The sequence below is a fragment of the Muntiacus reevesi genome, chromosome 8, assembly GCF_963930625.1.
Source record: "Muntiacus reevesi chromosome 8, mMunRee1.1, whole genome shotgun sequence".
Taxonomy (NCBI): domain Eukaryota; kingdom Metazoa; phylum Chordata; class Mammalia; order Artiodactyla; family Cervidae; genus Muntiacus; species Muntiacus reevesi.
In genome coordinates, this window is record NC_089256.1 from 10,333,157 (window position 1) to 10,405,245 (window position 72,089).

Sequence of the window (72,089 nt, forward strand, 5' to 3'; positions counted from 1 at the left end):
GCACTAGCTTATCTGTGAAATGGGAAAAGTACCTACTTCTGTGGCTATACTGAGATAAAATTAGATAACATACGTAAAGGGCCTCATAAGTGTCTGACACATAGTAAGAAGGTTCTCAGTAAACACTTGTGGTCTGAATGGATTTCAAGCCATGTAACCTCCAACCTTTCCACCCTGTGAAGCCCTCCCTAATCTTTTTTTTTCTCTTCACACCTGGCATAGGCTCCCCACTGGAACTCCACAGAGGCCCAGCTCACACAGTCCTAATTATATACACCACATTATTCACTATTCCCTCAGAGGTCAGACCTAGCTGTCCTTGGAGGCAGAGAACAGTCCGCCTTCCCTCCACAGTAACCAGGATAAAGCTGGGTACATGCTGCGTGCTGGGCAGGCACTGTGGCTGAAATATCTTCAGACCAGGCAGGTCACACAAATGAGGGATGCAAGCCTGGTGACGTACTATAGGGCAAGGTGGGGCCTGTGGCAACCTGGCCAAACTTGCTGTCTGTTGATTGGTTGACAAAGTCGCACAAGGAAGACGCTCTTTAGAGACAGAAGTCCTGGATCCCTTGGTGGACAGGTAACTGTAAGCCAAGTGGCTTCCCTCTCTCTAGACCATGGGGACACTATCTGTCCAGAAAAGCCAATAAACACTTTCAGGCAGTTCCTAAGCTATGAAAAAGATCAAATGAGTTGGTGTTTCTGAGAACACTTTGAAAGCCTGAGGCCCTGTGGGACCCTGAGGGACCATGTGCCGAAATCTTAACATTTTCCTCAAACTAGGCCCCACATCTCAGATGATCAGGAACGGGTGTGCAGTTAGGGGAGCTTAAAAGGCCCCTGCTGCCCAGCTGGGAGCCGCCTCCTATCTCCCCAAGATCTCTGGTGGCCCTGGCTCCACAAGAGGGTGGTAATTGGGTCCCTCTGGAAAACAGCAGAAGCGGCTTAAGGCAGCTGGAGGCGGCAGAAACCCTATCCCCTCCAGAGCCCTGACATTCTCATCAGCTCCCCTCCCACCCACCAGCCACGGCTGCAGCTTCCTGGGACCACCTGGCTTCCTGCCTGCCCCTGTTCCCATGGCTCCCCGCAGCTCTTCTTCACTGTCTTGGTTGAGGCCAGTGACTGGAGCTGCTCCAGGGCTGTCTTCACTCCAAGGTCTTGGTGGCGGCTGCCAAATGGCACAGTGACCTCCTCAACCCCAGTTCCAACGTCACTCACTTCCTGAGGCAGAGGGACACTGAGCCCCAATCTGTATCCCAGTCTGACCCCAGACACTGAGGCCAGCTGCCACTGGCCACAAGGAGCACAAGCTGCCCGTGAACAAGTGCGTTCCTGGCTTTGCATCAGAGACGTACTATGCTATTAGGTTGGTGCAATCTTAATTACGGTTTTGAACTGTGAATTTTAAATCATTATAACTAAGCACAAACACATATTTATTTATCAAAATAGGAGCCATTACAATTAACACTTTTTTTACAAATAAGAAATAGGTCTGTTTATTCCTGTAGCATAAAAATCTGTGCTTCAGAATTTGAAAAACTCTTGGAAAGCATTTTCTGCCTCCTGCTGGTTGTGGAAGCGTTTTTCCGGCAAAAAGTTGTCAAGATGTTTGGAAAAGTGGTTGTCAGTTGGCAAGAGGTCAGGCAGATGAGGCAAAACATCCAGCCCAATTCATTCAACTTCTGAAGTGTTGGTTGTGCGATGTGGTCAGGCATTGTTGTAGAGAAGAACTGGGCCCTTTCTGTTGATCAATACTGGCTGCAGGCATTGCAGTTTTTGGTGCATCTCATTGATTTGCTGAGCATACTTCTCAGATGTAATGGTTTCTCTGGAATTCAGAAAGCTATAGTGGATCAGATGGGCAGCAAACCACCAAACAGTGATCATGACATTTTTTTGGTGCAAGTTTGGCTTTAGGAAATGCTTTGGAGCTTCTTCTCGGTCTAATCGCTGAGTTGGTCTTTGCCAGTGGTCACATAAAATCACTTCTCATTGCACATCACAATCCAATTGAGAAGTGGTTCACTGTTGTTGCACAGAATAAGAGAAGACAACACTTCAAAACAACGACCTTTTTTTCCAGTCAGCTCATGAGGTGCCCACTTACCAAGCTTTTGCACCTTTCCATTTGCTTCAAATGCCGAATGACCATAGAATGGTCAACGCTGAGTTCTTCAGCAACTTCTTATGTAGTTGTAAGAGGATCAGCTTCAATGATGGCTCTCAATTGTCATTGTCAACTTCCAATGGCTGGCCACTCTGCTCCTCATCTTCAGCGCTCTCATCTCCTTTGCAAAATTTCTTAAAGCACCACTGTACTATTCCTTCGTTAGCAGTTCCTGGGCCAAATGCGTTGTTGATGTTGCTAGTCTTCTCCACTGATTTATAACCCATTTTGAACTCAAATAAGAAAATCGCTCAAATTTACTTTCTAACACCAATTCCATAATCTAATATAAAATAAACAGCAAGTAATAAATCATTAGGAAAAAAAACATAAAGCAAGAAAGCACATTAAAATGATGTATAACATAACCACATTTATTTAGAATGTATTCCAATAATGAATGGCAAATTTCAACAATGCAAAAACTGTTGATTACTTTTGCATCAACCTAATAGTTTCCAGGGCTCACCCATACATGCTAAGTCACTTCAGTCGTCTCCAACTCTTTGAGACCCTATGGACTGTAACCTGCCAGACTCCTCTGTCCACGGGATTCTCCAAGCAAGAATACCAGAGTGGGTTGCCATGCCCTCCTCCTCCAGGGGATCTTCCTAACCCAGGGATCGAACCTGTGGGTCTCTTACGTCTCCTGAATTGGCAGGCAGGTTCTTTACTACTAACGCCACCTGGGAAGTCCTTCCAGGCCTCAAGCACCAGCTATTTACCCAGGACTTTCCATGTCCCTTCAACAGCTCCAAGAGGCAGTATTATTACACCCATTTTTCAGAAGGGAGAACTTCAGCTTGGAGAGGTTAGGTAACTTGCCAAGATGCAGATATAGAATTTACCCCCAATTCTCACTAAAAGCTATTGTGTGTGTGTGTGTGTGTGTGTGTGTGTGTGTGTGTGTATGGTGTGTGTATACATATATATGTATACACACACACACACCATCCCTGACCCATGAACATCCCCCTAGTTACTGTTCTTCCTCTCCCCACTTTTTGTCTACTCATCTTAAGAAAATTATCTGGGGAATGCCCTGGTGAGACAGTGGTTAGGGCTTGGTGCTTTCACTGCCATGACCCGGGTTCAATCCCTAGTTAGGAACTAAGATCCTGCAAGCCACACAGTGTGACCAAGACAAAGAAAATTTTCTGTGCTCATTCTCTCCACTTCTTCATCTCCCTCAACTATCTTCAACCTGGCTGCTACACTATTTGCCTCACTCTCATATCATAAAATAATATTTGTAAAATGTTCCTAGCAGGAGCAATATAAGGGTAGGAGATTCAGAGGTAAAAAATGTTATATATAAAATAAGCTACAAGGATATATTGTACAACATGCAGCATATAACCAGTATTTTATATAATAACTGTAAGTGGAGTACATGGGCTTCCCAGGTGGCTCAGTTGGTAAAGAATCCACCTGCTGATGCAGAAGACACAAGTTCGATCCCTGGGTTGGGAAGATCCCCTGGAGAAGGAAATAGAAACCCACTCCAATATTCTTGCCTGGGAAATCCCATGGACTGAGGAGCCTGGTGGGCTACAGTCCACAGGGTTGCAAAAAGTCAGACAAAACTGAGTGAGCATAGCATGTAAGTGGAGTCCAAACTTTAAAAGTTGTGAATTACTCTGTTGTACACCTGTAACTTATATAATAGTGTGTATCAGCTATATTTCAAAAATAATAAGTAAATAAATAAATATAATCATTTTTAAATGTTCATATTAGTTTTATTAGGGCTTACCAGGTGGCTTAGTGGTAAAGAATCCATCTGCCAAGCAGGAAACGGAAGCTTGATCCCTGAATAAGGAAGATCCCCTGGAGAAGGAAATGGCAACCCACTTCAGTGTTCTTGTCTGGAAAATCCCGGACAGAGGAGCCTGGAGGGCTACAGTCCATGGGGTCACAAGAATCAGACATGACTGAGCAGGTAAACAACAATAACAAACTCATCAGGTTTATTACAATATCTAAAAACTGTATACAACTCAGGTGTCTAACAATAGGAGAATGGATAAACTGTGTTATAATCAAACAATGAAATATTACTCAGCAATGAAATATTACTCAGCAATAAAAATGAACAAAATACGATACACACACCCACAAAATGTAAGTGAATCTCAAGATTCTTTTCCTGAATGAAAGAATAATTACCCAAAAAAATACACCTGGTAAGAATTTCTAGAACAGGCAAAACTAGTCCATGAAGGAAACAACAAAAGAGTTGCCTCTGAGAGGGGGCAGGAGGGAACTTTCCTGCAGAGATGATGATATTCTATATCTTCATATTATACAGGTGTATACATCAGTCAAGACTCATGCGTGGTACAGTTAATATTAGCTCATTTGTACATAGGGGGAAGAACCACATATAAATATTTAACTCTGGTTAATCATATGTATGGGCTTCCCTGCTAGCTCAGATGGTAAAGAATCCAACTGCAATGCAGGAGACTGGGGTTCAATCCCTGGATTGGGAAGGTTCCCTGGAAAAGGGAATGGCTACCCACTCCAGTATTCCTGCCTGGAGAATTCCACGGACAGAGGAGCCTGGTGGGGTATAGTCATGCGGTTGCAAAGAGTTGGACATGACTGAGCAACTAACATTTTTACTTTCAATAATAGGTATGCCAGGTAATTCCCTGGTGGTCCAGTGGCTAGGACTCAGCATTCTCACTGCCAGGGGCCCAGGTTCCATCCCTGATTAAGAAACTAAGATCCTGGAAGCAACAAGGCACAGCCGTGTGTGTGTGTGTGTATATATATATATATATATATATATATATATATATATATATATATGCATGCTGAACAGGCTTCCCTGGTGGCTCAGACTATAAAGAATCCACCTGCAATGCAGAAGACCTGGGTTTGATTCCTGGATTGGGAAGAGCCCCTGAAGGAGGCCATGGCAACCCACTCCAGTATTCTGGCCTGTAGAATCCCCATGGACAGAGGAGCCTGGCGGGTTACAGTCCATGGGGTTGCAGAGTCAGACATGACTGAGCGACTAAGCACAGCACATGCATGCTGAACTGTTTAGAGATGAAGTATACTAATGCCTAAAACTTATCTTGAAACATCAAAATACAAAAGGAATAGATGAATGACTAGAAGGATGGGTAAATAAATAGACACATAATAAAGCAAATACAACAAAACAACAATTTTAAAATCTGGGTAGATAGTATGTATATGTATTATGTTTGAAGGTTTTTATAATGAAGTGATGGCGAAAGGTGATCATTACCAATAACTTCCTAAAGGCTACATTAAATGAAATCAGAAAAACTAGGTTCAAATCTTGACAAAGCCATTTCCTACCTGTCTGATCTAGGACAAGACTTAAATCTGCCAAGTCTCAACATGGTAGTGCATAAAAAGAAGTTGATAAATAAGGTCTGTGTCACACAGTACTTGTGAGGATGACGTGAGAGAACATATATGAAGATCCTGGAAAGGTTCATCATGACCTGAAGCTATAAGAGGAAGAAGGAGTAGAAGGAGGGAGTGGGGAGGGGAGGGAGAAAGAGGAAAAGGAGGGTCTTCTACTACCAACTCACAGAAACCCTAGATTTTTAAAAAAACTAATAAAAAAGATCCATTTTTTTCAACTTCTTGCTCTCAAGAAAGAAAAATCCCTAGACACCAGAATTAGAGGGAACTGAAAGCCAGAAGAGCAGCACAAGAGAAGACACTGAAGAAAGCCCAGATAAGGGGCAGAGGGCTTACAGACTGCAAAATATCTTTAAAGGTGGGGTGCTTCAGTTTGAACCTTTTTATGGACACAAGAGACAGAGCTTTGGGATCACTCAAGTTAAATTAGGAGTTAGAATACTACAGAAAGTCAGGACTTGTGAAGAGCTGCACCCTTAGTAAAAAGGTTAGAAAAACTTCCCCACCAGCCCAGAGACATGGCAATAAAACTTGTCTCTTCCTGATCTCCCATAAGAAATCAAAACACCATCCTTTCACCAGGTGATGGTTTAGAGGTGGACTTATACCACCCACACGTACAGCAATCCCAAGTCAAAAAATTAACAAATAAATTAAAAATAGATCCCAAGCTGCTGATGCCTCCAGGGTACCTAGCAAAACCAAAATAAAACCTCTTTTTGAGGTCATTCCTACAACTCAGGCAGTACAGAATTCTCACCAATGAAGAAATCACCAATGAAAATGGCAGAGAATACAAAGGAAAGGTTACCATGAGCAAGTTTTCGGACTCAAAAAAACAGGATAAATAGCATCCCAAGAGCTTCTCATAGATGAACATTCTGAAAGACTATAAAATAAGTGTGTTTAAAATAATAAAAGAGAAAATGAGAAGAAACCAGAAACCATAAAGAAATACCAGGCAGTTGTTTAAAGAACCAAGCAAAACCTGTATAAATGAAAAAATAGTCATAAAAATTAAAATTTACTGGATGAGTAAAATTATATTTTAGATGGAGCTGAAAAGAAAATTGCTGACTTAGAAAATAGCTATGAGGAGGTCACCCATAATATTGTACAAAGAGATAAAGCAATGGAAAGTATAAAAGATAATTATGTGAAAACGAAAAGAAAATGAAAAAATCCAGAAATTTATAATAGAAAAGAACAAACAATTGGAGAAAGGATAATATTAAAAGATATAACAGCCAGAAATTCTCAAAAATGATGAATAATACGAATCTTCATGAGGAAGAAGCACTCCAATCCTCAAACAGAATATACAAAAATAATTCCATGCCTAGGCATACCATATTAAAACTGCAAAACATCAAGATAAAATCTTAAAAACAGCTAGAGAGAACAGACACATTACCCACAAAGGAACAATTAGGCTTAGCTCAACTTCTCAGCAGACACCACAGATGCCAGAAAATAATAAAACATTCCAAGTATCTTCCATGTGATAAGGAAAAGTAACTGTCACCTTCAGTGTTCTATATCCAGTGATATTAACATTTAAGAGGGAGAATGAAATTTCTTAATTTCACCAGGATTTACTACTCACAAACTTCTGGTGACAGCACCATGAAACTATATACATCAGTAAAAAGGAAATTAAACTCAAAAGAAAGAAATGGGTAAACAAAGAAAACGCGAACATGTAAGTGACTCTAAAATAAGCATTAACTGTGAAAGCACACAGATAATTCGACAAAGTCTTAGCACATAACAAGTGCTTGACTGACGTTTATTGGTTGGTGGTGATTCTCGACTGCATGCACCTCTTCTGAGACCTAATTCTACATATATTTTGGGCACAAACTTAGAAGCACTTCAGCTTATGGCTGTCATATCCTATTCACTTCTTCATTCCAGGAGTATTTTATCACTTCTGATCTTCATTTATTATTTTTTTTTATTTTTTCCATCTTCTGTTGATGAGGGAGGGAATTCTGGTTTGAGTTCAGTCTACTATTTTGAAACTCCACTCGTTAAATTTTTATTGAGCTGAAAAAATTATTCCCACCCCTCTGATACTGCACCCAACAAGAACAATTCTCACTGCCTGCCAAACTTCAGAAGAGTTAGATTCTCACATGGCGACTTGGGGCTCCAAATACAGGTCTTTCTTTACTTACAGTGGAGTTACCTCTCAATAAATCCATCATAAGTTGAAAATATCGTCAGTCGAAAATGCATTTCATATACCTAATCTACTAAACATCATAGCTTAGCCTAGCCTACCTTAAACACACTCAGAAGACTACAGTTGGGCAAAGCCTGTTTTATAATAAAGGGTTGAATATCCCATGCAGTTTATTGAACACTATATAGAAATTGAAAAACAGAATGGTTGTACGGGTACAGAATGGTTGTTAGTATATCAGTTAGTTAATCTCGTGGTCTCGTAGCTGATTGAGAGCTGCAGCTTGCTACCACTGCCCAGTATCACAAGAGTGTTATCACCAGGAAAAGATCAAAATTCAAACTGTGAAGTTCAGTTTCTACTGAATTTGTATCACTTCCACACCACTGTAAAGTCTAAAAATCAGAATTAAGGGATCATCTGTATAAGTGTTCCAGCAACTAAAACAAAGTCATACAATGTCACTTCTACTGTACCGTACTGGTCAAGGTAATCACACGAACACCCAGATCCAAGGGGAGGGGACACAGACCCTACCCCTTAAAGTGAGCAATGCCAGAGTTTGGAGGTCTTATTTTAAAACTATCACCTGCAATCAGAACACAGCTGAAATTCGGTGCAACTAAAAGTAGGAGGCAGGCTTTACAGGTGACTCTAGTGGTAAAGAACCCATCTGCCAACACAGGAAACCTAAGAGGCACGGGTTCGATCCCTGGGTTGCCAAGATCTCCTGGAGGAGGGCTTGGCAACCCCTTCCAGTATTCTTGTCTGGAGAATCCCATGGACAGAAAAGCCTGGCAGGCTACAGTCCATAGGGTCGCAGAGTTGGACACGAATGAAGCGACTTAGAGTACACTCACACAGAAGTGAAAGGTAAATAACCAGTTAACAACAATGAGATCTGTAAGTTACTGAGCATATACCATGTTCCAGACACTTCCATATTTCACTTACCTTTATGCTAACCTATGATATAGGTAGGACTAATATGCCCCATCTTACAGAGGAGGATGTGCATTCATAGGGTCAATGTGAATGCCCAAGGTCCCAGAGCTAAAGAGTAGCCAGATTCAAATCCAGGAGAGACACAGGGCAAGGCCATCCTTTTACCCACTCTGCTAGGCTAACTCTTTAAGTAATTGAGCAGGGACAGCACACTCCAGTCCTGGCTGCCTATGAGGAATTTGAGCTTGGAGCCAGCCATGAGGAGAGGGAGGTGGCACCCCAGAGCAGGGCTTCCTGTATAAACAGGAGGCGCATGGGAAGCGGCACTGTGGTGCAGGGACAATGGGCAGTGAGCAGCCAGGGCCTCCTGTCTCCGGTGGGCGCTCAGGGCTGCGGGTGGCCGGGCAGGAACAGCTGGGGCCCTGCCTCCCTGATGCCTGGCCCAGGAGAGGAACTGCCCCTCTCATGGCTTCCCCAGGAGGAAGTTCCCTACTGATTCTCGGGAAGCCCTTCCCATCCCAGGCCTTGGCTGCGCCTAGACCTCCTCTTTCTTCTTCAGGAGCATGTTGTCTTTAGGGCTAATCTGGGATACAGGCCTCCTCTGAAGTCCCTGTGGGCTGGAGGCTTGGAGGGTGTGGGCGAGGCAGGCCAGGCTCAGATGCCAATCTAGGAGGCAGACACCTGTGAAACGTATGCTAAGGAAAAAAGTGTAGGGCAATTAAAGGAAAAAAAAAAACAAACTTGGAATATGTAAAGCAAAAAGACCTGACTCCACATCGCAGCTACAGTTCTTACAGCTGTGTGACCTTGGGCAAGACACTTAACCTCTCTGAGTCAGTTTCCTCACTTGTCAACTCTGAAAAAAGTCGTTTGAAGCTTAAATGAGATAATTTGTGTAAAGTTACCAACACACAGTAAGAGTTACATAAACAGTATCTGTGAGTATTTAAAGCACATAGAAGCTCCTCCAACCTCTGCCCAACAACCACTTTACTGTAGCATCTAAACTTTCACCATCAGAGAGGCTGTCACCACTAAAATCACCTCATAAGAGGCAAGGCACCCCTAGTCTGGGAAGCCAGAGAAGGTGGGCTTGATGGAGGGTCCCAACCAGCCCCTCGCCACTGCCTTCCCAAGGCTCCCCTTACACCACATTCTCTTGTCACCCCCTCTTCTCTGTCAACTCCTGCTTAGTTATTTTACTGGCTCCTCAACTCTACCCAATCTCTTTTCTCTCTCTCTCTCTCCGCCCTCCTTGGGTGTATTCATCCTGTCCCATCTATAGGTTAGTGACTCCCAAACCTCTCTCATGAGTCCACACCTGCGCATCGAACTGCCTCCCAAACATCTCAAGCTGGATGCCCCTTGGGCAGCTCCAACACAACTTGTTCCTCACAGATAATCATCTCGCCCAAGAAACCAGGGGGCCCTTCTCACCATCTTCCTGCTCCTTCCTTAGCAGGCCTATCACCTCTCCCCTGTGTGCCTGTCACATCCTTCCATCCTCTAAACCACAGTCAGAATAGACTTTGTAACATGCAAACCCTCCCTGGCCACAGGATAAAGTCCAAGTCCCTCTGGAAGGCACCCTTGACCCTCAATGATGTGTCAACCGGTAGAGCCTCATGATCCACTGCCTGCCACCTCTCCCCCACACTGAGCACTGCCAAACCCAGCCACTGGTGGTTCCCTGAGAACATCATTCCCTCCCCCAGCTCTGGGCCTTTATACACATGCTTTCTTACTGGAATGCCTTCCCTACATCTTTCCTTAAGACTTAACCCCAGTATCACCTCCTCCAAGAAGACTTCCTCCTCCTTCCCCTATCAGAACTTATTACACTATATTGTATTTGCCTGTTTACCTACACAACTCACCACAAAACTGTACTTCCTAAGGGCAAGAACAAGACCTTCCTCTCTAGATCCCCAGGTCCGGCACAGGACCAGTATGAAGGCAATGTCTGGATATGTTCATTTGAATGCATGAATGAATGACAAATTCTGCCCAACGAGGAATGGTACCTAAAGGTAATCCTTATGGGACAGTCAGTCTCAAGCAAACTCACATATGTAATAGAAGCTTCCTCCTCCCGGATGACTCATATAGTTTATTTTTATTTAATTTTTGGCCACGCAGCGCGGCATGCAAGATCTTAGTTTCCGGACCAGGGATGGAACCCATGGCCCTTGCAGTGGAATGGAAGCGTGGAGTCTTAACCACCGGACCACCAGGGAAATCCTAGATCATGTAGTTTAAAGCCTGAAAACAATTTTGAGCCACAGCCCCAGAAGTCACGGGAATGATAGACATTCTGCAATGGCACTTTTTTAAAGACGCAAACTGGAGAGAAAATGGGTGGGTGTGGGGGAGTGTGCGTGTTTGCACACACCAGTGAGGACACACGTAAACAACTGCATGTGAATGTGTGGGCGCACCTGTGCAGAATGTATGTGGAATGGTGGCACACACCCACCATCTGTGATTTGTTCTCCATTCATACACTCAAGATGAAAGAAGGACCACCCAGGACAGAAATAATGCCCCGAAACTTGCGAGCACCCATTTCTCAGAGAAAAGTAGAGCTCAGGCAGCCCCGCCGGTCCCGCATGAAGCTCCAGCTTCCCCGCACAGGGGCTCCCTCCGTCTGGACTTTACCTCGTCTCCAGTGTCGCCCCTGCCTAGAGACCGTCTTAGCTACGCCTTCTTGCGGCCACAGGAAGCTGCAGTGGGTCCCGCCGTCTCGGGGCGGATCCTCTCTTCCCTTCCCGGACGGGCCTCCGAGGCAGGGCTTAGCACAGGCAGACAGTGAGGGGCCAGAGTCTCCAAGGACTCGAGGAGACGGAGATGGCGGGGCGGCCGCAGGGCAGGCCCCAGGCTGCCCGGCCGCTCTGGGCGCGCGCGTCTGCGCTGAGAGCCGAGGGCCACGCACCACGCCGGGCGGAGGGCCCGCGCCCCAGGCCCCGGTGCGCTCCACACGGGCTTCCTGCGCCGCCGCGGGCAAGGATGACACGGTCAGGACGGCCCTGGCCCCCACCGCCGGCCGCCGCTTCCGGCGCTGCAATGCGAGGAAGCCCCCCGGCGGCGTCGGGCCAGCCGGCTTCCGGCCAGTGGGACGCGCAACGCGGGGTCAGCGTCCTGCACCCTCGGCACGCGGCGAGCCTGGCACACCCGGAAGCCGCACCTTCCTTCCTCCACCCGAGGGCCTGGCAAGACGGCCCACACAGCCGCTGCCTTCTAGTCCTCCGGGACCCTCTCTCATCCAGCATTCCCTCCTCTTCATCCTGGCACCTCACTGTCCATGAACATACACGTTCGGACCCCAAATGTTGTCCTAGAGTCCCTCCCATTTCCAGTTTCTACCTCTCTCAGAACTATCATGAAATCCTAGATTTATTCATACTGAAGTGTCAACGACTAAAAACGTTTGAAAGCCTCATCTTTTCCCAGACTAAATCTGCACCTAGGAGAAAGAAGCGCTAAACTTGGAATCTCAGACTTTCATTCAACATTCTCTGCACTGCAGAGACATCAGTAACTAAGAATACAAAGATAAGAACAGCAGTCACCACCCTCAGGGAGTTCACACTCTAGGAGGAGATAAACAAATTAAGAAATAATTTACAGCCGAGGGTAATAATTGCTGAGACAGAAGGAAGCACCAACAAAGTGCCATAGGAGCCCAAACACCCAGCCCAGCCTGCGGATGTAGATTTTTGCAGTGGTTCCCAGCCTTTCTGGAACCGGAGACCAATTTTGTGGAAGACAGCTTTTGCATGGACCAGGAGTGGTGGGGATGGTTTCAGGACAATTCAAGCACATTACATTTATTGTGCACTGTACTTCTAATCTAATGCCTCCACTGATCTGACAGAAGGTACCAGTCTGCGGCCTGGAGGTTGGGTACCCCTGGATTATTGAGCCAGGGAATACCTCCCAAGAGGAGCCTATACTTGAGCATACTTAAAGGATGAAGAGCAAGCAGCTGAGAGGACAAGCAAATCACTTTTACCAAGACCCACATGACCAAGGATGCACCCCTCATTTGGAGTGAGAGGAGGGGTGGATAGGAACATAAGAGCACCCAAAATGTGGACATGCTGAGAAGGCCACTCAGCCTGTTGAAGGCAGGGGGCATGTCCAACTCACCTTCAGAGCCCTCTTTCTGGCATAACATAAACACTTAAGAAACGTTTGTTGAATCACAGCCAAAAGCTGATCTATTGTGGAGTGAGTGTGTATTGTCTTTCTTCCCAATCAGACTTGAAGAAAACTCTTCATGCGTAGAAACTAGGTCTTTTCCATGTCCACCATACCACTTGGCACATACCTTGGCACCTGACAGGCACAAAGCTGAAAAGCACCCCTTGAGGCAGTAGCATGCTGTCTTCTGGCCCCCAGCCCCGGCAGTGGCAGGGGGATGGGGAGGGCAACACAGCCTCTCCTGGTGGCCTGACCTTTCCCTGCCAGGCCTGCTCAGATTACCCTGCCAGAAATCTCTCCTTTCTTCCTCTTGTCACCTATGGCATTTGCATCTTGGGTTGAGGGGATGTGTACAGACTGTGTACCTGTCACCTGGAACTCCCTGTGGGCAGAGATCACACGTGACTCCTCTCTGCATCCCCACACCTGGAACAGCCACTGCACAGAAAAGGGTCCAACACATGTGTGTGAAGAAGCAAATGAAGTGATTGGGGAGTTTGTGAATTTGCTCATTCTTTCTTTCTTTTCTTCCTTTCTTCTTTTGGGTGGAAGACACTCCTGATATCATTCAAGATGCACAAAAGCAGCTATTTCCTAAATGATCACTTAGCGTCCCATTGTCATTGTCATTAAATATAAGAAAAATCCATTATTCATTCTGCCTGTCCTTCACAGACACTACCTCAGGGCAATCAAATGGTTGATAAGGAGTTTCTCTTTATGGAAGAGTCCAGTTAATTAATGAAGAAGGAATGACAAGATTAGAATATCACCATCTTGCTAATGAACCCTAATGAATAAAGCCTCTAGACAGTGATCATCAATGGCTGTTAAAATCCAAAAGAGGAAAAACTAAATATGAGTGTGTTCTCATATTGAGAGTCCATTGAACTATGGACTTCCCTGGTGGTTCAGACAGTAAAGAATCTGCCCGTAATGTGGGAAACCTGGGTTCAATCCCTGGGTTGGAAAAATCCCCCGGAGGAGGAAATGGCAACCCATTCCAGTATTCTTGTCTGGAAAATCTCATGGGGAGGGGAGCCTGGCGGGCTATGAACTATGCAACACTATTGGTGTTCTTGCCAAAATACCAAACCTGATCTAACCAAGCCTCTAGATCTACCTGCACACAGGAAATATAGAGGACAGAGGGGCATGTTAAAGGATGTCACAGGGATGCAATCAGCAAAATCCAGGCTGTGAGAAGCCCTGTCCTAGAGGACGAGTGGCCCACTACTGTAGAGATATAATGCATGGAGAAAGAAAAGAGGCATGATATCTATGGGCAAAAAAACTTAAGAGACATATTAACCAAATGTAATAGTCCGTCTAGTCAAAGCTATGGTTTTTCCAGTAGTCATGTATGGATGTGAGAGTTGGACTATAAAGAAAGCTGAGCGCCGAAGAATTGATGCTTTTGAACTGTGGTGTTGGAGAAGACTTGAGAGTCCCTTGAACTGCAAGGAGATCCAACCAGTCCATCCTAAAGGAAATCAGTTCTAAATATTCATTGGAAGGACTGATGCTGAAGTTGAAACTCCAATACTTTGGCCACCTGACTCGAAGAACTGACTAATTGGAAAAGACCCTGATGCTGGGAAAGACTGAAGGCAGGAAGAGAAGGGGATGACTGAGGATGAGATGGTTTATGGCATCACCAATTTGATGGACATGAGTTTGAATAAGCTTTGGGAGTTGGTGATAGACAGGGAAGCTTGGCATGCTGCAGTCCATGGGGTCGCAAAGGGTCGGACACGACTGAATTGAACTGAATATATGGATAGGGCTTCCCTGATGGCTCAGCAGGTAAAGAATCTGCCTGCCAGTGCAGGAAATACAGGAGACCCAGGTTCGATCCCTGGGACGTGAAGATTCCCTGGAGGAGGAAAATGGTGACCCATTCCAGTATTCTTGCCTGAAAAATCACATGAACAGAGGAGACTGGTGGCCTACAGTCCAAAATGTCACAGAGTTGGACACAACTGAATGACTAAGCACAAAAAAAATATGGATATATGGATCTTATTTGGATCTTGGCACACACCAACTGTAAAATCCTTTTGAGATATTTAAGAAAATTTGAACATTAACTGTGTATTTGATATACTAAAAAAAATCACCCTCAATTTTTAGGTATGATGATGGTAGTGTGGCTATTTTTTTAAGTGCTTATATTTTAGGGATATTGACTCTCATATATACAAGTAAAGTAACAGATACGATGTCTCTATTTGGCTTCAAAAGAATGGTGGGGAAAGGGTAAAGAAATGGGTGGGGATATAGAGAAAACCAGATAAAGGTTCACTGTACTATTCTCTCTTCTATTTTATAGACTTGAAATGTGCCACAATAACAGGCTAAAAACAAAGAGATCAAAGACATTGTTATTATTGATACTATTACTACTATTATTATTACTGGGTTTTTTAGTGCTCCTTCTTTAACAGATCCTGTGCTAAATACTTTTCACACAGTATATTATTTAGTCTTCTCAAGAAGACTGTACCTGAATACTATTATTTCTGTTTGCAGATAAGGGAACTGAAGCACAGAGAGGCTGGATAATGGCCCAAAGTCACACAGCAAGTAGACCATAGAGCCAGGATTTAAGTATAGATCTACTGAGATCCAAGCGCACTCTCTCCCATTCCACCATCTCACTTACCGACACTGACTTCCCAGGCACCAGGCATCACTCTCTCTGTATAACAGATGAAGAAGCTGAGGCTCTGTTCAGTAGTAACTAGTAAAGTTGAAGACACCTGAATCCTTTGATCCAGCAGTCTCACTTCTTGGTAAACTGTAGCACATGAGCACTGGCAGACATACACATGGACATCCATAGCAGGCTAGTTGGTAACCTTAAAGAATAGGAAATAACCCAATGTCCCTCAACAAGAACATGGATAAATAAACTGTGCTGTGTCCATTCAATGGAATGGTGCAACCCAGTGAAAATGAATGGAGTTTGTCTTTGTGTATCAACCAGGAACTTTTCTCAAACATAAAGTTGAATGAAAAAGCAAGCAGGCATCTTTCTGCAACAGCAGGATACCATTTAAATAAAGTTGGGAAACAGCGATACTAAGTATTACTTAGAAATGGATACATGTCAAACAATATTAAAATAGCTGTGGGAATATTTAGCACCAAATTTACTGCAATCACATCAGGAGAGAGGGACAGAGAAGGATCAGAGAGGATTCAGGGGAGTCCTTGACTATACCTTCAAGATTTCTTGAAAAAAGTTGTGGAGAAGCAGGAATCCCATTTGGGAGTGCACACTGCTTCAATCTATAAAGAGGGTAATTTGGCAACATCTATCAAGGTTGCATATACCCTTGGACACAACTCTGCATATTTAGACATTTTTGTACAGATATATGCACACACCTACAAAATTAGATATATACAAGATTTCACATTACAGTATTTTTTCCTTTAATGAACCATCATAGGCTTTTGGTATTTTGTTTTTTTAATTTTTATTGAAATATAGTTGCTTTACGATGTTGTGCTAGTATCTATTGTACAGCAAACTGAGTCAGTCATACTTTTATATATACGTTTGTGTGTGTGTGTGCATGCTCAGTTCTGTCCGACTCTCTGTGACCCCATGGACTATAACCCACCAGGCTACTCTCTCTGTGGGATTTCCCAGGCAAGAATACTGGAGTGGGGTGCCATTTCCTACTACAGGGGATCTTCCCAACCCTCCGATCGAACCACGTCTCCTGCATTGGCAGGCGGATTCTTTACCTGCTGAGCCATAGACGAAGCCCATATTTACACATATCTCCTATTTTTCGGATTTCCTTCCCATTTACGTCACCATAGAGCACTGAGTAGAGTTCCCTGAGCTATAGAGTATGCTCTTATTAGTTGCCTACTTTATGCTCCGCTGTGCTTAGTCACACAGTCATGTACAGCTCTTTGTGACCCCATGGAGCCTGCCAGGTTCCTCTGTCCATGGGGCTTCTCCAGGCAAGAATACTGGAGTGGGTTGCCATGCCCTCCTCAAGGGGATCGTTCCAACCCAGGGATCAAACCCAGGTCTCCCACACTGCAGGCAGATTCTTTACCAGCTGAGCTACCAGTGAAGCCCTACCTATTTTATACACAGTATCAGTAGTGTATATATATTCAATTCCAATCTCCCAATTCATCCCATCTCCCTTTTCCCCCTTGGTATCTATATGTTTGTTCTCTACATCTGTGTCTCTATTTCTGCTTTGTAAGTAAAATCGTCTATACCAATTTTTTCAGATTTCACATATATGTGCTAACATACAGTATGGTTTATAAAAGCAAAGTATTTGAAACAAGCTAATATTATGCCGCTCTAAAAAGGGAATGCATTGATATGGAAAGATTTCTGAAGTGCAGAACACTGTGCACTCAGTGTTTCCATGTGCGAAAAAGTGAGGGAGGACCGGAAAATGTATGTAGTATGTTGCATATGTCCCAGAAGGCTATACCCTAAACTAGGGTCACTTGCTGCCTGTGAGATGGGTGACAGGGACAGAATTGAGAGACTTTTCATTGTAAGCATTCCATTCTTTTTAAATTTTGGTATATGTAAAGATATTGCCTGTTCAAAGAATGATAAAAATGTTAAATCTCTGAACCTGAGCAAGGTTTCATAATCTTCGAGGCTGATGTCAATAAGAATTAAGACAGAAGGGACTTCCCGGGTGGTCCAGTAGCTAAGACTCCTTGCTCCCAATGCAAGACCCCAGTTCAATCCCTGGTCAGGGAACTAGATCCCACATACTGCAACTAAGACCCAGCGCAGCCAAATAAATAAACAATTCTTTTTAAAAAAGAATTAGTACAGAGCTGTGTTAACCACTCCACTACGGTGCCTCCCAGCCTGCAGTGGGTGTGCATAGGTGACAGTACCATGCACCAGGACCTTCCTTCCATCTACACTACTTCTGGGGCCTACGTTGTGTATTTCTGAACCTTCGTTCCCATCACCCACTTGAGGGGGGCCTTTCTTGTTCAGACATGCTACCAGTTTCCATTCCTCAGAAGTACTGCTTCCTAGCAAAAGGTTAAGGCCAAGAGGTACCTGGATAGAGCACACAAGAATCCTGGACTGTTCCCACCCAAAGTCCCAAAATCCTGACCACAGTCTCCCCCAACAAAAGCCTCTTGTACCACCACCACAGCAGCCTGCCAGCAATTACCCCCAATTACAAACCCAGAGCCCAGCAAGGCCTCAATTAGTCTAAAAAGGGGCCTGAGGAGGGGCCAGCCACACAGTGCAGTGCCCACGTATCACCTCCACCCACAGGGTAGCACACTCCTCTCAGTGAAGCCCGGGGCCTCGGTTACTTGGTGAGCAAGTCCTCAGGATATGCTCCTGAGAAGGCATTTGGCTCTCCTCCGAGTGACCATTCCCTGCAGGGCCCTGTCAAGCACTCTGTCCTGAAGTGCAGCCCCTCCCTGCACAGACTGCACACATCCTTCCCACTCCCCACTATCCCAGGCAGGGTGTGACATTTCCAGGTTATCCTCCTCATCAACCCCGGATGAACATCCCTGGATGAACCTGCAGATAGAGGGATGCCCAGGGCTGATGCCTCTAAGTCACCATGGTTAGGGACTTGGCTCAATGTGTTGGGAGAAGGACCAAATGCCCATCTCTTCCCAGGAAAGGATGGCCTCTGAATCCTTCTTGGGAACGTCCAGAAACAAACTTGTCCCTGGTCTAATCTTTTCCTGAAAATTCCCTGAGATGAACACCATCAGGTTGCAGAGCCCTGGGCTTGGCAAACTTTGAGGTTTTCATGAATTAGCCCCCATGCCCATCTTCTTCACAGTGGGCGTGCATGGCTGTGAGAAGGTGTGAATATGTGTGTATACACAGATCTCAAGCTTAAGTGTGACTATGTATTCGGGGAGGACCAGAGGTTACAGGAAATAGGTCTCATAAATAATAGCTAGATTTGGTCAGATGGAAGGAAGGACTGCCTGACCTGGCAGTGACAGAGGCACACACTCAGAGGGGAAACTCAGCGCTCCAAAGTCAAAATGCCACTTAGTGACTGGGGGCCTCCAGCAACTTACTTAACTTCTCTGAGCCTCAGTTTCTTCATCTGTCAAATGGGAATAGTACCAACATGTCAGTTTGTCACAAAAATGAAATGAGAGAGAGACACAGTTTGGGAAAGATCCCTGGTGTTCTCCTACTTGCTGCAAGTAATAAATCCTTCCTTCTCTGGAAAAAAAAAAATGAAATGAGAAAATGCAGGTCAAGCCCCTGGTTCAAAATAAGTCTTTAATAAAAGATACCTACTTTAACCCTTTATTATGAGGACAATAATAGCTGGAGGTACAAAGAGGTCATCAGAGAACACTTTCCAGAAGGAAAAGGCCTTGTTACAGTATATCTGTCTGTCTATATAACACTGTAATTTTTTCTTTCACTTTGGAAAACTGGCAATTTCTGCTAAAACTAAACAGATGCCCACTCTCCTACATAGCCATTCAAGAGTGATTATGAAATGCCCTTCACAAAAAGACGTGTAAAAAAACATTGACAGCAGCTTTATTTATGATATCCCAAGACTGGAAACAACACCATCAATAGGTGAATGGATAAGCAAATTGTGGAATATTACACAGCAATAAAGAGAATGAATGTCTGATACATGCAACAAGATGAGTGAACAGCAAAAATATTTTATGCAGAAGAAACCAGACCCGAAGAGTACATATCATGTACCCCATTTATGAAGCTCAAAGTTAATTTGTGATGGTAGAAATCAGAATACACGTTACCTTTTGGAGTAGGTATTGATGAGGCTGGAATTTCTAAGAAAGGGAATACAGGTGAAGAACAGTGGCTCAGATCCTAAGCTGGCCCTGTGTGGTCCAGCCACTCTTCTTCACCTGTAGTCCCTTAGAAATTCCAGCCTCATAACTAGGGAAATGGCACTTCTCAATTCTCTGTGGAGCACAGCCATGTTCCAACTTCACTATAATGAATTAAACTCATGCTGGTGGGAAACACTGAGTGAGAAGTAGAGGACAGAGTTTCTGTCCATCGAGGTTTACAGTTTGGACATGGACAAAAGCAACTTTGGGTTTCCCTAGTAGCTCAGTCAGTAAAGAATCTGCCTGCAATGCAGGAGATGGGGATCAACACCTGGAGTCAGGAAGATGCCCTGGAGAAGGAAATGGCAACCCATTCCAGTATTCATGCCTGGAGAATTCCATGAACAGAGGAGCCTAGTGGGCTACAGTCCATGGGGTCGCAAGAGTTGAACACAACTCAGTGACTAAACCACCACCACCACCAAAAGCAACTTTAAACAACACATCAGCTCCTTCCACCCTAGACTTCTCTCTCTGGGGAGCATTCCAGAGGTCTTTGGAAGAGAGAGGTCCTGACATGGTCCAGGAACCAGCCCCCTCTGCCTTTTCAACTCTGAACTAGTCTCAACCAGGGAAAAGGTCTACAACTGCTCTGCAGTCTGCCTGATATAGGGGAGGGCATACACTCCTTGGGGCAAAGAGGGGCTGGTGGACTTGAGGTTCAACATCAGTAAGGTACGGAGGGACCCAGAACTCTGACCTGCTGCCTCCCAGCTCAGCTATCCACAGGGTAGGGTGGGCAGGGGGGTGGAGGTGGGGGAGATTCAGCAAGATACTTACCAACTGGAAACAACTCTCAGCTCTTGTCTGTAAGTTCTTCCCCAGAATGGGTAATGGTTTCCTCTCTCTCTCTCTCTCTCCATATCCTTACTCTTTCTCACTCACTCTCCCAAGCACTTATTTGGATAAGTGACTCTGCTAATCCTAACCAGGCAGAATAATACCTGGCCCACAGCCTGGTGCTGGGTGAATGTGTGCACAAGAGAGAACCGCAACCTCCTCTGCAGCCTGTTGCAGTAAGCTCAGCTACAGGACAGAGATGAAGCCTGTGTGAGGAGCTTGCGTGTGTTAAAGTGTGTCAGGGGTCTGTTCTGTATCTGAGCTTCTGTAAAGAATTCTTAACAGCGATCTTGCCATGGGAACATCCAAGTGGCAACCCAGTCACATTAAACACAGGCCAAGGACATCAGAGAATCAGCAGGCTTCTGGGAGTGTCAGACTTGCAGACAGGGAGCCAAGAGATCAGCCATGGGATAGCTGGGTGTGGGATTGCGTGAAGAGGCTTAGAGTGCCAGCATCGGATTGGCAGGTTTTCCACCAAAATGTGCAGGATCCGAACTAGTATATGTGACAGGTGAGCGTGAGAGAGTAGTGGGGGAAAGGAGAACTGAGCGGGCGCAGGGAGAATACAGGAGCTGACTGAGAGAGACAGATAGAGGAATGTGAGCTGGGTAGAGGGCCCTGGAGGCCGTGGGGCGGGAGGGACCTGGGTGGCTCCAACAGCTGCTGAGGCGTAGTGTCGCGTGGGGATGTGATAATCAACACGGATATTCAGGCTTCCCTTTTCCCGCCGGCGAGGCGCAGCAGTGGGGAGCGGAGGGTGTTGGAGAGCCCCGCTGGCTGTGGCGTGGGACCCGCCGAGCGGCGCGGGATTAGCTCTGCCGCCTCGGGCCGCCGCGCCGCTCGCGTGACTGTGGCCGGATTCCCGGCCGTGGGGAGAGGCGCGCCTCGCCCCATGAGAGCCGAGGGCGCCGCTCGCGCCGGCTGCCTGGGCCTCCACCGCGCGGCACGGGCGCGGGGCCCGCAGCCGTGTTCGGTCAGCGGTCTCTTCACCGCTCCGACAGCACTGCTCCGACGGGAAGACCGGAGGCGCAGCGGCGGGCCCCTGGGAAAACAGGACAGGAGAGGCTGGGAGCTCCGCCCGGCCCCTGGACGTGGGCACCGCCCCAGGGTCACCGAGCCGGAGCCCTGCGTCGCCGCGACGCCCTGGGGCCCCACACAAGCCTCGGCGAGGTCCGCCCAGCCGGCGGGATCCCGACCTCGCTCGGAAGCGGGGCCCTCCCCAGCCTGGCCAAGAGGGTCAGAAGGGAACCAAGGCGCGCCCCGCGGCTTCCTGGAGAGATCAATACCTGCAGGCAGGACTCCTCTTCCTGCCACTCACAAAATCCTTTAGAGGAACCCCTTCCTTTAACCTCAGCCCCTACACACACACACACACACACACACACACACACACACACACACACACACACACACACACACACACACACACTCCTCAAAGGCTGAAAGGGAGCTGAGTTTGGAATTCGGGGAAGTGATGACACACACAACAATGCTGTCACACCTGGCTGCTGCAGGCCAGCAGCGGAAATGCCTGCAAGGGGGAGAGAGACAGAGAAAGAGGACACCAGCCTGGGTGGTCAGAAAGAAACAGAGGACAGAGCACCCACCCCCAGGTAGGGACAGACCCAGCTGTTTTTGTCTCTGTCAAAGCCCTGGGGGAGGATGGGCAGTGGGGTCCATCTGCAGCAGCCCTAAGCCCAACTCACACCATTCCTACCCAGAGCCTGGCCACAAATGGGGGTAAGGAAGAAAAAAAACACCTTCACTCCAGCTCAGAAAACAACAACAAAAGTTCTGAAGAAGAGCCACTTGCCTCCGGTGTATGTTGGAAGCAGTGAAAGAAAACAAGACACTTTGGGATCTTTTCAGTGGCGGGTGGAGAATGGCATTTAGTGAGGTGAGTTTAGGAGAGCCCTGCTTCCTTTTACTGTGGTGCTCAGGCCACACTGCCCTGCTGACCTGCCTGGAGTCGTCTTCAAGGTGCTGAATTCCAGAGAGCCCGACCACACCCTGTCCTCTGTTCTTTTAATTGCAGAATGCAGATCAGGAGCCTAAGTGGCACGAAGCAACTCGTGAGGGTGGCTTGTGGATGCTGGGGGAAAGGCCCAGAGACCACCAATGGCTCTTCCCCAGAGATTGGGCAGCTTGGGAGGAAGAGGTAGCAACAGGCATTGGGGCCAGTCAATCCAGACGTGCTAACTAGTACACACAAAATTGCGTGCCATCCATTCAGTTCACCTTCCTGCACAAAGGACCCTGGCTCCGCCAGCGACAGGGAGTTTGGAGCATGAAGACTCAAAACACCGGCCATCTCTCTCACACTTTATGACTGCAGACTTTTTGTTAAGGCCGAGTTAACCATTAAAAGGCACACTTGAGTATTGTTTCAGCACTGATTTCCCCCAAGACAACCTCCATTCATGCAACTGGGTCCCAATCAGACTTCTGCTGAAAGTAGGTGAGAACTCAGCCCCCCAACACTTGAGAAAGATCAGAACAAAGGTCTTGTCTGGAGAGAGATTTGAACAAATGCCTCCCTCACAGCCTGTTGTTTTTCTTCCTAGGCTGTGACAGAATACACTGGCAGGCGGGCGGGCAGGAAGAATTGAGAAAGAAAAGAAAAGGGGGGAGAGGGAAGGAGTGAAGAAATAAAGGGGAGGAGAAAAGAGAAGAGGAAAAAGAAAGAAGATGCAATATTCATGAGTCACATTTACTCTGATCCATGATATACAAATGTCATTATGCATCTATAAAGTATAAACGTGTTTTACCCCATAAATATAAATCTCACATCTTGTATCTGTGCATACCTGTGTTTCTGCATACGCACATCCAAACAGCTATCTCACGTGTCACAAGGACAGACCCTCCCCATGACTTCTATTTGTGATACGAAGCACAGACGTAAACTGTCCCCCAAAGTCCCACGACAACGTTCGCGCCTGTGTCGGAGCAGAAGCAGAGTGGGGTCTACTTGGTGTTTTAAAGCATACGTCCAACCCGTAGGATTAAGACGCGGATACTGAGTAGGTATCATAGGGCCAGGAGCAGCGCGAGGAAGAGCGGGAGCTTCAGGCGGAGCCCCTGGGCGCCTCCTCCTAGCGATCCTCTTCGGCTCCGTCCCGGCCCAGGCACTCTGAGAGCGCGAGGGACAGGCCAGGCCAAGGTTTCTTCGTTCAGTGACACGCGTTTCTGGGCTGATTTTCCCAAAGCCACCGCGCAGCCCTCTCCACCCCACCCCCGGCCGGCCCCCTCGCCGTTCCGCCCCTCCCCCGGGCCCGAGCTAGAAGTTTAGCCCCGAACCAGCAGCGAAGGGCAGAGCAAAGGAGCCGTTTTCTTTCACCTGGACGCTACGAGGAGGCTTGGCGCGCCTCTCCGCGCTAGGGCCCGAATTCCTTGCGCGCGCGGGCCGAGGGCGGACGGACCTCGCCGGGGCCCTCGGCATCTCCCGGCCCAGTCCGCAGAGCGAGCACCGGCAGATTCAAGGGCTTGTGAAAGCGTGATCGCGGCTATCCGCCGGGCTCCCTAAGCTCGCTGGGAGGGGGCAGGCCGGTCCGGGCTGTGCGGGGCGTTTACAAAAAAGTGACTTGGAGATGAACTCTCCCGTGCGCGACTGGCCGCCCCGCTATAGGGGCGAAGGCGCCTGACGCAAGCGGAACTCGGTGGAGCCCATACGAATCAGAACAGAGCGAGGCTCCTGGCGCTCTGGAAACTCCAGGAGGCAGCTCCGCCAGAGACGCGGGTCGTGTCTCGGGAAACCGGGGGGTGGGGGGAGGGGAAGAGCGCAGAAAAGAAAACCCACCGAGGCGGGGACTGGCCTGGGCGGGGAGGGGCGGCGGAGCCGGAGCCCCTCTCTGTTAGGCGGACTCCCCATGGCCAGAGGCTAAGCTCCACTCCCGCCGGCCGCTCCTTTGGGGAAGGGAAAGAAGAGGAGCGAGGAGCGAGAGGCCGCCAGCGAGAGCGCGGGCGGCATACGCGAGTCTGCAGAAGTTTGAGAATCGGCCGTGAACGGACTTGTGCGCCCGGATTCTTTGCCGCGCCAGCGCCAGCGGAAAAGAGCAGGGATTGCCCGGCCGCGGCGCGCCGGCTTTGTCATGATGGCCAGCTACCCCGAGCCCGAGGACGCCTCGGGGGCCCTGCTGGCCCCGGAGACCGGCCGCGCAGCCAAGGAGCCCGAGGCGCCGCCGCCGCCCAGCCCGGGCAAGGGCGGCGGCGGCGGCGGTGCGGGGACAGCACCGGAGAAGCCGGACCCGGCGCAGAAGCCCCCGTACTCGTATGTGGCACTCATCGCCATGGCCATCCGCGAGAGCGCCGAGAAGAGGCTCACGCTGTCGGGCATCTACCAGTACATTATAGCCAAGTTCCCGTTCTACGAGAAGAACAAGAAGGGCTGGCAGAACAGCATCCGCCACAACCTCAGCCTCAACGAGTGCTTCATCAAGGTGCCGCGCGAGGGCGGCGGCGAGCGCAAGGGCAACTACTGGACGCTGGACCCGGCCTGCGAGGACATGTTCGAGAAGGGCAACTACCGGCGCCGCCGCCGCATGAAGCGGCCCTTCCGGCCGCCGCCCGCGCACTTCCAGCCGGGCAAGGGGCTCTTTGGGGCCGGAGGCGCTGCGGGTGGCTGCGGCGTGGCGGGCGCAGGGGCAGACGGCTACGGCTACCTGGCGCCCCCCAAGTACCTGCAGTCCGGCTTCCTCAACAACTCGTGGCCGCTGCCGCAGCCGCCTTCGCCCATGCCCTACGCCTCCTGCCAGATGGCGGCGGCCGCCGCGGCGGCTGCAGCGGCCGCGGCAGCCGCGGGCCCGGGCAGCCCCGGCGCGGCCGCGGTGGTCAAGGGGCTGGCGGGCCCGGCCGCCTCGTACGGGCCGTACTCGCGCGTGCAAAGCATGGCGCTGCCTCCCGGCGTAGTGAACTCGTACAACGGTCTGGGAGGCCCGCCCGCCGCGCCTCCGCCGCCGCCGCACCCCCACTCACACCCGCACGCACACCATCTGCACGCGGCCGCCGCACCCCCGCCGGCCCCGCCGCACCACGGGGCCGCCGCGCCGCCCCCGGGCCAGCTCAGCCCAGCCAGTCCGGCCACCGCCGCGCCCCCGGCGCCCGCGCCCACCAACGCACCCGGCCTGCAGTTCGCCTGCGCCCGGCAGCCCGAGCTCGCCATGATGCATTGCTCTTACTGGGACCACGACAGCAAGACCGGCGCGCTGCACTCGCGCCTCGACCTCTGAGAGTCCAGCGCACGAAGGCTGCGAGGATGCAGGGACGCGCGACGCCCGCCTTGGCCGCCGCAGCCGGCCAGACCGCGCGCCCGCTGGGGCCCCCTGAGCCAGCGCCCACCGCCCCTCTGCGCCTCCTAGCTCTCCTCGGCTCCTCTTGCTCCTCTTTGTCTCCGCTTCTCCCCCTGTGTCCGCCTCTCTGCCCTCTTTGCCCTTTCGTTCCCCTGGCCTGCAGGCCGCCTCTCCACGCGTTTTCCGCAGGCCTAGTCTTCTCCGGGCGCCCCAGCGTCGGGGCTGGACACCCGTCGCCAAAGTTCACGGCGGAGAGGAAGTGTCCGGGGCCGAGGTGCAGCCGGGCGTTGGCAGCGCAGACCTCCTGGCCTTTTCTCACAGGTCGGTGCACTCGCACTCGGCTCTCTCCGCCGGGCTGCCGCGCCATCCTTGGCTAGAAGCGCCGGCGTGGGCCGGCAACAAAACCCGCGCCGCCCGAGAAAGGGACAACGGGTGTTCGCTCCGCGTACCCTTTTGGAGCTATTCAGAAGCCCCTTCCTGGGGCCCACTGGGCAGGGCGGGGGTTGGGCTGGATCAGGGGGCCGGGTCTGCCTCGCTTGGCGGCCTGTGCCCGGGTTTACACAGCATCCCGGCTCGGAGAGAGACTGCGTTTCCTCCGCTCTCCATCCCGGCGCTTGGGGCCCCTTCAGGCCCAGGCGGCTGGCTCATGTTTTGCTAAAAAGATCGCGAGGGCTATTTTAGATAATATCAAAAGAATCATTTTTTAAAGAAAAAAATTCACCGGAAAACCGGCGAAGCATTGTGGCCTTGGAGTTTGCTAAAGCGAAACATGAAAATCTTTTGCAGGAGATTTGAAGGAGAATTCCTGTCGGGCCTTCAAAAAGCTATGTTCAGAGAGGTAGGAGTATATGCCCAGTATCAGATGGTTTCCTCTACAAATTATAGAGTATTTCACCCCTCAACCTATGTTTTTTTAAAAAGTCGAAAACAAATTTCCCCTTATCTTCCGATGCCAGCCCTGAGCGCGGGGAGATCACTGTCTGCCTGGCGGAAGCTGCAGGGTCGACTCATCCCCTCCCTGATTTTTGTTTTTCAAACGTCTTGCTTCTCCCACTGTGGGCAAGAGAAATGTGAAACCCGGCAGCAGTCGGACCAGGCGGGCTTGTGGCTCCGAGCCTGCCGGCCCACGACTCTAGACCTGGTTGTTTAGTAGTGTGTCGTTCGGAGGACCAAATTTTTCTAGAAAGAACTAGAGCACTTTTGTTGTTTTGTTGTTTGTTTGTTGTTGTTGTTTTGTCTTGTCAATTCTCGAATAAATTTTTTGTTCTTTCTTTTAACACGGACTTACATTCTTTACAGCGCGCCTAAGTTTGTTCTGCAGCTAGTTAAAACAGGGAGCTTTTCAGCAAAAATGTATCCTTTCCCAGATAAACGAGGGGTGAGGACGGCCAGAGTGGGGGCCCTTTGTGGTGGTTGCTGCTTTGTTTTCCCGGAATTGTTTGTTTTGTGTGTCATCGCTGGCCTGTTGCTGCGGCTGTTTCACGTCATGGGAGAGACTTTATCTGCCGTGGTTCTTTCACAAGGCCCACTCTAGGTAGGATTTGTTCTATTCTTTGCATCTATGCAAGTTTGAACTTTATCTCTTACACAGCCATGCTAGGTGTATGGGTCATGTTTATATTATATTGTCTTTATGCTATTCAATTTTTCCAGTTATATCTAACAGAAGAGTTTATTCCAAATAGATAAAATCCTCGTTGTGGTCATGCTTTGTAAGCTGCAGACCTCTGTACAAATGTAATGAGTGACTGGTTGCCTTATCTTTAATAGTCAGAATTCATTTACCTTGACATATGTTTAAGAAATATGGGGATATCAGAGAGAGGTAGCTATAGAAATTTAATCTTTTCTCTCTCTTTTTCTTTACTGAGACTCTTCGAATAACAAATTAAGACTGGCACTTCTGTGCAGGCACACAGGCAGGCGTTTGACTGGATTGCAGACTGCTAGGGGGATGAGAGGTGGTCAGCGGTGAGTTCTCTGGTGGGATGACAAGTATTATCCTGCTCTCGCCCCCTCTGCGGTTCAGCTTGAGCGGGACCTGGTGCCCAGCCACGTGTTGCTCTCTGCCCCCGACTCAGCCTGTACAGCAGTAGCCACAGATCTAGGCCAACCAGTAACCTGGGAGGGGCTGCCGGCATCTTCCTTGGGCATCCTGGGGAGGCTGGAAGGTGGAGGATGAAGCTGTGGGGCTTCTGAAAGGCATCACGCTGAGACCAGGACTGGAGTCTGCCAGGACCAGGAGGACCAGAGCACACTGCAAATACGACTCAGCCAGCTGGGGCAGGCAAGAAGCCCAAGAGGCTGGTCAGACTTGGTGTCAGGGTTTCTGGCAACCTGTTGCAATTTTGTCTGGCTGACTAAGGTAAGTAGCGGAAAAGAAATTGGACTGCTGCATGCTTGTCTTTGCTTTTTGTGGTGTGAACGATCTCATGGGCAGTTGTATAGTCTATACCTCCTGTAAATGAGTGTGTATATGGTGTAAGTCGTGTCCTGGTTACAGGGAGTGGGGTGTCTATGTCTGACACTCACCTTCGGAGAAGGCATGTATTTTAGGCATTGTACTCATCATATCACTAATTCAGGGAATGCTTCCTGGGACCACAGTGTGTGTTGCATTCATAAGTCATTGGTAACATGTGCAGTTATGTTCTTGGTATGTAACCTTGGTTTGCTGAATGAAAACAGAGTACACACAGAGCCTTTGCTTTAGCCGGTTGAGACTCTCTGTTCCAAGACTGACTCCCAGCACCCCACAACTGCTATTCCAAGCAGAGAAAACAGAGGCGGGAAATCTGGGTAAAGCCCCTGATGAGATGGGAAAGTTGTCCTAGGCCAGCACTGGAGGACAGACCTTCTCTCATTTCCCCAAGAACTGAAAGGCGAGAGGCACCCATAACTGGGGAAAGAGCAGTAGCCTCTCCCAGTTTGGAGGATGAGATGAAAGAATCTGGGAGGAATTCCTGGTCTACACAGGGATTGGAGGAGTTGAGAGAAAGAAGCCAAATCATACCCCACTTCCCCATGGATGCCCGCAGGAAGACATCTGTCTCTAATTCCAGCCCCAGGAGTTTCTGCAAAACTCTATAGTTTGGTCATTTCCCCCCAGTGTTACAAGTTCGGGGCAATGGTTGACTTTCTTCATCTCTCATTTCCTTTCTTTCCTCTCCCTCTTTGCACTTTTGAGTTTCTGTTAGAGAAGATGATCTAAGGAATTCCCTAAGCAAGGACAAAACTATTTAAGAGCGTTCTTGGTGCATAGCAATTATGCCTTAGCATATACAGTCTGGTCTAGATGGCCAGACCACGTGGGTATATGTATATATGTCTGCCAGAGTATATTGTAAATACTATGTAAATAGTTTGATACAAATACGCTGACAATTTCAGCATGTCCTGGATAATGAGTTGCTACACATGGCCTTGAATGAGGAGTACGTGTGTACTTGTATGCATGTAAACATCCTCACACTCAGCACTGACAAGATGAGGGCCCCCCCCCCATCACATTTACACACAAATTCTTGGTCCATCCCACACCCTAGAACTGCTCCGCTAGAGTACTTGGGTTCTGGTGGGGAGTGTCCTATTCTCAGAGGGACCTGGGAGAAATCTTTTCCAGTGCAGTATATGTACCTGTAAGGTGAGGACCTAAGGGATTCCCTGAGATGGCCCTGCACCCTACTCTAGAGGCTGTTCTGGACCTGTTTCCTCCTTTACTAAATAAAGCATTCACTGCCATGCATCCTGGCTTTAGGTGGGCAGGAGGCCCAAGACCTTTCACCTTAGGGTTAGGTGCCCTTGGATCCTTGTCTGCGCCTCTCACCTTCTGAGGCTAGAGCTACAGATTGGGAAGAGCCCCCTGGTGGTGGGTGGAAACCAGGGGCAGACCAGGGCTTCTTGGAGCCACAAGGGCAGGAGAGGATGGGCCAGGAAATTGGGTCAGACCCAACACCATCTGCCTGTGAATAAGCTCTTCCCTTAATGGAGCTTTGGAGTACTGGAACTGCTGAGCCAGGCTCGTGGTCTCCAGGAGCGGGTCAGGGGCCAGGAAGTGGCTTGGTCAGGCTCAGGAGTCCTGCAGTGCTCCCACTCTGTAAGCTGATGGTGACTATGCCTTCTCTGTCTTGCTGCCTCCACAGGTCAGCCCCTACTTCTGGGAGTAGCCTGTGGAACCTATAGGAAGAGATGGGCCCAGGAGCCTTCACCTCTCCTCTGTGGTGGGGACCAGAGGCCTGGAGTGGTTGGAAAGGGTCTTCATGCCCCCAAGTGTGTGTTAGGGAGTGCCAGAAGTGAAGGATTCTTGAAACTAAATGGTCTGATTGGCTTTCTGCTTTCTGGAGAGAGGGCTCCACTGTGTCACAAGAGTGTCTGGGCCCCAGAAACCCCAAATCTTGTTTACATTTAAGGAATCTGGGGTCCTGAGACGAGAAGGGGCCAGCCAGAGGTCACCCAGCTGTCTGTGGGACAAACAGCCTCAGAAATTTTAAGGAGAGACCTGAGAGTTTCGAGCCCAGTTCAGCCCTGCTGACTGTGTTGGAGAGCTAAGTGGATAAAGGGGAAGCCAGCCAGAGGAGAAGGAAGCACAGGGTTGGATCTGAGCCGTGGACTGACTGTACTCTGGAAACTTCTGTTCTGCCAGCTGTTTGCTGGCAGGCTCCAGCTCGGTGGTAAGCTCTCACAAACCTGCCCTGGGACCAGGTCACCCCAGGGAAGTGCAGGATGAGGCAATGACAGAGGCTGTTCAGCCTGGAAGGACTAGTGTGGAGGCCACTGACCTCTTTTAATAACTGTGGGATGTTAGTCAAAAAATAATAATAATTCTAAATTTCAGTTTTCTCATCTGTAAAATAGAAAAATATATATACCTTGCAGGGTTATTAAAATAATTAAATGTTCTACTGTCAAAGCGCCCAGTTTACAGTAGATGGTCAATATGGTTTTCCTTCCCCTACTGAAAGAAGAAGGAAAGAAAGAGAATGGATGGAGAAAAGGAAGAAAAGGAGAGGGGAGGAGGAGGGAGGGAGGAAGAAGGAAAAGCCTTAGGTAGTAACTGTGGGGTCTGACCTTCAAACGAAGCGGCTATGGCCACCCACACGTGCCCCAAGAGCCCGGGCCACCGATCACCTTCCCGCGGCGGGGCTCCGCGGACTGCTTCCACCCTGACCCAGCCCCTTAACCCTAGGTCTGAGCTGCGTGCTGTTGCAGGGAATACCCGAGTCCTGGAGGCACAGACCGAGAGCCCAGTTCAGGGCTCCCCCAACCGCCCTCTCGCTTCTCCTAAGGCGCTCTTCGATGCATGAGGTTTTCTCTGAGAAAGGCCCGCTGACCTGCGAAATGACACTGACTCAGGCGCTTGGTTCCGGACACAGCCGCCACTCTAAAGCTCTGGGGCAGACGCCTCCCGCCCTCAGGCACCTCCCTCTGGAACGCGATGCTGTTAGAAATTTTCTCCCCTTTTTCAGAAAAACAATACGTAGCCACCTGGCGGGAGCTGACGAAGATCAGCTTGCGGGAGAGGGTGCCATCGGTCTTTGCGGAGAATCGGGAAACCTGAGGGTAAACGCAGGAAGCGGGTTGGTCGAGCTTCGGCGGGCAGACACGCTGCCCGCAGGTGGCAGCGAGGACCGCATGGTGCCGCGGCTCCGCACACCCACCTGGGCGCCGGAGCCTCCTTGTTTGCGGGCCTGGTGGCGGCGCTGCAAGCGCGGATAGTCAGGAGCGGATCTGACTCCACCTAGCAGTTCGAAACCAAATTCGGGGAGAAGGGTTAGACCCATCCGATCTCAGGGTGCCCCCGACGGCAGAGCCGGCAGGGTTCGAAGGAGGCCCTGATGGTCCCCGGAGGTGGTGGAGCGCACCCGGCATTGGCCGCCAGAGTCCCCGCCACGTTGGGAGACCGACTCCGCTTCTCCTCGTTAGGAGCACAACCTGACCCCTCGTCCTTATTAATGGCCCTATCAAACCGAACAAAATAAAACCTTTCCCAAATTCTCCACGGAAAGTATTCTTTAGGCAGAGGAAGAAAAGGACAGGATCCCGGGAATCTTAATGGACGAGCAGGAAAGGGGAATGTGCTTCTTGCTTTTTTGTTTGTTTCTAGGGAGAAAGAAGGAAATTCGACACATATTTTTAAAAGTCTCCCCGCAACAAGTCCTAAAAGTCTGAGTGTGAACAGAGTCAGGAAACCGAGCCCCCGCCCGCAGTGACACCGGGCCTTTGTCTTCTTTCCTGAAGCCCCTACGACTGCTGACCGCGCCAAGATAAAGGCCGGGTCAGAGCCCTGTGGAATCCCGAGGGAGGGGGCCGCGGGGCCGTCCACTGGCCACTTCCAACAGGCCGGCCTTGCTGGAATGGGGCTACTCGGCCACGGGCTGCTCCCCAACCCCCAGGCCCAACTGAGGCACGGACCCGCGTTTCTCAACTTGCCCAGCGTCTTCAGCCACTAAATTTCCTGGACCCAGCCCCACCAGCATTAGATTTTCCTACTTAAGGACTCCAGGAGCGAGGTGAGGGCCATGCCCGCTCCCCACCCTGACGGACTTCTCCTGACTTGATCCTCTGGAGTGGAGTTATGAGCAACTTCTGCTGCATCTCTGGCGCTTGCGACCGCTGGGCTCGGTTGACCAACAGGATCCGAACTCGTGCCCTGCCTTCGCGGCGGAGCCACTGTGCCACTCTCTCAGGTCCTCTAGCTCTTGGCCTCAAATTTTCTGCGTCATGCCCTCCTGTCGGCGGAACGGTCTGCGGTGGTGATGGGAGAGCGTTTGTGACCTTATCCTACCGCTCTCTCTGTGATTTGAAATGTGGGTCGCAGAGGAGCTCAAGCCGCGGCGGTACTGACTTTGCAAGGCGGCAGCCTCTGGCATTCCAGGGTACTTGCCTGGGGCCCTTTCTCCGCAGACACACGCAGGTGATGGGAGTGCCGCGCAGCTTAGAACTTTTCCTAAGAAAGAAGGGGAAGATGAGCCCGGCGACTGCATGAGCAGATGGAGGGGTCTCCAGCAGCCACGCTGCACACCTCCCAGGAACACCTGGTTGTGCCCTGGGGCCCCCGGCCAGCGCTGCAGCCGCACGTTTTCCCAAGCTGATGACGAATCTTCGATTCCCCTCCCTTCATGATGGCTTGTGGAATAGGGACCTGGGCCGCCTTCCCAGAGCCGAATGGAAGATCCGGGCCCCACTTTTATCTTCCACAGAGACGCGACCTGGAGAGGAAAAGGAAAGGCGACAGACCAGGGAAGTGAGGTCCCCCGGCTTCGCGTGCAGGAGCGCCCTCCACCTCTTCCTTCTCTCCACCCATGCTCCCTCCAGCCGACTCGGGGATCCTGGTCCTTATCGAAACTGGAGCTGGCCAGCGGCCGTCTGATGAGAGATAAAGGAGCTCAGCGGCGCCGAAGCGCTGACCGGATCCGGGCTTTCTCGCACCCAGGAGCAGTACCTGAGATCCTACTTCCCCAGGTGGCACTGACTCAGTTTGAGAGAAACGGTCAGCTTAACAGTTTGCACATTCTGTCTTCAGACACAAACAGTAGCGTCTGCATGTGGAATGTGCATAGACACATCTATGCGAGAGAATCCCGTATCTGCGTGCATATACATGCACACGTGTGTGCATCTGAACCTAGAGAGACAGACACATCTACACACGTGTGATATACCTGTGCATATATCTGAACATTCATCTTGCCTCTGTCCTGTTCGCGGGCTATCTAGACGCTGACGGAGCCGGCTGCTGGTGAGTGGCAATTATACCTCACATTTACACAGGCACTGACGGTTTCTAATCTCGATTTTTACAACTCAGGTGGAGAATACTGTCCTTCCGAATTTTCAATGGGGAAACAAGCCCAGGCAAGTTAATGGGTGACGTTTTCACAGACCCTGAGAGCCCCGGGCCAGCCAAAGACCTGGCCAGTTTGTTAAAGGTGGATGTGTTTGCTAGACACTCACCAGGTTGACCTGTTTAGCTCACTAAGCTACCCCCAGGCCCAGCTGGCCTTGGCCCTTGGCCAGGCTTCCCGAGAAACCCACCACGCCGGGTGTCTGGTCTCAATTCGTTTGATGATAAGCGCGCTCTGCCGGAGCTCGGTGACCCCGGTGCCCAGGGCAGGGGAGCTTAGGGCTCGCCGGAGTACCGTGGGAGGGGCGCCGAAGATTCCAGAAGTGTGACCGCCCACGCCCAGCTGGGTCCCCAAAGCCTGGCGGGCCTACGTCCTCGCGATAGCCAGGACAAGCAAATGCGCGATCCTTTCACCCCACCCGCAAGCCCAGGAGCCCTGAGTTGTGCCAGAGCAGGAACAGTAACGAACGAATTCTGCTGTCTCAAATCTCAAATAGCCCTGCAAAGCCCGGAGCCCACCATGCCCATTTTACAGAAGTAATTAGTCGGAGGCAAGAAAGGTACAGTAAGTTGCCCCAAATTCAACAGCCGAGAAGTGGCCGGGGTCGGAGCGGGAAACCCCAGTCAGCCGAGTCTGGATCCTAAACTGCGGCTCCTCTGCCTCCAACCCGGATCGCCAGGTCCCTCCTTGCGCCGTCTCCTGCGCGCGGTTCGGAGTCGCCCGGCTCTTAGCCTCTGACTTCCCTCACCAAGGACGCGAAGACTATTCTAGCTCTCACCCACATCACTAAAAAGGTTCCTACACGCTTGCAACGTCTTGCTTATATAGCAACCTCTCTGTGTGTGTTGGGCTTTGCTTCTCCTGGGTTATCTGGTTTCCCGGCCCCAAGCCTTCGCACTCCTGAGACTGGAGTTGTCCGAGGGCTGCAGCTTGACCACGTCTCTCCGGGTGCCCTTGGGCCCCGGAGCCCGACTCCGGCAGGCTGAGGTCGCTGGGCTCCGGGCTCCAAGGCCGCCCGCACCCCGCCGAGCCGGGGCGCTGGCAGGGAGCCTGCGGCGTGGCGAGGTCGCCCGGCGGCCTCACAGCCTCGAGGCTGCCCTCTGCTGGCCTTACACGACATAATCGCCGCTTCCCTCGGCGGCCCCGGAGCTGAGCCGACGAGAGGGTTTCGCGCAAGACAAGACAACCCCACTGCGCCGAGTGGGTGACACCACTCTCGCCGGATCCCGGGAGTGGCCGACGCGCCTTCAACCACTGCCGGTACCTCTCAGCTTCTGGTCCCTGCTCCCCGCTGGCACCGGACACTGCGTGCTCCAAGCCGGAGTAGCTCAGAAAGCCAAAGCTCTGTGCTGGCAATCTAACTGACCTGGGGTTTCTGTCCGGATCCCGAACTCACCGGGGAGTGGGGCGGGACGCCACAATCTACAGGCGCCCACCAGGCGCGTCACAGCAGGCCATTGGCGGACTCCGAAGAGAACCCCAGACTGTGCTCAGGCTCCTTTATTTTCGGCATCATGGCATTCATTGGCACCCCTGGGTCAAGACCCAGAAAACACTGCCCTCCACTCCGCTCGACTTCCAGCTCCACTGGATGGTCGCCCTGGCGCCAGGCTACCTCTGTCTCTCGCAGTACACTCGTCTCCTCAACCAGATTAGGGGTGCTTCAAAGATCCGCAAGGACCGGTCCCCAGTCTATACAGCTCGCGGCCTTGCCCGGAGTCTGCCGAGCGGAGACGGAGCAGCCATCCTTCCTCTTGAAAATAAGCCCTGGGCAGTGCGGTGGGAAGACTCTTCCGCCTGCTGAAGTCCAAGGTGGGATAAAAATTATTCAGTAATCATACCTGTGCCCTTCCAGTGCTACATATCAGGACTTTGTATTTTTTTCTCTCATTTATAAAGCTAATGCAGATTAAAGAAAATTGAGAAAAAGAGAATAAAAATTACAGTGATCGCACCCCTCCTCCACTGTGTAACCACAGTTAATATTTTGATGACTTTCCTCTGATCTTCTATTTTAATAAATCTAATTTACATAATTACAAGAATATGTTTTATATGGAATTTGCCATTTTGTATACTACTTCTTTTTACCTTTCACTACGAGGGTTTCTCCACATATGATCCTTTGAAAGATGATTTTCAATGAATGTTTAATAATCCATCAGATAGGTGAGCCATAATCTTTTAATATAACGGCACTAATCCACTTTGTTTCAGGTCTAGGAAACACACTCTCTTGGTCATTAAATATAAAATCAATAGTTGATTAAAAAAAAATTTTGAGTCCTTTGCTAGCCCAAAAAGGAATGTTGTGGTCCCACTCTCAGGGCACAAAGGATCCACCCAGAAATTTGAAATTGCCTTGAGCTGGGAGAGAGCCTTCCACACCCTGCTGACAGCTATTCCCCTCTGCCAGAGACCAGTGGAGCTGGGGTGCTGGTTGAAATGTCCTGAAAGAAAACAGGGATGAGGAATGTGCCTGAAAAGCTGCCCCGGACTGCTTCTAGGACCAAAGCGCTGAATCCCCAGCTAGCACTCAAGAAGGTAGCTGAGACCTGGGTTTCTGTGTGCAGTATCTTATAACAGGAGTCAAACATGCATTTATCTGGATCCTGGATCTTCCTTTAGAAGCTGTGTGACCTCATAAAAACTGCTCAATCTCTCTGAACCTCATTCAAAAAATTGCAATAATAATGCTACCACACTGAGATTTTTTTTTTTTAAGTATTCCACTAAATGATTACATCATTTAGCTTGGTACCTGAACCAAGAAATTCTCAATGCATAATAGCTACTGCCTCTGCAGCTGCTGCTGCTATTGCTTCAGGCATTTACTTTGGTCTCAGGGATCACTGCAGTTGCCCTCTCCCTCAACTCCTGACCCCACTGCTACTGTTAAACACAAGGCTGAATCCTGGCACTAAGCCGGGTCCAGGTTCTCAGGGCTGGAGTCATTTCCAGCACTCTGGTTGGGCTGCTCAGGACCTACTGACAATCAGGCCTGGGCTTGGGCTGTTTATACTAGAACCGTTAAAACAGGAAAATATGCAAACCCTTCATTCACAGGGATCCGGCTATTGTTGGGTCAGAAATGATATTTTTGTTTCTAAAATAAAAAGTACATTTGCTGCTTTACTCACACATACAAATGCTGTGTGTGTGTGTGTGTGTGTGTGTGTGTGTTGGTGGGGAGGGAGTTGTGTCTACAGGCAAAGTAAATGATCTAATTCATTTGACCAGTTCAACAAGCCTGAACTTCACTGGGCTCTATTCTATCCGTATAGAATCTTATCCATCCCTCAAACAAAATGACTTCAAAAGACGTCTCCCAGACATGATAGGGGGATACAACCTCCAATTAGAAAAGAGGTTAAAAGGGAATTTCATAAATTACATTAATTCAGTCAGCCTGATCCCAGTAGGTGCAAATACATATCAAAATCTCACAAAGATTTTAAAGGGCAGATTTCATGATCCTCTTCATACGGGGCAGCTTTTGCTTCTCTGTGGCTGGTGCTTGGTGATCTATGTATGTGCATCTCTAAGTCATTTTCTCCAGGTGATTCTGATGAAGCCCATGGAGCCACATTACGGAACCACTGCTGTTCCCAATTGAATTGAAAGCTGAGGTTTCTCCTAGTGGACACCGGAAAATACAGATTCCAAAGAATCTTCCATTGGGACCACATGGAGTTACAAAGAGCCTGATTCAAACACCGGATGTGTGTGTGAGAGTGTGTGTGTGCGTACGTGGTGGGAGTTGGGGGTGTGAATACATGTTTGTTTCTGTGTGCTTTTGTTGTACTGTTGCCTGTGCGTGTGTCGGGCCTCTTTGGTCATAAGTAACATAAGCCCACTAGAGCTGGCTTAAACCAAACAGAGAGGGTGGGGTGAGATTGTCAAGAAAGAGGCAGAGGTGATGGCACGAACCCAGGTAGATTTCCTGTACAGACTGACTTTTCTTGTTGCTCTGAACAGGCCTCTCCTCTGCTGCATTCTAGGGAGGAGCCTAGTCATAGCTCAAATCTCTGAATCCCAATTCTCTTTTCCTTTGAAAGAGAGAGAAACTGGCCTACCAGGGTTCGGTCCTGTCAACTGGAACTGTTGGTGAGGGACGGGGTAGGGGGTGGGGGTATCTTATAATTTTGGATGGCTCCTCCCTACAGGGAGAGAGCAGTCATGGTGCTCATTGTAGGCTAAGCAGACACCCCCAAAAGCCTAATTTGTTTCAGCTCGGCCCCTCCAACTACTCAGTCAGTAACTCAGGGCTTCTTGATGCTAGCTGCACTCCAAAAATCACCCGGGGAGCCTTAAAAAACATTGTGTCCAGGCTCCATATATGGGATGTAAGCAGGGCATCAGGATTTTTCAAAGCAACCCTGGTGATTCCAACACACAATAGCGATAACTAAATAAAGAACCTAGAGCTAATTTAGCCATTTCCTAAATACACAGTTTCAAAGTACAACTAATTAAGAGGAAAAGTATGAAAACCTAATGGGTTGCACATGGCTTATTTTCATCTAAATTGGAGACTGACATCCTAATCCCAATGTTAAATGCCATGATTATTCACATTTGACATTCTCTAAACCTCTTGGTGCAAATGTTGTTACATTCCTAAAGAAACTTGCCTTTTCTGGAGATCCTGAGCAACAAAAACCAACAGATGCCTCCCTGTGGCTTTGGTTGACCCCTGCCCCCCAAGGACTAACCTACCCTTTCTTTTCCAAGGTCTCCAGCTTGCTGGGGTAGTCCCAAAGCTCCCAGCACCGAAGCACACTGACCTTGCTGGCTCCCACCCCACGTCTGTGCTTCAGGGTTCCCACCCAGGAGCCTCTGACACAGGAGACTAAAAAGGAGAGACCTTGCCTCCTTAGCCAAGCTGAAGGATGCTGATCAAAACCTTGTCCTAGGGAATTCCCTGATGGGCCAGTGGTTAAGACTTGGTGCTTTCACTGCAGTGGGCCTGGGTTCAATCCCTGGGCCAGAAACTAAAATCCCACAAGGTGTGCAAGATGACCAAAAATATACCAAACAAACACCTGGTCCTAGTCCATGGAAAACTTGAGGAAGGTCTTCATTTTGTTTTGTTTCCCCTTCTGCTAAGTTTCCCTAAACAGTTAATTAGCTGAACAGCAAATATTTCATAAATCGCTATAATGTACAAAGCAGGGGAGGGGAAGGCATCACTCCCCAGACATTCTGTTGCTGGCAGAAGAGCAACAGTGACCCCTCTAGGCCTGGCCTTGCATGGATCCAAAGCGGTACATTAAAGGGTCCTTTCCAGCCCCTGCCTCCACCCCAACTAGGATTCAAGCACACCTAGAGGGTGAGGGATAGCAGGAAGGAGAAGGGAGCTGTCGTCCCTGGGTGTGGGCAAGAATGGGAGTGGGGAATGCTGCTCTTCCCATGCCTGAATCACCCTGAGAGCTGTTCCTGCCCCAAGAACCAGACAGCACAGAGAGCAAGACCAAACTGCTTCTGAAAGCTGGAAAGGTAGTCAACACAAAGGCCAGTGACTGATGAAGGATGTACGGAGGGTGGGGCTGAGCACACACACCATGACCACTTTGCAGCTACACTAAGGGCTTTGTTGCTGTTATTGTTCAGTCGATGTCACATCCAACTTTTTTGCAACCCCATGGACATGTAGCCTGCCTGGCTCCTCTGTCCATGGAATTTCCCAAGCAATAATACTGGAGTGGGTTGCCATTTCCTTCTCCAGAGGATCTTCCCCACCCAGGGATTGACCCTGTGTTCTTTACCACTGGGGATTCTTTACCACTGAGCCACCTGGGAAGCCCCTACACTAAGGGCTTCTCTCTCTCTCTCTCTCTCTCTCTCTCTCTCTCTCTCTCTCTCTCTCTCTCTCTCTCTCTCTTAGTCGCTAAGTCATGTCTGACTCTTGAAACCACATGGATTGTAGCCTGCCAGGCTCCTCTGTCCTTGGGGTTCTCCAGGCAAGAATACTGGAATGGGTTACCATTTCCTACACTATGGGTTTAAAGATGCCAAATAAAGCCTGGTGTAATTGTTTTCAAAGTGTGGAACCCAGATCATCAGCATCACCTAGGACCTTATTGAAAAACCCATTGAATCAGCAACTCAGGGGTGGGAGGTGGGGGTGGGAAGCAATCCAAGTCCTCCAGGTGACTGTGGTGCACACTGGAGTTGGAGAATCAGTGGGGGTGTAGGCACTCCTTCCAGACGTGGTAAGTCTAACTCTTCCAGGTCTCTCAGTGGGTTCCATGAAGCCAGGCAGGACCTCAGAGATATCACCCCAGCAGGAATTACTGCTCCTCCTCTCCAGTACCCACCTGATCACCCCGCATACTCCACTCCCCTCCCCCCCACACACACTCCCTACTAGGAACCTCGGGCCCAGGCAGGACAACACAGAGGCCAGGAACTTCTCTAGAGGCCAAGAAGCTGGAACAGAAGCATCACCCAGAGAAGCTGCCTAGAAAGCCAGAACTGGTATCAATTTTCTTCAGGCCTTTGGCAGTTGCCCACTTACCCTCACAGGCTGCTGGGAAATTCCAGCCAGGGAGCTTTGGAGCAGGACTTGGTTGGTTCACTTTTGGACAGATGTCCTTTGAGCAGTTCCTGGATAGTTGACCCCCTGTAGACCTCTGGGGGACTCAGTCATCTGAATGCCATATTTGTCCGATGGTTCTCAAAGTGGTGTGCCTGGACGAGCAGCACCAGCATTACCTGGGACGTGCAAATTATCAAACCCCATCCTACCGCACCTAGGAATCTGAAATTGTGCGGTAGGGCTTGGCTATATGCTTTTTAACAAGCCTTCTGGAAGATTCTGGGATTCCCTAGCCCAAGTTGGAAGACCACTGGCCTGAGAGCGATTTCGGCTCAACCGGCAGCCCACCCAGAAGCAGGGTGCTCAAATGACATGAAGGATTCGGAGCCCCGCGGGCCAGGACCCCGCTATTCCCATCCCCGCCGCGGTGCAGGGGGCGAGTAGCCCCCCAGCGCACCGTCCCTGCGAAGCTTTGCGGGGTCGTCAGGCCCCACGGCCGCCGGCAGACGCCTTGCGGGTTGGAATGACGGCCGTGAGACTCCACTCTGACTTGTTTTGTTCCATTCCGGGAGGAATAATTTGTTTCGTATTGGAATCAAAGCGCCTCTTGCGGCGCTTCCGTTTTATCTCAGAGGCTCTCGTCCGGGGCGCGGCGGCTGCTTCGCATTAGGGCGGGCATGGTCCCCATTACGCGCTGAGCCCGTCCCGCCGAGGGTACTGACGCTGACCCGCCCCTGCGCCGCGACAACCAGAGACCCACCCTCTCCCCCGTTACAGATGGCCCCAGAGAGAAGCTGGAGCCGACCCTGGCTGTCCCAAGAGCGGGCCCCCGCTGCCTGGCTGCCCCGCGCCTGCGGCTACACCGTTGGGGCCCTCTTGGGCTCAGGCTGTGAGTTAGCCGCTTAGCCGTGTCCCACCCTTCGCGACCCCGTGGACTGAGCCCGCCAGGCTTCCCCGTCCATGGGGATTCTGCAGGCCAGAACACTGGAGTGGGTTGCCATTCCCTTCTCCAGGGGATCTTCCCAACCCAGGGATTGAACCCAGGTCTCCTGCATTCTGGGCGGATTCTTTACCTTCTAAATCACCAGGGCTCAGGTCGCCGTCCAAAACTGCAGGTACAGGCCCCTCGCTCTTCAGTGGAAGTAAGTTCAAAGGGCTCTCCGATTTCGGACATGGGCCTAGCGAAAGTGTTCCCTGAAGGGGGAAAGCATCACAGGGATTCCCTAGGTGGAGAGGAAAAGGTTTCCAGTTTACCTGTTGACACAGCACCTAAGCCCAGGCCCTACACAGCTGCTCAGGGAAAACAGGTCGACCTGGTTTTCTCCTACTTTAGCATTCAGTTTTCCCTGGTGGCTCAACTGGTAAAGAATCCGCCTGCAATGCCAGAGACCTGGGTTCGATCCCTGGGTTGGGAAGATCCCCTGAAGAAGGGAAGAGTTACCTACTCCAGTATTTTGGCCTGAAGAATTCCATGGGGTCTCAGAGTCGGACATAACTGAGCGACTTAAACTTAACAAACAGTATAGAACCTCACTGATGAGAAGATTAAGAAAGAAAAGCCACAATCAGTCCTCCTGCCTTAATATCCTCTGCAGACAAGGGGGACTCTGAAGCTTACCACCACCTACTCAAGAAGGGATGGTAGCCGAATGAAGCGGTTGTGCCTGCCACATCCTGGTGTCCCCAGGGTGACAAAAGGTCTGTGCTGGGGACCTGCCAGTGCCTAAGAAAGAGCTGGACACCCCGGCAACCAGTCCCGTTCAACTTCCCACTTCTTTTCCTTTCTTTTTTCCCGCACACTTATTTTCTTTCATCTCACAATATTCTAATAATCACGACAACTTTAAAATAGGATGAAAAGCCAACAGTCATCCAAAGTCTGACCACTAACAAATCAATTCCTTTCATTTTTCCATTTTGCTACACATTTCACAACTATTTAACAAGTGTGTGATATTCAGCCATGTGGATGTGGTCTAAATTATTTAACTCTGCCATTTAGGATGGGCCCAAGTTTTTCACCATTATAAAAAGAGAACACTGGTTGAAGAATAATAAAATAAAATAATAAAATGTATAATGTATTTTAGTAACTTTTATGCAATTAGGCAATGGATTTTTTGAGGGCATTTGAAAAGTTTAGAACGTTATAAAAATCAACTATTGGGAGTTCCCTGGTGGCCTAGTAGTTAGGATTCCAAGCTTTCACTGTCATGGCCTGGGTTCAATCCCTGGTCAAGGAACTAAGATCCCAAAAGATGGGGAGCTCAGCCAAAAAAAAATCAGTTGCAATTCCAACTCCCCTTTTGTTCATCAAGCTTTTCTCACCACTGAGCACATGTCCCTGTACTCCTACAACTTCATGCCCTTTCATTTGTCAGGTCTTGCTTTGTATTTAATGGATGTTTGTCTTTTCCATAGTCTTTGATTGTAATGCTACTGAGGCAAAGATTATACCCTTTTCATCTCAATGATAATCATAAGAGCTAGTTTTTACTGGGTGCCCAGTCTGAGCCAGGGAGGCTGAACCCTAAAGAACTGACTCTTTTGAATTGTGGTGCTAAAGAAGACTCTTGAGAGTCCCTTGGACTGCTAGGAGTTCAAGCCAGTCAATCCTAAAGGGAATCAACCCTGAATATTTACTGGAAGGGCTGATGCTGAAACTGAAGCTCCACTACTTTGGCCACCTGATGTGAAAAGCTGACTCATTGGAAAAGACCCTGATGCTGGGAAAGATTGAAGGCAAAAGGAGAAAGGGGAAGCAGAGGGTGAGATGGTTAGATAGCATCACCAACTCAGTGGATATGAATTTTAGCAAACTCTGGGAGACTGTGGAGGACAGAGGAGCTTGGCGTGCTACCGTCCACGGGGTCACAAAGAGTTGTACATGACTTAGCAACTGAACAATAAAAAAGTCTGTGCCAGACATAATACAACATTATCTTACTGAATTCCCATTTCTATATTTTATTTCCTTTTACTCTATGAAGAAGGTGAGGCTGAGCAAGATTAAATAATTTATGCAGGGTCACCCAGCTTGTAAATAGCAGCCCTGGGAGAGAAACACTTCACATTCATGCCCTTTCCATTGTATGAACTTAAGAGCAGAATTGTATTGGTAGACAGCTTCTAAAATCTTTACTGGTTCAGGATTATAGTAATCTGGTTGTTATTAATAATAACCTGTTGTATCTTTGCATCAATTACAATGTTTTTGGATTTTTTTAAAAAAGAACTTTTACAATGAGGTTTTTATTATCTCATGAAAGAGAAGACTCGGAGAATAGTGGCTCCTAGCTATGAGTAGCTACTCAAAGATTTGGGTGTGAGTCCTGCTCCTTGTCATCTTTCTCCTTTGTAGACTGTAGCTGTTATTTTTAAAAGTCCATGGGAAAAGGAACCATTTCTTCCAGGTTCTTTCTTAGGAATCTGGACCACTTACCCGGAAACCCTCAGCAGACTCCCCACTCATCTCATGGGCCAGGACTGAGCCACATGCTTATTCCTATTTGCTGACAAAAAGATGAGAGCACTGTGACTGGCTCAGACTAACTGTGGTCTGCCCAGGAGTGGGGCCAGGGTCTCAGCAGTATCTGAGTTACCTGTATCACTGAAGAAAATTAGGATTCTTTGAAGAAGGAAGAGAGGGAGAGATGGCTGTTAGAGAGGCAGCTAACACAATACTCTTAAAGGGAAATGTAGGACTTTCCTGGTGGTATAGTGGATAAGTATTCACCTGCCAATGCAGGGGGTACGGGTTCAGCCCCTAGTTCGGGAAGACCCCACACTCCATAAAGCAACTAAAGCCCCCGTGCCACAACTACTGAAGCCTGTGGGCCTACAGCTAGTGCTCGGTAACAAGAGAAGCCACTGCACTGAGAAGCCTGTGCACCGCAAAGAGGAGGAACCGCCACCTGTCGCAACTAGAGAAAGCCCGCCTGATGCAGTGAAGATCCAATGCAACCAAATAAAAAACTAATTTTTTAAAAAGAAAAGAAAACACTGAAGAGGGGGCTTCTTCTTCCTCATTGTTTAAAAAAGGGAGAAGTATACATTAATATAAATTAATGTATGTGAGCTAAAGTGAAATTAATTTGAAAAGTTCCTCCCTCCACTTGGAATATTATTATCTCTTTTTAAATTTGTAAGTATTAACAAAGCAATTAAGCATAAACTGTCCAATGACTGTGTTTTAGTTAGACTGTGTGACCAGGGAAAGAAAAGGGGTTCAGTTGTGTGGTCTTGAGACTGAACTGCTGTCCGGATCAGAGGTTCCACTGGTCTCTGGTCCTGTCTCTCTCCTCAGCTGCCTAATCTCTCCCAGCATCCCCACCACCGCTACTCTGGCTTCCTTTGCAAGTCCCCCGTCCCTCTGCTTTATCAACTGCTCCCTTGGGCCACTGGTTTGCCTCCTGGATTTGGTGGCCACCCCCACTGCAAATTAACAGCCTCTCTTGAAAATTCCTACTCCCAATTTCCAAGAGAGTGACTGTTGGGCTGCTCATCCTGTCAAGACAGCTACCGCAGAGGTTGCTGACCTGGCCAGCATCTGGAGTGACCACCGTGGGGTCATGAGCTACCCTAGGTCCAACTGGCTGACCAAGGAAGGGATCAGGGTCACTTGTTACAAAAGCTGACTGCTGAGATCAGCACCTATGGGAAGGCCTCAGCCGTGGGGATGCAGGAGTGATGCAGGTGGGATGGTGAGGCTGGGCACACCCCATTAGAAGGTTTGACCCTTGGAGTTCATTTTGCTTTTCTGTGGCCAAACCTACACTCCTGGTAAGTCAGCTCCTTATTCAAATCTGAGCACACAGTAGGTGCTCCAAAAATGCAAGTTGGTTGGTCTCCTCATCCTAAAGGGCTGTTACGTGCTGTGCTTAGTCACTCAGTCATGTCCAACTCTTTGCCACCCCATGGATTGTAGCCCACCAGGCTCCTCTGCCCATGGGGATTCTCCAGGCAAGAATACTGGAGTGGGTTGCCATGCCCTCCTCCAGGGGATCTTCCCAACTCAGGGACTGAACCCAGGTCTCCCACATTGCAGGCAGAGTCTTTACCGTCTAAGCCACCAGGGAAGCCCAAAAGTACTGGAGTGTAACCTATCCCTTCTCCAGGGGATCTTCCTGACCCAGGAATTGAATCAGGGTCTCCCGCATTGCAGGTAGATTCTTTACCAGCTGAGCTATCAGGGAAGGGGCTGTTATAGGTCACTCTGTATCCAACTTTCATGTGCAGGCAAATGACCTGGGACTTGTTAAAAATGCAGACTTTAATTCAGAAAAGCTGCGGTGGGGCCTAAGTGCTGCATTTCTTACAGTCTCTTCTTCAGGCTCACAGGAGGCAGATCCAGCACATCTAGGGCGCAAGGTTGTAGATGACTTCAGGATTTCCTGAAAGGAAACCCAGATATCCATGGTTTTAGGGCTATTAACATGTACCCTCCCCTCCTGCCAGGCTGCCTATGACCTGCCCCCATTGACCAGATACTTTCTCCTGCAGTACCTTCACTTGGCCACATCCTCTGCTAGGAATGCCCTCCCATGGTTCTGTGAGCTCCAGTCTACCTCAGCACTACTGACATTCTGGACCAGGTAATTCTTGGTTGTGAAGCGCTGACCTGTATGCTGGAGGGGGTTAAGCAGCGGCCCTGGTCTCCACCCATTAGATGCCAAGAGTCCCCTTCCTCAGTTGTGACAACGAAAAAGGTCTCTGGGTACTGCCAAAGTCACCCCTGGTTGAGAAGCACTGACCTAAGACCTTGAGTCAGAATGTACATTTTAACAGGGTCCCAAGTGATTCACATGTATGTTCACTCACTCCTCTGAGCTCTCACAGTCCTTGCTCTCTGTGCCTCTCATCTGAGGGGTCCTCATCCCTCATCTCTAATGGGACCCCAGCATGACCCTCAGTTGCTCCCAATGCAGGGATGCAGATGGGCCTAGATGTAGAACACATCTGAAATTTTGGTCCTTCCTGGCATTTGTTCTCCTTTCTCCTAAGAGAACTTTGATTTTTCTGGGGGAGCCAACTCTCCCTCACTCTCATTCCAGTAATTCAGATGGAGCCATACACACTCCCGCCTCCACTCTCATGGGAGGGCATGTATATTTCACCCCCCATCTCCCACAGGGGTTACTTCAATGGCAGACAAGTGACTTAAGGCAAGGAAACCCAATTCCAGAAATGTGCGGGCACTGAGCGCAAAGAGAAGCTTTCTTTCCACCAAGACTGACAGCTCTAGAGAAGACATAAACCTGGAACTTACGAGGACACCCAACTGGAGAAAGTCTGCTTGAGAGTGAAACCAACACACTGGAAAGCAGAATAAACAGAAGAGACCGAATTCCAACCACATTGTTTGAGTTCCTGGTTCAAGCCATACCTGAAGACCTGCGATGAGTTTTCAGTGACATAAACCAATAAATTTCTTTTAAAAACCAAGGAGGCAGCTTCAGTTGAGTTTCCATCAATTGTGAACCGCAGACTCATGACTAATATGTGACTAACAGCAGTTCAGTTCAGTTCAGCCGCTCAGTCGTGTCTGACTCTTTGCGACCCCATGAACCACAGCACGCCAGGCCTCCCTGTCCATCACCAACTCCTGGAGTCTACCCAAACCCATGTCCACTGATTCAGTGATGCCATCCAACCATCTCATCCTCTGTCGTCCCCTTCTCCTCCTGCCCTCAATCTTTCCCAGCATCAGGGTCTTTTCAAATGAGTCTAACAGCAGACTCGTAACTAATATGACCTAACTTTCTTAAGAGTTAGGTCATCGTGAATGTATGGCAGGGTCCTATGGAACCATAGACTGAGGCATAAGAGTCCTCCTCAGGAGGGTCCTAAGAGCCCAGGACAACAGGCAGCACTACATCTGTGCCCAGGTCACCAGGTCCAGTGCAGAGAAAGCGAGGGGGCAACCTCCCACCTCTGCTGAGGTCGCTGTCTGGCTGCAAGGAGACCACAACTATGTGGACCCCTGGATCCTCAAGGTCTGCAGCTTTGAGAGGCTGGCTGATGCCCCCTGGACAGGAGAAGAGCCTCCCAGTCATCACAGACCTGGGCAGCAATGGCCGTGAAGAGTTGCCACTCTCAAGTGGTTTCTCTGGCAGCCAAATTCCACCAGGGGGCGGGGCAGACCGGAGTATAAGGTGAAAGCAATGTGTGAGCTCTCCTGAAATGTTGCCTGGCAACCCCAGCAACAAGAAAAACCAGCAGTTTTGCAGCAAGTCAAGGTCTTGCATCCTGCAGATGGAGAATGTAGCCATCCAAGTTGGAGTCAGAGCTGGGTACCCTTAGCTCCCACACACAGGAAAGGCTCCGTGACTCTAAGTTTCAGTAAGTTTCCCTGAAGGAGGCAGCAGATAGATGCTCAGAGGAGATGACCACAGGCTACATCTGTGACCTGGAAACAGGTTCCCAGATTCACCAACATGGCAACGACAAAGCAAAGATGTCAGACCCAAAGGGACCATGCAGCCTGGGAGAGCAAGCAATTTGGCGGTAACTTCTGAGAACTGATGTGCCAAGACCCCAGACATTAGGCAAGGTGCGGGATTAGACAGAACTGAAGAGGACCACCAGTTGTGCTGTTTCTTTCACACCTGAATTTGTGGAAGAGCATTCAGTTCTGTGTGGTCTCTGCCTGTTCAGGGCAAACTGTCAGAGAAAGAAAGGTCCCTGAGCACCTGAGCAGACTTGGTAAGGGGATCCCAGCAGGAGAGACCCCTAGAAGTCCAGTTTTCCCTTATGCCAGGACCCCTGTCCCTAGAGGCCTGGATGTGAGATCTGAAGCATCCTTTTTAGCCGGGATGGGGCAGCCATGACTCAGTCACTCAGTCTCTCTCCTGAGCAAAAGGGCAAGTGCCCCAACCTACAACTACTGAGGAAGCAGAAACCAAACTCCAGTAATAAATTAACAGGGTGGTAGGAAACCTGCTCTGCACATGAAAGCATCAGAGGAAATTCTAGATTCAGAGGCTCTGAGATAGAAACCTTCTCATGCATCATCAAGCCCAACCCACTTAGGAAGCTAAAACCCAAAGAAGGCAAGGGACTTGCCTAAGATCACACAGTGAGTTGGTGGCACAGCCAGGAGCCAAAACCAGGCCTCCCAGCCCCAGATCTGGGGCTCTTTGCCCCATGATTCGGGACACCTCCGCCCCACACCAGGGAATCTCCATGTTTCAGGAGAATAAAGAGATAACGCCATCTAACAGTTCTGGCTAAGGCTGGTTTCAGGCAATAAATAGCCAGAATTCAATTACATGGTAACAACAGTACCTATCATTAATTGAGCACTCGTATTAGTCAGAATTCTTCAGCGAAATAGAACCAACAGGGAGAAAGAAGGAGAGGGAGGAAGAGAGATTGATTTTAAGGAATTGGGGGCTGGCAAATCTGAAATCCTGATATGCACAAGGCATGACAGCAGGCTGAAAATTTCAGCAGGAATCCACGCTGCAGTCTTCAGTCCAAAGACAGAATTGCTTCCTCTCAGGAGGACTTCATTTCCCCCCAAGGCCTTCAACTGTTTCAAGGCCACTCAGACAATGAGAGGTAATCTGCTTTACACAATGCTACTGATTTAAAGGTTGACCACATCTAAAAAATAACTTCATATCAACATCTAGACTGGTGTTGAACCAAAAAAATTGGTACCATCACCTAGACCGTGACACATAAAACCAACCATCACAAGCACTTACTCTGTGCCAGGCACTCAGATATTTCAAACAACCCTATGAGACAGCCAGCATCATCCCCATCTCACAGAAGAAAAGCCAAGAAAAGCCAGGCCATGCCTGGAACCCCAGTCTCCCTTCCTTGTTCACAACTTCCCTCTACCTCATCGTTTCCTCTCAGTTGCTAGAGCACAAAAAGGTGCCTCTAGGCTTCAGGTTGTCAGTCACTGATGCACTTTAGAATCACTGGGGAAAACCACTTTAAAAACTGAAGATACACACTACGATATATAAAGCACATAAATGAGAAGGACCTACTGTACAGCACAGGGAACTACATTCAACATCTTATAATAACCTAGAGTGGAAAAGAATCCGAAAAATAATTGGCATATATATCACATATGTGTATCACGAAATAATAATTGAATCACTTTGCTGTACAGACGAAACACTGTAAATCAACTACACCTCAATTTTAAAAAAGAAAGATACCACATTGTAAATTAACTATACTCCAATAAAAAATTAATTAAGAAAGAGCTTTAGGGATTTCCCTGGTGGTCCAGTGGTTAAGAATCCAACTTGCATGCAAGCAACACTCTGTGGCAGATAATCAAAATTGTCTGACACAATTTGAGCTTGCTATAGCAAGAAAGTCTAACCTATTCCGGTGTTCTCCTCTCTGTGAGACTAGCCGTTATGTAGACTTAAACACTGTTCTAATTTTTGGCTGAAGCATAGCTGAGAATACCTTTGTTTATAAGTTTATGAGGAGTGGGGAGAGAGGGCCGTGAGTGCCAACTTTTAGCTTTAAGTACTTGATTCACTGAGGTCACCTTGTGGTCTTAATTTTAAGTGGTGTCCAACTCTTAGTTTTACTAAAATAGCTAATACCACTGATATTTACTGGCTTTTCTTTGACTGACTGACGTACCTGTGAAACAGTGGGTGAATTTGATTTATGAACCCTTTTAGAATTATGGGTAGTGTTTTCTTAGGGGAGGGTTTTAAATGTTAATGGTGGGCAATAAGGTGTAATATAACTCACAGTACTAAACTTTCTTTCCTCTTAAAAAAATAAAAAAATAAAAAAAAAAAGAATCCAGCTTGCAGTGAAGGGGATGCAGGTTCGATCCCTGATCAGGGAACTAAGATGCCACAGGGCACACCCCAAAAATACTGAACTTGTTCACCACAGCTTGAGAGACCGTGTGTCACAATGAAAGATCTCATGTGATGCAGCAGAGATCCTGTGTCCTGCAACTAAGATCTGGTGCAGCAAAATAAAATTTTTAAAGAAAAAATTTTTAATTTTTAAATTATTTTTAAAAACTAGAAAAATTTCTCTAAAAAATTAGAAAAAAGAAACTGTGGAGCTGCACTTATATTCCAGATTTCCTCTTCTGTTTCCCTGTTATGTGTATTTCTTAGTACCTCTGAGAGCTAATCATAAAAAAAGAAAGTAAAAATAAATAATTTTTAAAAATTTGAAACAAATTAAACAAAACCAGAAAAAATAAGAAGGAAGGAGTCAAAGTAAACACAGTTGTTGCTTGGGAGGTTGGAATAGTGAATACAGTATTGACAAAAACAGAATGGCTAGCAAACAGAGATGATTGTTAAAATAGAATCAATATATGTAAAAAACTAATAAGTACAATATAACTAAAAAAAAAAAAAAAGGCAATGCTCAGACCCCATTCTGGTTCCATTGGTCAGAAGTAAGCCGGAGAACCAATATTTTAACCCCTTCCTATTGGTTCTAATGTGCAGCAAGGCTGAGAATCCCTGTTCTAAAAGGTGTCACAATGAAAGGCATGAGTTCCTCTCATTTTTGGAGTATAGGTTGCCCAACAGAAAATATACAGCCTAAAAGGAAATCAAGTAGCTATAAAATAGCCTGTGGGGAAAACTAGCAACTATATTTCCTCTCTCAGCATGAAATTAGCCATTTCCCCTCTGATTTTGAAGTAGCTTACAGTGAGGACTTCCTTAATTATTTAATTGGAAATACAAAAGAGTGAAATGGAGTATAATTCATTCAGGCAATAAGCATTTGGTCAGCACCTGCTGAGTGCTGGGCACAGCGCCTGGCAGCCAGCAGCCAGATCTAAAGCAGTTCCTGTCTTTAGCCAGCAAGCCTTTGAGTGGGGCCGTCAGAACAGCAAAACAGTGTGGCAAGGGCAGTGACAGACACCTGTCCCGAAGGTCCCAGAGTCCAGAGATGGTGGGTGAACTGCCACAGACCTGGCAGGTGGAACACTGCATTTTAGAGAGTGGTGTCTGTGTTCTCAGAGACTTACACCCTGGATGGATATCCCTTCTAGATCAGCAAGACCGCAGGGGCTCAGGGCAGCCAGCCCCTATGAATGCAGTCGGCCTGGGCTCCCAGATGCCCGAGAGGACGCTTGCTGCCCTTTTCTGTTTCACTGGTCCTTGGTGAAATGAGAAAAACTTCACGTTTCGAGTTTTCTCAAAACTCTTGGGGTTAAAATATCCTTTCTTTTCTAAACTGATCATAGAATTTGGTTTTGCCAATATCAACTTTAAAAAAAGCACAGCATGAGAGTTGTGAGTTAAGTTTTATTTGGAGCAAAATAAGGACTGTAGCCCAGGAGACAGAACCTCAGATAGCTCTGAGAAACTGCTCCAAATAGGCAAGGGAGACAGTTTAGTATATATATGATTTTTGTGAAGGGGGAATACATGCAATCAAGCACTTTTTTTTCCAAAAGTTTTTTTACTAGTCTCATGTGGCTTTTGCTAGTCACGAGGAACAGTCATTACCATGAAGGATTTTAGTGGTTTTCTAGATATGAGGAGATACAGGAATTGGGCTCATAAAATCAGCTCCTGAAAATATCTATCTGAAGACCTGTCTTGCCAGTTTTTCCCTGAGCAGAGTGCCTCATTTCAGCTCTCCACCCTGAACTCCTTTCAGGGGGTATTGAAAATCAGCAGCTGCAGCACATGATTTAATCCTTGTAGAGGCAGATGGCAATTGCCAATTGTAGTTGACACTAATGTCTTGATGTACCAAAACAGCAGGCTTCCCAGGTGGCACTAGAGGAAAGAATTCACCTGCCAATGCAGGAGACACAAGAGACACGAGTTCCACCCCTAGGTCAGGAAGATCCCCTGGAGTAAGGAAATGGCAACCCGCTCCAGTTTTCGTGCCTGGGAAATTCCAAGGACAGTCAAGTCTATATTGTTTCCCTAATAACTTTGGGGGGATATTTCACTGGTTTCCAAAACCTGGGAACAACCACTCTAGGACAATGACCTGGGGCCACATATGAGCAGCTATCTCTGGAAATGTCACCTTCTGCACCCAGACATGTCCCCACCCTGTCCACCCATAGGCTCCTGAATGAACCACATGACACACATAAGCTGTCAGCTCTTTGAAAGAGGATACCTGTGTTTTGGAGCATTGTTGTTGCTGTTCAGTTGCTTTGCAACCCCTGGACCACAGCACGCCAGGCTTCCCTGACCTTTACTATCTCCTAGAGTTTGCTCAAACTCATGTCTATTGAGTCGGTGATGCCATCCAACCATCTCATCCTCTGCTGCCCCCTTCTCCTGCCCTCAATCTTTCCCAGCATCAGGGTCTTTTCCAATGAGTCAGCTCTTTACGTCAGGTGGCCAAAGTATTGAAGCTTTTGCTTCAGCATCAGTCCCTCCAATGAATATTCAGGACTAATTTCCTTTAGGACTGACTGGTTGGATCTCCTTGCAATCCAAAGGACTCTCCAGAGTCTCCTCCAACACCACAGCACAGTTCGAAGCATCAATTCTTCAGCGCTCAGCCTTCTTTATGGTCCAACTCTCACATCCACACCTGACTGCTGGAAAAAACCATAGCTTTGACTAGACAGAACTTTGTTGACAAAGTGATGCTTTTTAATACACTATCCGGGTCGGTCATAGCATTTCTTCCAAGGAGCAAGCATCTTTTAATTTCATGGCTGCAGTCACTGTTGGCAGTGATTTTGAAGCCCAAGAAAATAAAGTCCATTGCTGTTTCCATTTTTCCCCCACCTATTTGCCATGAAGTGATGGGATCAGATGTCATGATCTTAGTTTTTCCATGTTGAATTTTAAGCCAGCTTTTTTACTCTCCTCTTTCACCTTCATCAAGAAGCTCTTTAGTTCCACTTCACTTTCTGCCATTATCTGTTCAGAATTGCTGAACTGGATATTTTCAGGTGCTTAATGGGAACAAATAAATACAATTTTGTACTATGTAAGGTAGAAAATGAGTATAACTTTGCAACTAACGGAACCTGGACTTCTGGGACTGGACACCCTTGATCAAACCAGGAGAGAGGGGTACAGAGTTGGCCTCTGCCACCCTAGATATGCATCACTGACGTGGCCCTTTGTAAGCAATTCAGATCAACTGAGAAAGGGGCTCACCATGGCAATTGTAGCTACTAGTATATCAAAGTAACACTACTTCAATAAAATAAAATTGTCCTTGAGTAGGTAAGAACCTGACAAGGACAAAAAATATTATAATCAAGTTATGAAAAAAGAGAACAGTAAGAAACCCTAAGAGACGCCCCTGACTTTTCTTTGACTGCCACTAGGCTCTTTCAGTTCTACCTTCTACCCTCTTTTTTGTGTGGCCACTTCTCCAGTTCCAAAACTGCCTCCAGTGTAGTTTCCAGCCCTGGGGGCAGATGGACCAACCCTGCCAACATCTGGAGTAACAGGCAAGTTTGACCTTGGAGTACAAAGTGAAGCAGGGCAAAGGCTAACAGAGTTTTGTCAAGAGAACACACTGGTGATAGCATACACCCTTCTTCCAACAAGACAAGAGACAGCTCTACACATGGACACCACCAGATGGTCAATACTGAAGTCAGATTGATTATATTCTTTGCAGACAAAGATGGAGAAACTCTATACAGTCAGCAAAAACAAGACCTGGAGCTGACTGTGGCTCAGATCATGAGCTCCTTATTTTAAAATTCTGCCTTAAATTGACAAAAGTAGGGAAAACCACTAGGTCATTCAGGAATGAGCTAAATCAAATCCCTTACAATTATACAGTGGAAGTGACGAATAGATTCAAGGGATTACATCTGTTAGACAGAGTACCTGAAGAACTAGGGACAGAGGTTCATAATATTGTATGAGAGGCTGTGACCAAAATCATTCCAAAGAAGAAGAAATGCAAGGAGGCAATGTGGTTGTCTGAAGAGGGTATACAAATAGCTGAGAAAGAAGAGAAGCAAAAAGCAAGGAAGAAAGAGAAAGATATACCCAACTGAATGCAGAGTTCCAGAGAATAGCAAGGAGAAATAAGAAAGCCTTCTTAAGGGAACAACAAAAAAAAACAGGAAAACAACAGAATGGGAAAACTAGAGATCTCTTCAAGAAAATTGGAGATACCACAGGAACATTTCATGCAAAGATGGGTATGACAAAGACAGAATCAGTAAGGATCTAACAGAAGTAGAAAAGATTGAGAAGAAGTGGCAAGAATACAGAGAGAAACTATACAAAAAAGGCCATAATGACCCAGATAACCACAATGGGATGGTCACTCACTTAGAGCCAGACATCTGGGAGTGTGAAGTCAAGTGGGTCTTAGGAAGCATTACTACGAACAAAGCTAGTGGAGGTGATGGAATTCCAGCTGAGCTTTTTCAAATCCTAAAAGATGATACTGTTAAAGTTATATACTCAATGTGTCAACAAATTTGGAAAACTCAGCAGTGGCCACAGGACTGGAACAGGTCAGGTTTCATTACAATCCCAAAGGACGATGCCATAGAATGTTCAAACTACTGTACAATTGAACTCTTTTCACATGGTAGCAAGATCATGTTCAAAATCCTCCAAGCTAGACTTCAGAAGGACATGAACTGAAAACTTCCAGAGGTACAAACTGGGTTTAGAAAAGGCAGAGGAACCAGAGATCAAATTGCCAACATCCATTGGATCATAGAGAAAGGAAGGGAGTTCCAGAAAAACATCTGCTTCATTGACTATGTGAAAGCTTTTGACTGCGGATCACAACAAACCATTGAAAATTCTTAACAAGATGGGAATACCAGACCACCTTACCTGTCCCCTGAGAAACCTGTATGCAAGTCAAGAAGAATTAGTTAGGGACCTCCCTGGCAGTCTAGTAGTTAAGACTTTACCTTCCAATACAGGGGGTGCATGTTCGATCCCTGGTTGGGGAGCAAAGATCCCACATGCCTCGCGGCCAAGAAACCAAAACATAGACCAGAAACAATATTGCTAACAAATTCAATAAAGACTTTGAAAATGGTTCTCACACACACACAAAAATATTAAAAAAAAGAAGACGAAGAAATCGTTAGAACTGGATATAGAACAATGGACTGGTTCAAAATTGGGAAAGGAGTATGTCAAGGCTGTATATTGTCCCCCTGCTTATTTAACTTACATGCAGAGTACATCATGTGTAATGCCAGGCTGGATGAATCACAAGCTGGAATCATGATTGCCAGGGAAATATCAACAATCTCAGATGAAACCATGCTAATGGAAGAAAGTGAAGAGGAACTAAAGAGCCTCTTGATGAGGGTGAAAGAGAAGAGTAAAAAAAGCTGGCTTAAAACCCAACATTCAAAAAACAAAGATCATGGCATCTGATCCCATCACTTTATGGCAAATAGATGGGAAACAGTGGAAACAGTGACAGATTTTCTTTTCTTGGGCTCAAAAATCACTGCAGACAGTGACTATAGCCATGACTACAGTGACTGTAGCTTGCTCCTTGAAAGGAAAGGTATGACAAACTCAGACATACTGAAAGCAGAAACATCACTTTGCAACAAAGGTCTGTCTATTCAAAAAGCTATAGTTTTTCCAGTATTCATGTATGGATGTGAGAGTTGGACCATAAAGATGACTAAGTGCTGAAGAACTGATGCTTTCAAATTGCTAGAGAAGACTCTTGAGGGACAGTTGGACTGCAAGGAGATCAAAATAGTCAAACCTGAAGGAAATCAACCCTGAATACTCATTGGAAGGAATGATGCTGAAGCTGAAGCTCCAATACTTTGGCCACCTGACATGAAGAAGAGGTGATTCATTGGAAAAGACCCTGAAAAGACCCTTTCCCAGAAAGATTGAGGGCAGGAGGAGAAGGGGGTGACAGAGGATGAGATGGCTTGATAGTATCACCGACTCAATGGACATGAGTTTGAGCAAACTTCAGGAGATAGTGTAGGGCAAGGAAGCCTGGTATGCTGCAGTCCGTGGGGCCGCAAAGAATCAGACACGACCTAACAACAACAACAGCCCCTAATATCACCTTAACATGACTATTCCAAATGATCCAATCGCCAAGTGAAATGGACCCAGGGATCCTGTGTTAAGGGCAGGAGGGCAGAGCCTGGGAAGTGACGCCAACACCGGGATCCCTGTGCTCAAGGAGCCCCTAAAGGCGCTGGTGGCGCCAGTGGTAAAGAACCCGGCTGCCAGTGCAGGAAAGGTAAGAGACATCCCTGGCTACGGAAGATGCCCTGGAGGAGGGCATGGCAACCCACTCCAGTATTCTTGCCTGGGGAATCAAGTCAGAGAAGGCTGAAGCGACTTAGCATGCACGTCCAAGGCGCACCTGGGCTGCGGGACACGGGCTTCGGCCGCCAGGTGGCGTCCTGACCTCGGCTCGGGCAGGGCTTCCACCAAACCAAGCCCGAAGGGACGCGCCCAGTGCCCGCCGATCGTGGAGCCTGAACGCAAACACGGAAGCCCCGCCTGCTTGGTCTGAAAGCCCAGGACAATGCCGAGGGACTTCGTGTCCCAGGAGGACGTAAGCACGGCACTCGTCTCTGCCTTCTGACCTCGCAGCCCCTCGCCTCGCGAGACGTGGGAGGAAGGGAACGAAGATAAGACTCGAAGGGGTCCGGAGGAAAAGCAAGGATATCCCAAAATAAGGGGACCTCGAAACTGAATAAACATGTCATGCGTATGACGCGGAGGAAGAAGCCGTCAAGATTCTGACCTCCCTCCTAATTCCCTGTCGGCCCCGCCCCTCACTTCGCCCTTCCCCAGTCCTCCTTCCTCTTTCCGCCCCGGCCGAAAACAGAAGTATCTGAAAGTCGGGAAGAAGCGGCCGGAGAGCTCGCCAGGTTTCCAGTGCGCAAGCCGGGGGGCGGTCCCTCCGCCGCCCCGCGCGGCTCCTGCTCCGCCCGCAGGGAGGCCGCCAGGAGGCGCTGTGGGGCGGGCGGGCCGCGTCTCTGAGAGCTTTTGCTGCCTCTTCTAGATTTCCTTTAGAGATGCAAGTGACCTTCAGCCCATCGCCGAGAGCATCTCCACGCTCCTAGGCTGGGTCAGGTTTCCAGTCGGGCCTTGAGGGCAGGTCCTCTGTCCCACTGGCTGCTGCAGTTCCAGCTCCTGGAACAGAGAAGAATAAACGCCGTCTTCACCAAATATTGTCTGAACTTCTGGTAAGACCAGGAAATGTCCTTGGCTCTGATGATAAATGAGTGATCAAAACAGACAAAGTCACTACCATTGTGAAGCTTATATTCTATTGTGGAAGAGAGAAGGGGAGACCAAGGAGATAAGCAACAAAATAGAAGTGGTAAAAGCAGTAAATAGGTGTCAGAAAGGGATAGGTGCTATGGAGAAAAAGCAGAGTAAGAGGAATATGGAGCTGTAGGGTGATGTGGGGATTCTTGTTTTATACAGGATGGTCACAGAAGGCCTTTCTTATCAGAAGGAAACACTTCATCAGGGCCGGAGAGCAGCCACTCTGAGGTAAGAAGAGAAAAATAAGGAACACTTCACACTTGTATAAAATGAATTAATATTCAAGGCAGGATTCCCTGGCGGTCCAGTGGTTAAGATTTCCCCTTCCAGTGCAGGGGGTGCAGGTTCAATCCCTGGTCTGGGAGCTAACCTCCTGCCAAAAAGCCAAAAGGCAAAAAAAAAAAAAAAAAAAAAAAAACCAGAAGCAATATTGTAACAAATTCAGTAAAGACCTTAAAAATGATCCACATCAAGGTAAGACCCCACACTGGGCAATGTGATGTGACATAGGTCAGACCTGTCTGCCCCACTTCATCCATCCAATCCTTTTATTTTTTTTTAATTGATTTATTTGGAAGTGTTGGGGATCTTAGTTCCCCAACCAGATACCAAACCTCTGCCTTGCAAGGTGGATTCTTAACCACTGGACCACCAGGGAAGTCTCAACTATTCCTTTGGTCAGCAGCCTTCAGTCACCTACCTTCTTTATGGTGGACCTTATGCTGGGTGTATTGCATTTCTATATACCCAAACCCAGGATATGGAAATGAAGAAAACATACTCCTTGGAGGGGAAAGAGACCTTCACACTCCCTCTGGTAGGATCAGAGTATGACACAACCTTCTTGGGAAGTAATTTAGCAGCATCTCACTTTGAACCAAATCCTCTGGAACTCCAAGCCAGGCCTCTCAGCATGGTGATCAGGACCACTGACTGGAACTAGGCCGACTGGGCTTTAACTCCAGCAGCATCTCACATCAGCTTCCCAGGTGGTTCACTGGGGAAGAACCTGCCTGCCAGTGCAAGAGACACAGGAGACATAGGTTCAACCCCTGGGTTAGGAAGAGCCCCTGGAGGAGGAAATGGCAACCCACTCCAGTATTCTTACTCAGGGAAATGCCATAGACAGAGGATCCAGGTGGGATACAGTCCATGGGGTCGCAAAGAGTTGGCCACAACTAAGCTCTACACACTAACGTCTCTTATCAGCCCTAGGACCCTGAAGATATTCACCTGTGCTTGAACTTTCACATCTGTAACACTAAGCTAATAATGATATTAGCTAGCCTTTAGTAGTTTTGAGAAAGTACATCACAAAGGGCTTAGAGCAGTACCTGTCTCATTGCAAGTGTAATAAATGTTAGCTATTATTTGCTTAGGCAACTGTTTGCACAAAAATGCAGGGTTTGTTTGTTTTTTTAAGTCTTTATTGAATTTGTTGCATTGTTGCTTCTGTTCCATGTCTTGGTTTTCTGCCCAAGAGGTATGTGGGATCTTAGCTCCCTGACCAGGGATCGAACACTCACCCCCTGCATTGGGATATGAAGTCTTAATCACTGGACCACCAGGGAAGTCCCAAAAGTGCAAGGTGACTTGTTCACCACAATGCTGTCTGCAGTGAGCTCCAGATTAGAGCAACCTCAGTGAATATCCAACCGTAGGGAGATGACTAAGCAGATTACAGTACATCCATTCTATAGAAGAAAATGTAATTTTAGAAAGATTGTGTCAAAGAGAGACATCATATCAGATCAAATGTCAAAAAGTGTTGAGTCTCCTGGAATGCTGGGATGTGTATCATGGGAGGACTGGGGAACACTTGCTCTGGGGATCTTAGTTCCTCTGATAAGAGCTAATTTGATCTGTTACATGAAGAGTCCATCAATATCAATCCAAAATTTTAAATGCAAATATCTTTTGACCCAGAAATTCAACTTCCAGGAGCTTATCCTAAAGGTATAGTTGCACATTTACACAAATACTCATCAGCAAGAACATTTGTGGAGCATTATCAAAGACGGAAACAGCCTTATTGTCCATCAACAGAGGATTAGTTAAATAAATTATGATGCATCCATCCTGTGAGAGATTGAACAGTTGTTAAAGTTAATGAAGCAGATCTATATGTGCTGATGTGGAAAAATCTCCAAGATGCACTAATTTAAAAACACACCATGATAACAATGAGATACCACTTCATATCCATTTAAATAGCTGAAATTTTAAAAACTGACTACATGAAACATTTGTAAAACTGTGGTACAACTAGAACTTACACACTCTGCCAGTGGTTGTATAAAATGACACAACCATTTTAGAAAACACTGTTTGTTTGTTCTTAAATAAAGTTAAATATACACGTAAGCAGAGATCTACCAAATTCACTCCTAGGTATTATCCAAGAGAAATAAAAATTTATACATATATTGTACAAAAATGTTGATAGCAACTTTATTTGTAATAGCCCCAAACTAGAAACAACTCAAAAGATCATCAGGAGATAAGTAGGTAAATGGATTGTGGTAAAACTACTCAACTATAAAAATGGTATTCTGCCTCCAGAATTTCACCACTGTGAACTTACATCACCCAGTCAACAACAACAACAACAAAAAAAACTGCTCATATGCAACTGCATGCAAGTGTTTGTCGTTCGGTTGTGTTCAACTTTTTGAGACCCCGTGGACTGCAGCCTGCCAGGCTCCTCTGTCCGTGGAATTCTCCAGGCAAGAATACTGGAGTGGGCAGCCATTCCCTTCTCCAGGGCATCTTCCCGACCCAGAGATAGAATGCAAGTCTCTTGTATTGCAGGCAGATTTTTTACTGTCTAAACCACCAGGGAAGCCCATGCAAATGAATCTCAAAATCATTATTCTGAGTGAAAGAAGCTAACACAAAAACAATTCCATTTTTTTTTAAGTTCTGTAACAGGCAAAACTAAGCTAAGGTGATAGAAAGCTAACCAGTGAATTGGGGTTGGGGATGTTTAACTGGACTTCCCTGGTAGCTCAGATGGTAAAGAATCTGCCTGCAACGTGGAAGACCTGGGTTCGATCCTGGGTCAGGAAGATTCTCTGGAAAAGGGAATGACAAGCCACTCTAGTATTCTTGCCTGGAGGATGACAACTCACCCCAGTATTCTGCCTGGAGAATCCCATGGACAGGGGAGGCTGGTGGGCTACAGTCCATGAGTTCACAGAGTGGGACACAACTGAGTGACTAAGCAGCAGAGCATGTTTAACTGGAAGATCAACTGATTACTTTCCGTGGTGACTTTGTGTGTGTGTGTGTGTGTGGTGACTTTTTTAACTAGAAGATCAGCTGATTACTTTCTGTGGTGATTTTTTTTTTTTTAATTTTATTTTATTAGTTGGAGGTGTGGTGATTTTTTTAACTGGAAGATCAACTGATTACTTTCTGTGGTGACTTTTTTAACTGGAAGATCAACTGAGAACTTTCTGTGGGATTTGGATTATAAGGGTGTACACGTTATCAAAAGTCAGAAAACTCTCAAGAATTGTTCGTTTTATTGAATGTAAAATTATTCCTCAGTTTGAGAAAAAGAGAGGAAAGAACAGCCTAGGCCCTCACAATGAGAGTCATGAAGCATTTGAGGGGGCTGCCCTGGGGACCCCTGGAGGCGGTGTGCTCTCATAGTGGTGAGCTCCCGGGGGCAGAACCCATCAAATTCTGCTCCGTTGTTCTCTCCACCCTCAGTGCCCAGAATAGAACTGGGCAGGACAGGCATTTACTGAGCACCCCAGGAAAAGGTGGGGGCATGAGACAGGGCTTCAGGTCCTCTGAGCCTCACAATAAGCAGACAGCACAGAATCCGACAGGGCGCCCCCTGGACTGATGCCAAGGTGAGCCCTGTGAGCCTGCGAGCTGGCTGGGGATGCAGACCCCAGGGTTCCTGTTCCTTGTCCCTGCTGGTGCTTGGGGCTGGGCTGCAGCAGCTAGTTCTGGTAGATTTGGAGCAAACACAAGAGCAAGAGCTTAGAGGTGGCCTAGTAAGGCACAATGATCCATTCTTTCATGGCTAGCCCAGCCCTAGGGTTTTTTAGGCTTTCTCAACACACATATGCTTTGAAGCTTCTTGTTGTCGTTCAGTCTCTCAGTTATGTCTGAGAGACATGCAATCCCATGTATTGCAGGCTTCCCTGTCCTTCACCATCTCCTGGAGTTTGCTCAGACTCATGTCCGTTGAGTCGTTGATGCCATCCAACCATCTCATTCTCTGTCACCCCCTTCTCCTTCTTAACTGTTTGCTATAAGTCTTGGCCTCCAGCTCATAGCCTGGCAGAGTCATCTCAGTTCCAAACACCCAGAATTTTCCCCCTCTATATCCTAAAGTCCATGAGCTTTAAATGAAGTGAGGCAGATCCCTTGCTGCTGCAGTTTCCAGTCCCAGAGCAGTGATTGCTGAAATGACTGACTTCACCCAGTATACCTGCCCCAGTACGAGAAGCAATCACAACAAAATTCCCATATGATCTTGGAGGAAAAAAAGAAAAGCATTGCTAATGTTGACTAAAAAATAAAGTCACAACCTGAAAATAGAGACTTGTTTTATTTGGTGGGAATGTTTAGGACTCCAAGCAGGAGAGAGGGAATCTCAGTAGCTCTGAGAAGACTGCTCCAAGGAGGCAGAGGGAAGTCAGGCTATAAACAAGTTTGCAAAAAAGGGAGCAGGCAGTCTGAACATCAAAGATCAGGTAACAAGTTAAGGAATTTAACATTCTGTGTATGGGAAGATGCAAGCCTCTGGGCTCACAGAATTCATTCCTTTCTTATGCACCTCAGCTATCTGGGGCCAATCCTGTTTTCTTGTTCACCTTGCTTCTTGCATTCCCCTCGCACCTCAGCACTCACCATGGGGGTTAGCAGCATTTTCCGGATCACAGTTTTGGGAGCCCTCATTCACATTTGGAGGCCAGAAATCACTGATGGCTGTGACATTTCTTGTTGATTAATATGGCAGGAGATATTTTCATTTCACACTAACTATGATTTGAATCCAGAATCCATAAAACAGAAGATTGATAAATTCAACTAAAACTTTTAAAAATTTTAATTCTTTTTTTTTTTTTTTTTTTTTTTTTGTGACCCATGGACTGTAGCCTACCAGGCTCCTCCGTCCATGGAATTTTCCAAGCAAGGGTACTGGAGTGGGTTGCCATTTCCTTCTCCATAAAAAATTTTAATTCTTGATTGTAAAACCTCTGTAAACAAACTCAGAAGACAAATAGCAAACTGGGAAAATATTTTTTAATTCATATAACAGAAGAAGAGCTTAATTTCTCTAATATGAAAAGAGATCCTCTAAATTGGTAAAGGGCAACCCCTATATTTTAAAATGGCAAAAGTTCTGAAAAAAGGTATAGATAAATGACTTTTTTTAAACTGGGGTATAGTTGCTCTATAATGTTGTGTTAGTTTCTGCCGTATATCAGAGTAAATCAGCTGTGCATATACACATATCCCCTCTTTTTTAAAATTTCCTTTCCATCAGGTCACCACTGACCGCTGAGTAGAGGTCCCTGTGTTACACAGTAGGTTCTCATTACACACCTATTTTACATGTGGTGGTGGTGGTGATTTAGTTGCTAAGTCGTGTCCAACTCTTTGCAATCCCATGGGCTGTGTAGCTCACCAGGCTTCTCTGTCTACGGGATTTCCCAGGCAAGACTACTGGAATGGGCTGCCATTTCCTTCTCTGGGGGATCTTCCCAACCCAGGGATTGAACTCCCGTCTCCTGCATTGGCAGGCAGACTCTTTACCGCTGAGCCCCCAGGGAAGCCCTTTTTATACACACTAGTGTATATATGTCAATCTCCATCTCCCAATCCATTCCATCCCCCATAAATAACTCAAAGTTTAAAATATTCTCAATCTTACATTGAGAGAAGTAAAACCACATAAAATTGCCAAGAGTCGACAATTATTTTTACCTAAAGATCACAACCATTTCATACAGCTAATATTAATGCAAATTAAAACAAGATAGAGATACAGTTTTATCCTTTCAGTCTGGCAAAGATGAAAAAGATTTGTAAACATCTTAGCTGGCAAAACTCTGAAATAACATGGACTTTGAAGGCAGAAGGCTAACTTGTGCAGTCTCTATGGAAGTAGCTGTCTCTCAAATGACAAATGTAAATACCCTTTGATGCAGTTATTGCTCCACTAGGAAATTATTCTACACATACCTGAAATGTACACAGTTATTTACCACACTCTTTGCAATCTCAAATGATTACAAAACAACTAAATGCCCATCAATTGGTAGACTGGGTAAATAAATTACGACACATTCACACACACAAAAACAAAGCATCGATAAATATACAATGAAATGATCCCTAAAATACAGTGATAGATTTTTAAAACTGTACACACAAGGTTCAGAACAATGTGTATTGTATGTTACCATCTTGGTAAACAAATATAAATGTGTGCATTACAGAATCTGGAAAAACTGAAGGCATTTGTTCTGCCTGGAAAGGGGAACTTGGGTGGTTGAAAAATAGAGGTAGTAGGGAAACAGTTCACTGGATATTGTTTTGTAGCTTTTGGATTCGGAACCCTGTGAATAATTACCTATTCAAAACAAACAACAAACATAACAACCAGCCCTGGCAGGGCTCTCAGTGTGTTTCTATCAAATACCTCACTCTGACCAAAGTATTAACATAACAAGACTCAGACAGATAGATGATCTCAGCAACGGGGGGTCCCCTCTCCCAAAGTCTGCTCTATCCTTGTTTTGTGTATTGTCCCAGGACATTTTGACTGGCAAAGTTCTGTGGAGCTGTTGGGTGATACTAGACTTAAGGTCTTAAACAGGTGCTAGTCTGAGCTTCCTGAGTTCCTGCTGGGCTGGGCCTGCCCTAAGGAATCAGGTAGGCAGGAAGCCAGGGGCCTGGCGGTGGGCTTAGAGGCAACCTGATTGAGGGGAGACGGAGTTAGCAGGCTCATGAGACTAGGGTGCAGGTTGCCAGGAGATAACAGACCAGCCAAGCCGGAGAAAGTGGTCTGTGGTGGACCAGGGAGTTCTGGGTCTGGGCCCCAAAGCGGGGAAGCAAGAGTGGTCCTTCCTACTCACCATCCCTCCCAGGACCCATGCCCGCAACTCTGGGCTCTATAGGTTCTGACCCCCAAGAGGCTACACTCTTGCCAGGGTACATGACCAGGGTCTCACTGAACTACAAGCTACAGTTCCTCCTCCTGCAGTTCCAATGAGAGGAGGAGTCACCATACTGGCAAGAGACATTGACCCTGATGAGCAGAAGGAGGTAGAACTGCCTTTATACAATGATAGGCAGGTGGGGTGGGGAACATGGAACCCACGCGATTCGCCCCTTGGTACTCCCTATGAATGGACACATATAGCAACCCCAGCCTGAGATGGTTATGATTATATCGACTGGGAAAAAAATGCAAAAAATCTTCAGCCCCAAAGTTGAGACTTATATACTATTTGGTAAACTTTGAGGACTTCAAGCCCAGGAGGCAGCTTCTCAGACAGCTCTGAGGGATTGCTCAGAAGAGGGAGGGGAGGAGCCAGGACATATGGGGGTTTTGCAACAGAAACCAGATAATCAGAACATCAAAAGATCACTATTCATTAAAGAAAACCAGACATCAAGTTAATGAATTTAGTGCTTTTATTTGTAAGGGAAGATGCAAGAGTCAGGACTCTGAAATCATTCCTTTGATATGCACCTTATCTATCTAGGGCATATATCCTGTTTTTCCCATCCTGGTTTCCCTCAGGGTGCCACTTTGAGGGCTGCTGCAGTGGTGGACGGCTTGCTTTATGATTCTGTGTTCACCCTGAGTTCCTTCGGGGTTCACCTTAGGGGGTGGGAGTACGTGTGGCAGCTGTAGTGACTGGGGGCTTGATGGAGCAACAATCTTTGTTGACTGATATGGCAAGTGGCATTCTTTGTCCACAGTTAACAAGAGTCATACAACCAGGTAAGCTGCAACCTGCAGAGATGACCAGTGAGCGCGAGTGAAAGTTAGAGGAAGTAGTGAGCAGAGAGAAGATAAGTGCCGGTTGTAAACCAGAAATCAGCTCCATGAATGGGGCTGTAGTTGGCAGATAAGCTCCCTTCTGTTTACCCCCAGAAACAGAGGCTTGAAGGAGCCATGCGGGAGCTGCCCACTGGACCTCTGGGAAAGCATATTTGTGCAGTGCAAGGATGTAGACTGAAGCAGCAAGGAGACAGTGCCTCTCGGGTCTCCACCTGCAGGAGTGTGTTTGACCGTAACAACTCCCCTCAGGCTGCTCACAATCAATTACTAAGCACAACAGGGACCTCCAGGCAGGGCTGTACCCTGGAAACAGGGAACTCTTCTGACAGGCAGCTCTGGCTCAAGAACTAAAACTTTTTTAGCAGAGCTAAAACTTTTTTAGAAGTGCACTGCACTCTAAGACTTCCTGTCTACCCTTCCCTCCCTTTCCCCTCTCCTCCACAAGGCCTGAGGCTCTCTCAGCCTCCTCTGGCTTCCTCACCATTTCCCTCTCACGTCTTTTCCTGGCGAAATCTCTTGGGATCTAACCTCATCTTAGCATCTACTTGGAAGACCTGAACTAACACAAATGCCATCACCATTGTGTGTAAAACATTGTTCCAAAAATTCTCTGCAACCAAAGGAAAAGGCCTGTGTTATTGTGCGATAGTCACTAGTGTTTTTCATCAAATTATGTTTTTCATCCACTTCCCCTACCTCTGGGCACACTGGTAAGATTGCTTCCTTGAACTAAGTTGCTCCAAGTCAATAAAGTTCAAGGAATCCTTTTTAGAACCCTAACAATTTCCTAACTAAAACACATTGATTCTTTTACCTAATTCAGTGTTTCCCAATAGACACACTATTGCCACTGTGGATCAGATCACTCTTTGCTGTGAGAGAAGGAAATTTGCATTACAGGAGGTTTAGCAAGCTCACTGGTCTTCACTTATTGGATGTCACAGTTGTGATGCCCAAAAATGTTTCCAGCTATTGTCAGAGGTCACCTAGGGAGCAAACTCACTGTCAATTGAGAATCACTAATGTAACTAATGGCAGCAAAGATTTTCTTCAAAAAGGGATAAAGTTTAAAATGGAATTATATAAAATGCTCAGTTAATACCAGACAGTAGGGACTTCCCTGGTGGTCCAGTGGTTAAGACACTGACCTTCTACTGCAGGGGACACGGGTTTGATCCCTGGTTGGGGACCTAAGATCCCAGATGCCGCATGGCAGTTAAGCCCCCATGCTGCAGCTACAAAGCCTGAGTGCCTGGAGCCTGTGATCTGTAACAATAGAAGTCACCACAATGAGAAGCCCTCAAAATGTAAAATAAAGTGTAGCCCCCACTTGTCACAACTAGAGAAAGCCCACACACAGCAAAGATCCAGTGCAGTCATAAATAAAATTAACAAAAAGAAAATCCCAAAACAACTTCTGGAGCTAATAAACATGTATAGCAAGATGACAGTTCATTCTGATATAGATAAATGATTAAATAAATAAACATGGATGGGCCTAGAGATTACCACACTAAATGAATTAAGTCAAACATAGAAAGACAAATACCGTACGATGTTACTTATATGTTGAATCTAAAATATGATGCAAATGAACTTATTTACAAAACAGAAACAGACACACAGACTTAGAAAATAAATTTATGGTTACCAAAGGGGAAAGTTGGGAGTTGGGATAAATTAGGAGTTGGGATTAACATATACACACTACCATACATAAAATGGGGCTTCGCTGATGGCTCAGACACTGAAGAATCCATCTGCAATGCAGGAGACTAGGGTTCAATCCCTAGGTTGGGAAGATCCCCTGGAGAAGGGAATGGCTACCCACTCCAGTATTCTTACCTGGAGAATCCCATGGAGAGAGAAGCCTGGCTGGTTACAGTCATGGGATCACAAAGAGTTGGACATGACTAAGTGACTAACACTTTCACATACATAAAATCAATAATCAACAAGGACCTACTATATAACACGAGGAACTCCACTCAATATTCTGTAATAACCTATATGGGAAAATAACCCAAAAAAGAATGAATATATGTATAACTGAATCACTTTGATATACACCAGAAACTAGCACTACATTGTATTTATAGTCAATAAAATTGAATTTATATTCAATAAAAATAAAACAAAATAAATACTTAATAAGTAGGAAAAAAGTGATAAATCTTCTAGGCAGAAGAATTTCAGATAATTTATATATAATAGATACTGCCCTGTCGTTATGAGTTGAATTGTGTCCCTCAAAAAATTATGTTTAAGTCCTAAAGCCCAGTACTTGTGACCGTGGCTTTATTTGGAAACAGTGTTTCAGATGCAATCCAGTTAAGATGAGGTCATTAGGGTGGGCCCCCATCCAACATAACTGGTGTTCTTGTAAGAGGGACACAAAGACAGCGTGGGTGAGGGGAGAACACTGTGTGCTGACGGAGGAGATGCTGGATTAATCTGTCTACAAGCCCGGCAACATCAAGGTTGCCGGCAGCGCCAGATGCAAGGACAGAGGCTTGAAGCAAGTGCTCCCTTAGAAGTTTCAAAGAGATCATAGTTTGGCTGACAACTTGATTTCAAACTTCTAGCCTCCAGAACTGCGGGAGAATAAGTTTCTGTCACTTAAAGCCACCCATTTGTGGTACTTTGTTATACAAACCTAGGAAACTAAGGCATTCCTCAAGGAGCTACAGCATAATTCCCCAGTCCATAAGTGGGCTTTGGGCATAGTGATTTCCTTCCAAGGAGCACAGGGGAGAGGGGGGAAAAGAGTAACTTTCCAACAGAGTAACCTGATAGACACAACCTCATGATCAAGGTCACGTCAGTGGGGAGGGAGGTGGGAAGGGGGGTTCAGGATGGGGAACACATGTAAATTCATGGCTGATTCATGTCAATGTATGGCAAAAACCACTACAATACTGTAATTAGCCTCCAACTAATTAAAATAAAGAAAAAAAAAAAAAGGTCATGTCAGTAGTGATCACTCAGGTTGGTAGTGTACACAATGTTATGATACAGTGAATATAGGACTTGATGTTTGTGGTCCTCTCAAAAACCTATAACTCCTGTCTAACCTTGAGAAAAATGACAGACAAATTCCAATAAAGGAACATTGTATGAAGGGAACAAATGCTCCTGAAAACTGTCAAGGTCATCAAAACCAAGGAGAGTCTGAGAAACTCTCACAGCCAACGAGAGCCTTATGGAGATATGATAACTCAATGTAATGTGATGTCTTGAATGGGATCCTGGATCAGAAAAAGGACATTGGGTAAAAATTAAGAAAATTCTCCATTAACAGAGGAATGGATAAAGAAGATGTGGTACAAATATATGGTGGATTATTACTCAGCCATTAAAAGGAAAAAAATTGTGTCATTTGCAAAGACATGGATAGACCTAGTCATACAGAATGAAGTAAGTGAGAAAGAGAATATATATATAATGGTGCTTATATGTGAAATCTAGCAAAAGAATACAGATTAATTTATTTGCAAAGCAGAAATAGAATTACAGATGTAGAGAACAAACTTATAGTTATCAAGGGGGAAGGGGAATGGGGTGAACTGGGAGACTGGAATTGACATATACACACTGCTATGTATAAACTACTATGTATAAAATAGATAACTAATGAGAACCTATTGTGTAGCACAGGGAACTCTACTCGGTGATCTGTGATGACAGAAATGGGAAGGAAATCTAAAAAAGAGGGGGTATAAATATACATATAATTGATTCATTTTGCTGTACAGCAAAAACTAACACAACATTGTAAAGCAACTATAGACTCCAGTAAAAAATGTTTAAGAAAATATGAATAAAGCATAGTTAATGATTAATGATTATATATCAATATTTGTTTATTAATTGGAACAAACACAGCATATTAATATAAGATGTTAATAATAGAGGAAACTGGGGGTGTGGGCTGTATGGGAACTCTCTGTGGGCTGTATGGGAAAATCTCAATTTTTATATAAATCCACAACTGCTATAAAAAAATAACATCTAAAAAAATGATAATAACATCTATTTTTAAAAGAAATTTAATGACAAAAAAGTCAATTCTGCAAATATGTCAGTATTCTCCAAAGTTATAAAAGTTGACAGATTTTTTTTTAAAAAAGAGATCAGATTTATTCTGGCGCTTATGCCCAGAAAGTTTAGCATTGGCTCTTTATGCCAGTGCTGGTGGTTGCCGTAAGAAGCCATTTGTTTCCTATGGAAGTTTTGTGATTTGAGGCACAGGATTGTTCCCTGGGTGACTGCCTCTCTTGATGACTGCAGATGAAAGGTAAGGGTCAGAAAACCAGTCTGGCCTTGTGATCTCTTAGGAATATACAGAAATAATAAGCAATCCAGCTAACACATAGCACTTGCTATGTAAGCATTTTGAGGCATCCCTGGTGGCTCTGCAGAAAAGAATCCACCTACAATACAGGAGACACTGGTTCGATCCCTGGGTAGGAAAGATCCCCTGAATGAGGGAATGGCAAGTCACTCCAGTATTCTTGCCTTGGAAATCTCTTGGACAGAGGAACCTTGCAAGCTACAATTCATGCAGTCACAAAGAGACCCGAGACATGACTCAGGCATGACTGACAGTGTAAACATTTTAATTATAATGACTTTATCCTCACAACATACTCATAGAATAAATATCATTAATTCTCCACATTATATTATGAAAATTAGGGCACAGAGAACTTTAATAATGAGCCCAAATCATGCAGCAAGTAAATGACTTAATCCAGCTAGCTCCAGACTTGATCTAGATAAGCTAGCATACTGTGGGAAGTCAAACTGCAATAGGGAATTTCATGATAACTTATGAAATCAGGGGAAGAGGGTATTTGGAGGGATTTTACAAGTCATAATAAATTATTCCAAACCTGTTACTTAGTACATTTGCATAGGAAGTATAATATACAGGGATCAAATTAATTATACTTCAGTAAAAAATAAAAAGCAAAACATGCAAATTAAAAATATAGGCCCTGGAATCAGTCTTCCAGAGCCTAAACCCCATCTCAGCTTCTTACTAACTGTGTGATGAAAGAAATTTACTTACCTTCTGTGGTAGCAAAAATTAAGGCCTGTCCAAAGATGTCTATGCCCTAATTTCCAGATACTGTGAGTATATTAGGTTATATAAACAAAGGGGAATTAAGGTTGCAAGTGGAGTTAAGGTGACTAATCAACTGGCGATAAGACAGGGAGGTTTTCTGAATTATGCAGGTAGATCCAATGTAATCCCACGGGTCCTTAACAGTGGATGAAGGAGGAACTTCCCTGGTATGTCCAGTGACTCTGACTCTGCTCCCAATGCAGGGATCCAGATTCGATCCCTTGTCAGGGAACTAGATCCCACATGCCTCAATTAAGAGATCGTGTGCCACAGCTAAAAATCCCCCATACTGCAAGTAGAAAGATCCACATGCTGCAGTGAAGATCAAAGAGTCCAGGTGCTGCTATATAAATATGTAAAATGGATGAGGGAAACTGAAGGAGATTCAGTCAAACTCAGGAAAGATGTGATAAAAGAAGCAAGCTCAGAGTTCTGCTATATGAGAACTCAACCCATCACTGCTGGCTTTGAAGCTGGAAGGGGACCATAGGCCAAGCAATGCAGACCCTTAGAAGAGAGCCCAGTACATAGTAAGTTGCTCAATAAATGCTAAATATAAACAGTTGAGGGAAGGCACCACAATGGAAGCTGAAAATATTGGGTGAAATGTTATTCAGGAACAGGATGTCAGGATGGTGACCAAGAGTTACTCCACAGTTTACATACTCATTGCAAAAGGGGGAAGTGCCTTTACAGTGGAGACATCTGCAGCCACCATCTGAGCTCAGTCTTCAAACATAGTATCACAGGAGGTGGGAGCCTGGGCCTCTGATTGGATGCAGTATAAAGTATGACATCATGTTTGAAAAACTGCTTACCAAAATAGTAACCTGAATGGAGCCACACTACAGAGCTGGGTTTCCATTTGCAGAAAACACAAAGAATTGAAGAGGAAGTTAAACAACATGAAGAAACACTGAGACAAATCCTGAATGTGGCGGTATTCTACGACTGTCCTGGTCTCTTCAAAACTGCTGTGTCGTGAATTTAAAAAGGTTATGAAGAAAATAAATAAATAAATATTAAAAAATAGGAAGGTTATGAAGAGGTGGTTCTCTATTCTACTTGTCATGCAGGAACCCAGGCCTCTCTCATTCGTGATGCTGCCATGGTTCACACGCTTCCTATAAGGAAGGGAAAGAGGATATGCAGGATCTTGCGGATTGGCTTTTAATCCATGCCTGACAGTGACATACTTCAGCTTCAGCTGGCCCCTACCCAACTGCAAGAGAGTTGGGAGATGAACCTGGAAGCTTGGGAGGAACAAGACAGGAGTGTGGTGAGCGTCCAGCTAGACTTGGCACACATGTAACACCCCTTACCCCTCTAGTAACGCAAGGCTCAGCGTGGCCTCTGCGAGGGAACCCTAAGCCACAAACA

The 72,089-nt window shown here is 47.2% G+C and overlaps 1 protein-coding gene, 1 long non-coding RNA gene and 1 other non-coding gene across 3 annotated transcripts; 2 read left to right on the plus strand and 1 right to left on the minus strand.

Annotated features, from left to right (window-relative positions):
- Positions 1-21,554: 21,554 nt before the first annotated feature.
- LOC136173590 (uncharacterized) lies at positions 21,555-24,397 on the minus strand. Its single transcript, XR_010664250.1, has 3 exons — positions 23,992-24,397; positions 23,459-23,590; positions 21,555-21,690 (listed from the first exon to the last, which is right to left on the minus strand). It is a non-coding gene; the product is annotated as an uncharacterized lncRNA (long non-coding RNA).
- Positions 24,398-24,607: 210 nt separating this feature from the next.
- Positions 24,608-26,031, plus strand: FOXL2 (forkhead box L2). Its single transcript, XM_065943281.1, has one exon. It carries the CDS (start codon positions 24,743-24,745, stop codon positions 25,877-25,879), a length of 1,137 nt encoding a protein of 378 aa, XP_065799353.1. The 5' UTR covers positions 24,608-24,742; the 3' UTR covers positions 25,880-26,031.
- A 23,573-nt stretch (positions 26,032-49,604) lies between these two features.
- On the plus strand, positions 49,605-49,730 carry LOC136173886 (small nucleolar RNA SNORA28). Its single transcript, XR_010664352.1, has one exon. It is a non-coding gene; the product is annotated as a small nucleolar RNA SNORA28 (small nucleolar RNA).
- The last annotated feature ends 22,359 nt before the right edge of the window (positions 49,731-72,089 follow it).

Coding starts and splice junctions, on each gene's coding strand:
- FOXL2 (XM_065943281.1), top strand. CDS start 24,743: ATGATGGCCAGCTACCCCGAGCCCGAGGACGCCTCGGGGGCCCTGCTG.